General features: G+C 37.6%; 1 protein-coding gene and 1 long non-coding RNA gene across 2 annotated transcripts; one reads left to right on the top strand and one right to left on the bottom strand.

Annotated features, from left to right (window-relative positions):
- Window positions 1–43,379: 43,379 nt before the first annotated feature.
- LOC149220902 (uncharacterized) lies at window positions 43,380–51,046 on the top strand. The gene is made up of 3 exons (XR_016248777.1): window positions 43,380–43,591; window positions 50,689–50,809; window positions 50,922–51,046. It is a non-coding gene; the product is annotated as an uncharacterized LOC149220902 (long non-coding RNA).
- LOC149220901 (NAC domain-containing protein 105-like) lies at window positions 48,339–58,782 on the bottom strand. The gene is made up of 4 exons (XM_089382876.1): window positions 58,240–58,782; window positions 50,225–50,403; window positions 49,846–50,117; window positions 48,339–49,502 (listed from the first exon to the last, which is right to left on the bottom strand). Exons 2-4 carry the CDS (start codon window positions 50,385–50,387, stop codon window positions 48,831–48,833), a joined length of 1,107 nt encoding a protein of 368 aa, XP_089239002.1. The 5' UTR covers window positions 50,388–50,403; window positions 58,240–58,782; the 3' UTR covers window positions 48,339–48,830.
- Between the last annotated feature and the right edge of the window lie 13,307 nt (window positions 58,783–72,089).

Raw genomic sequence — 72,089 nt, 5'->3', positions numbered from 1 at the left:
GTAGAGGAGGAATCAGAAGATGAAGATCCAAAAACTCTGGGTGTGTGAAGATCAGTTTAAGAAAGAAGGCAACTGGAAAGGTATAGTCCATCTGCTTTCTGTTCAAATTTTTATTTATCTGTTATTGATGATGATCCCAGAACTGTGAAGGAAATAGTAGATTTGGAGGATGGCAAACTCTGGAAAGAGGCCATGGTTGATGAAATGACATCTTTGCACAAAAATGAGGCTTGGGATCTAGTGGAGTTGCCGGTTAGAAGGAAACCCATTGGCAGCAAATGGGTGTTCAAGAAGAAGACAAACGTAGAAGGAAAGGTGGAGAAATACAAAGCTTGGTTGGTAGCAAAAGGTTATTCCTAGGTGCTAGGAATTGATTTTGGTGATATTTTTTCTCTTGTTGCCAAGGTAGCTTCTATTAGATTACTTTTATCTATTGCTGCTGCTTTTTATTTTGAGGTAGAACAGATGGATGTGAAGACAACATTTCTTTACGGGGATCTGGAAGAGGATATCTACATAAAGCAACCTAAAGGTTTTGCGGTGAAGGGTAAGAAAGAAATGGTATGAAAGTTAAAGAAGTCTCTGTATGGGTTACAACAATCACCAAGGATGTGGTATCAAAAATTTGATAAATTTATACGGGGACTTGGATTCACCAGAAGAAAAGAAGATAACTATGTGTATTTTTAATTAATTGGTGACCGTGTTATTTATCTGGTCTTGTATGTGGATGATATGTTGTTGGTTGGCAATGACCAAGAAATTATCCAGGATTTGAAGACCCAATTGTCCTCCAAATTCGACATGAAAGATGTTAGTGTTGCAAACTATATTTTGGGCATGGAAATTAAAAGAGACCGGGAAAAGAGGAAGCTCTGGTTAAACCAGAGGAAGTATGTCGAGACAATATTTCAGAGGTTTAATATGCAGGATAGTAAACCGGTGAAGGTTCCTATTCCTGTAGGTGTGAGGTTATTTGCTAAACAGTGTCCCAAGACACGAGAAGAGGAAGAGGACATGTCCCATGTTCCATATGCAAGTGAAATAGGTACCCTGATGTATGCAATGGTCTGTACTAGACCAAACATTTCACATGTAGTGGGAGTATTGAGCAAGTTTATGTCAAAATTAGGGAAGGAGCACTGGACAACAGTGAAGCGGGTTTTCAGGTATTTGCATGGCACTAGTGATTATGGTTTGTGCTACCAAGGAAGACCAGGATTGGATAGAGCGTTGGATATTCATGGCTTTGTTGATGCAGACTAGGCTGGAGATCTGGATCAGAGAAGATCTAAAAGTGGGTATGTGTTTAACCTATTTGGAGGTGCAGTCAGTTGGATGAGTAAGAAACAATCTATAGTGGCACTATCAACTATAGAGGCATAATACATGGCAGCCATTCATGCAAGCAAGGAAGTAGTTTGGTTGTAAATATTATGTTCAAGTATGGGGTTAGTACAGGGAGCTGTAAGGATAGACTATGATAGCCAAAGTGAAATTTTCTTGGCAAAGAACCTTGCATATCATTCAAAGACAAATCACATTAATGTTTAGTATCACTTTGTGAGGGATATGATAGGAGACGAAAAGGTGTTGCTGGTAAAGGTGGACACTTTGAAGAATACTGTAGATGCATTGACAAAATCAGTGAGCTCTGAGAAGTTCTCTTGGTGTAGAGAAACAATGGGCTTTGCAGGGCTTGATAAATCACTAAGCTCTCTTGTGGCCCCCTGTGGAAAGAAAACAAGTGGGAGAATGTTGGGTTGTGTTATATTCTTTCCATGACTAGCCCATGTAGTTAACTGGGGGGTTAGAGAGGGGCGGAGCGCCCCCTTCGTTGCACCGATTACGTAGCAAGGGGGTCACAGGGGGTTTTAGGGGTGTAGGTAACCCCCCTCTATGGTTTCCGGGGCAGCGCCCCGAAGAATTTTGTTTTTTGGACCCTATATTAGGTTGGGCGGACCTACCTATGGTTTTGTGTATGTTTTTCGCACATGATTTTGGACGTGATGGTTTTTGGTCCATGGTTTTGGACGCGATGGTTTTTGGTCCATAGTATTGGATGCTTCAGCATGTATAAATATGTATTGTAACACTGAAAGGAACATAATGAAAAATCAAGCTAGTAGCCCCGGTTTTGGGATCCAGGGGAAAATCTCTGTGTATATGTGTTTTATGTGTTATGCTCTCGCATTGTTTATTTTCTGTGTTCTAGAATCATATGTAGGTAATTTTTGTATGGGGTTAAAACCTACAATGGGGAGATGGATCAGGATGATGGTAACATGCTTAAAAAATTTCAGTAAATTCTAGTGCATTATTTTTGAGAAATTGGCCACCATCAACTTCAACCATTTTCCATTTTTCTCGAGATTCATTGATGAATTGGCCAACTTTTTTTATGGTGAGATGCATAAAGATGATGGAAACATGCTCAAAAAATTTCAGGTGAATCCAATCGATCAGTTGAGAGATATGGATTAAACAAGTCTTTTATAAGATTGTCCTACAATGCTACAATATTGTCCCGAATTTTCTATAGGATTGTGATCGGCATATAGAATGAGTTTGGATCCTATGTTTTCCATGGGGGAACGAAAGGAGAGGTCCAGCACACCACCATCACCCCATCCTCCACACCATTTAGCCACTTCTCCACCCAAATAATAATATCTATCCATAAAAAACACCATTTTTACCACTCCTTTCATTATTTTCACCATAACCAATGCTTCTAATCCTTGTCCATGAGTTTAACATGAGTTATCATAGTTTTTCGATGCATTGTATGAAGGTTAATGTGATCATAGTGGGGTGTGTTTGATTGCTATAGGAAATAACTCAATCCTGTAGCAGTGTGCACAAACTCTCTAGGACCACAGTCAAAAGCACTTGGAAGCACCAAAATGAATAATTGACCATCATGAAGTATTGATGGATCATCCCCTTGATCTTGGGAAACCAAATTTTTTTTACAGGATTGCTATAGGGTCACTACTAATCCCGAGCAAAAAAAAATTGATCCACCATCAACAAAACCTACAGTGACAATGCTCAGCCAAACACATCTAAAAAATCATGTACAAAAAAAATAAGTAATTTTTTTTCCAAAGAAAAGCTAAAGCATGGAGCAACTAGTATGGGAAATGGCAACTCAAATAGTCAGCATATCAACCACCATTTCTGAAGAAACATGTAGACATCAAGGAAACCAAAGACCGTCAGGTAGGCACATGTATGCATTGTTCTTCACCTCTCCTCTTGAGTGTATTATGGAAAAAATTTTGTTGTCAATGCCCAAGAGAGAAGGTTTTTTAGGTTGAAGGTGGTAAAAAATATTGGCCACCCTCGAAAAATTAAGTGAATTTAACTACCTCTCTCATGAAATGTTGGGAAAATGACAAAAAGGGAAGGGTGATAATTTTGAGGAGTGGGCCAACGGGTTTGAGAAGTTACGAAGGTGGTAAGTGGGGGCCAACTCGTATAATGCGCTGAGCCCACCAATAAACCACAAAAGGAATAAAGGATGAGCCCAAACTTCATTTGTACCAAGAGTTCATTACCAAAAATGGTAAGAGAGGCCCACTACATCGTTGAGAGTTGAGCTAGCTACCACTAGTGGTCCCATAGGCCGCTATGGATGTGCTACAATTCTAAACAGTAGATGCTACAAGATCAGAGTTTAGTGCTACAGGATTTCACACAACTGCTACAAGATTGTAACCAGTTGCTATAGGATTGGCTCAAGGGGTGAAAAGGGCTTGATTTGGTGCGAATTCTTGTCCAAAACCCCAAAATCCATGTAGGAGTATCCAAGGGAGGGGTAAGTCATGCATTTCCCTCACCTTCCATGCAATAAAATTGAAATATTAGGTAAATTTATGCATCTTATATCAAACCCTTGAAATTGAGATTTTTCAAACCTTGTGTTTTTATGTGTGGAAATCATGATAGCAGAAGAATGAATTTGTTTTGAGTGTGGCATATAATATTCATACATTTGGTCAAAAGAATAACACCATTCCTCTCATCCTTATTTTGAAACCCTAGGCTACCCAAAAATTGATAATTGATTGAAAATCCTTTGAAAGAAACTTAGATGAGCCACAATAGATAACATGGGAAGAGGCTTCAATAGAAGGAGCCTCAGCCTCCTTTAGCAGTCCCAATCACAATTGAAGAATTTGTCAGCCACTGAGAAGGGGAGTAGCGACAAGGCAAGGAGAAAATTGAAGAATTCACCTCACTCAAGGCCAAAGGAAATCAACCTCAGAGCTCCCAAAGAAGGACAAACACAAGGGCATCTAGGGCCAAGCAACTACGAGTAGAAATTTCCCAGCTACAGGATTGGAACAAAATGCTACATGATTAGAATAGAGTGCTATACGATTAGAAAAAACTGCTACAAGATTGGGACAGTCTACTACAAGATTGGGATAATTTGCTACAAGATAAAACAATATGCTACAGGAAAGTCCAGAAGGCTATAAAAAATCCTGATTTTGAGAAATTCCATCCACCAAAACCTATATTTGAAGAGGGACATTCAAGACAAGGGTAAGTACATATTTTTCTATTCCATATGTGGCCACGAAACCTGTGGAACCTCTCATTCCTTCAACAGTGCATCTTGTAACAAAATTTTGATAACAGTTAGCGAATACTTTTTTTTTTGAGTTAAGCATGATAAGAAGGGAAATGGGATTGTTTTCGAGTTGAGTCTAAAGTTTTCCTTCCTCTAACTAATGTGAATAAACTTCTCTTTTACTCATGTTTTGAAACCTTAATTGCTCAGAAAATATCTAAAACTGGTTGCAGATAGGGAGTATTGTTTTGCCAAACCTTGGAAAATCACAGTGATAATCATGGGGGGCTGGTTTCAATTATAGAGAGTCCACATACTCATTAAGGATGCTAATAATCATATGTGTTGTGGATAATGTTCAAGAACTTGTATCATGGGAAAACTTTGTGGCCCTAAACAAGGATAATGTTCTTAAGACACAAGCACAAGCTTAATTAGAACTTGGAGAAAAGGATGGATCTGCAGAAGAAGAAGGTAGAGAAGAAAAATAAGAGGCTAGTGAAGAATAAAAAGAGGCTGGAGCAGGAGAAGATGTGCCAATATTCCTTGTGAGGTAGCTTGGGATGTTAAGGACGCCACTAGGACCATGAATGAGGTAGAATTGGGAGACTAGGTTTCTTAGAGGATGAACAACACTTTATATACGGGGGTATGACGGGCCTCCAAATTAGATACAATTTAAGGCCCATATGACCATCCATCAACACATTTAACCTCTCTCTTTTCATTTGATGACATGTTTTTGAGATATAATGTGTTCATTAGGAAGGTTTAGAGATAATTGCATATTATGTGGCTAAAATTATTTATTTTTATAGAATATTAAGAGAATATTGAGTAAATTCTGAATGAGACAATATAGGGACTTTCTCCCTGCTACACGATGGACCAATATTGGATAATAAATGAACAAGATATTATTAAATTATTCAACATATTTTGGAGCTACAGTGATTGAGAAAATCTAGGATTGTGCTGCCTGTCATTTAACGAAGATTCTTACTGTTGGGAACCATATCCACTTTTTGAGGTATTTTGGAGGGAAAAGCTACCTCCTATCAAGGAGGATGTTTTCCCATAAATTTTTATAATTACCAATTCGAATTTTCCTCTAGGGGCATGTGTTTCATAGTCTTCTTGTGAATAAAAAATGTTATTCAACATCCCTACTTCCATTTCTAGCAGTGATGTACTTGGATTGATTCAAATAATGAAGTTTGGTGTCATTTTCAGCTTCTAAGGCTTAGTTTCTTTCATAGGAATCTGAGTATCCTTGGGCTTGGCCATCCCAAGAGCCTTAGATCCTTGCTGCATATTTTCTTTATCTTCTTTGAATGTTTTGTTCCCTTGCATTTCCTATTTCCGCACTTAATATTCATGCTTCATTTGATGTAGGATAGATTGGTTAAATGATTGAAATAAGTGGTTTTGCAGGTAATTTATACATTTAAAGGTATTATCCATCCTTAGAATAACTTTTAAAAGACATATTCATCATTGAGCTACTTGGATTGGTTTACTAGTTCACAATTATGGAATTTTTGGAAGTATCCTATAACAAAATAATAGTAATTTTTTGTTAAATTTTAGCACATGTTAATGAGATAATTTCAAGTTCATTAAAATTGTAATGAATCTTAAAATCATCCAAATTAATATCAAAATTTATCCTACAACATTCCACTTGATGAGATTAGGCATTTGGGTGCTTAGATCAGCTTACTAGTTCGTTGCTATGAAATTTCCAGTTTTTAGTAGTAATTTTATGAAGACTTTTAACATGTGTTAACGAAGCTATTTAGAGTTTATTCCAATTTTATTGAGTCCTAATAACATTATAATTGATAAAAAATTTACCCCATATAATTTTCACTTGATCTGGTTAGGCATTTTGTAGGTTAACTGGCTCACTGATTCTGGAATTTCTAGTAAGTTAGAGTAGTAATTTTCTTCTAATTTTTAGCACATGTTAACAAGGGTATTTTTGAGTGATTCCACTTGGATTTGAGTCATAGGACATCCTAATTAATAAAAAAATTTACTACATCTCATTTTCCCTTGATTTTATTTGGCATTTGACAAGTTAACTTGAGAAACAGACATCTTGTAGCAATCCTGTAACAGTGTATTTTCAAGATCTTCCTTGCCCAGATTAACTCCAAATTCATGGTAAACATAGATTTATTGCCTTGAATGTTATGAGACCACTTTGTTTGAGATGAGGCTTGGTTAGGTATCCATTTATCTCTTACATTTCTTGTTTATTAAATGCTGATTTATGCAATTAGTCTAGATTTCGTTTCCGCAATTTACTTTAAGCAAAGTGTGTTTTGCTTCTTGCAAGAGTAATATAGGAATTTCCTTTCCTCCAAAATAGAATAGATTTCCTCTAATTCCATTTCCTTTATGACAAGATAAATTATATTTGCATGGTTGTCATTGTGCTTTACATTTTTGCAAATAGAATAGATTTCCTTTCTATCATTTAATTTCCAACAAAAGTAGAACATGTTTGCTTATTGTTATTTACCTTTTGCAACTTAGGATTGGCGGCTTACCTAGATCTTTTCTCATTTGAAGTTGTTTCATTTACTTCTTTCACTTGCACCAAAGGGAGTCAGACTAGGAAGAGGAAGGTGTCTGCTGCAAATACAATATCAACCCCTCTTAAGTTTGTACAAACACCAGGCTGATAATTTAAGTTGGTAGCCTTGGGGGTTGCAACATTCTTGCTGCAATACTTGGGCTCATCAATAAGGCTTCCATACAAATTTTATTTTATCTACAAAATCCTCCAACTTTGACCATTTTGGATTTAATTTAAAAGGGATGGAAAGATTCTCTTATGGTAGTGAATATTCCAACTTACAAGATTATGGTTAGACTTCTCCCCAGGGTGACCCATTTTTTTTGAATGAATTCATCAAGGAATGCTCAAAAATCAAGAAATTATCAATCCTATTAGTAATTATAGCTTCACCCACTCTCTTATTCCTCTAAAGAGGGGACAATTTAGCTAGTTTGATATCCAATAAGCCAACTACTTCTGATTTCCTGAAAACATCCTAAAATATAGTCCACTTACACTACTAGATTCCATACTTCTAAGACCCCTAGAGTGAAGTTTAAATCTCTCCCCTCCATAACTAAACCAATTTTCAATATAGTCCATTTTGAAGAACTTAACGTAGTATACCACCCTATCCATGCAAGAAAAAAATACATATAAATGAATAATATATGTCCCTATATCTAGAGAAAAAATGGGGGTCCCAAATCCTATTGGAATGGTCCATGAATTAGTAAAATCAAAAGGAATATTTTTTCCACCCTATTATGTTGACTCAAAATCTCTCAATGGCATCTAAGAAATTAAAGTCCAAATGGCTAAACAATTTATAAGGTTCTTGAGTTATTTTATTAACATCTATCATAATACCTTATGGTAGGATAATAGATGGGTTGATATTTTCTAGTAATCTCTTTAAAACCAACTTCTTTGAGGGGTTGACCAACCCTCTACAATTTAGAGTTAAACAAATCATTTTGAACCCTCCAAAGGGAAAATTTATCTAAGACCTTGTATAAAGGCCAATCATTTCCGACATCTGAGTTATGAACACTATCATTTTTAGGGCATGGACATGTATGATTTCCTTTCCATTTCATTGGATTTTGGACCTCTCTCTCTCTAACCCCTTAACCACCTTTCCTAGGAAATCAAGAGTACCCTTGCTCCTAGGTTTAATACTTGGATGGTTCTAAAGAATTTGACTCTTGATATGAATCTTGACCATCCAAAGTTATATCTAGTATAGAGTTTGTATATGACCCTACATGAACATTTTCATATTCCAAGGCCACCTGTTCCTAGGAATATCTATGAGGGGACATGGGTTATGGTTTTCTATTTCAGATGTATTGAGCATAAAATCACTCAAGGATTCTAGACCTTTGGATCCAACTTCAATTCCTCAAGTCCCAAAATATTTTTTTTTAGAGGATTCAATTTCTTCATAGATGAGACTGAATTGTCTTACTCAATTGAGGCATGCACTCCTTATTCACATTATTCACATCCAAGCTAGGTTCCTTGTGTTGTCTTGATTCTAAGGATTGATATTTATTTTCTAGAGGTACATCATAAGGAAAACATTATCACCTAAACCACTAAATCCTCCTTATTTCTCAGGATTTGGATTATATCTTGTCTTCATGCCTCCATACCTCTCAAGTGCTTCCTTGGTGCGCATATTTTCCTAAAACTTGGATAATTGTTTTTTTCTACTGGATGTTATAATTGTGACATTTATCACACATTGAAATACCCCTGCTTGACCCCAGTGATGTATATATATATATGTAAATATGATATTTAGGTTGTTGAGACAGAAGCATGTCACTAATTATCTGGCGAGCCGGGGTTTATTTTGGGGGCCTCCGTGCCCATGAAAATATGTTATATATTTTTGGGGTCCACATGCCCAGGAATATAAGTATTTAAAGGTTGTGAGGTCAGGGAGTTAAAATTTTTATGATAAAAACAAACAAACAAACAAATAAATAAATGTTATCGGCCTATTTTTCTCCCTACGGTTACTGCCTTTGAAACATTATGCCAATTGACTTTTTACTTGGGACTTAGACCTGGTTTTTCCAGTCATGACACCCAGTCACATGGATGATGACTCTATGAGAGCGAATGGAACCTTTCAGTCACTTGTAGGACCACCTTATGGGAGCGACTGTAGTCTTTTCCCTTCTATTCCGTGTGTGTGACTATTGGGTTGTGTTATATTCTTTCCACGACTAGCCCACATAGTTAACCGGGGGGTTAGAAGGGGGGCGAAGCCCCCCCTTCGTTGCGCCAATTGCATAGTGGGGGGAGTCACAGGGGGTTTGTGGGGTGCAGGTAACCCCACTCTATGGGGTCTGGGGTAGCACCTCGGAAAATTTTGGTTTTGGACCCTATATTAGGTTGGGCAGACCTACCTATGGTTTTGTGCATGTTTTTGGCACATGGTTTTGGACGTGATGGTTTTCGGTCCATGGTATTAGATGCTTCGGCATGTATAAATATGTATTGTAACATTGAAAGGAACATAATGAAAAATGAAGCTGGTAGTCCTGGTTTTGGGTTCCAGGGGAAATCTCTGTGTATATGTGTTATGCTCTCACATTGTTTATTTTTTGTGTTTTAGAATTCGTATGTAGGTAATTTCTATATGGGGTTAAAACCTACATTTGGTATCAGAGCTATTTTGGCTTCAAGGGGATGCCTTTGCTGCTGAGGGGTTTTGCTTGGGCCTATGGTAGACCCTATTCAGTGGGAGATCTGCGGGATCGATTCTGGTGGTGAAAGAAGATGGCGAGCAGTGGAAACATAGAGATCGAGAAATTTAATGGTCAGAGTTTTGAGTTATGGAAACTCAAGATGGAGGATCCGTTGGTGGATAAAGATCAGTGGATCGTGGTAGATCCAGGTACTAAACCAATGGGAGTGTCCGATGAAGAATGGAAGAAGTTGGATCGGAAGGCAAAGAGCACAATACGATTGTGTGTCTCAGATTCAGTATTGCTGAATGTATCAGGGGAAGCTACAGTGAAGGATTTGTGGGATAAGTTAGGGACTTTATACCAATCTAAGTCTCTGGTGAATAAACTATTCCTACGGAAAAATCTATATAACCTAAGGATGAAAGATGGAGACTCGGTGATAAGTCATCTGAACACATTTAATACTGTGGTAAGTTAGTTATCATCTGTTGATATTAAAATTTCATATGAAGATAAGTGCATCAATTTGTTGCGTTCTTTACAAGATTTGTGGGATAGTCTGATTATTGCAATAGGTATTAATGCAACTGCCTTGTAGTTTGATGAAATAGTCTCATCCTTGCTGACGGAGGAAATGAGACGGAAAAATATGGAGAACCAGAATGGTGATGCCTTGTTTGTACGAAGACGGTCCCAAAAGAGAAACAAAAATAAGTCATCGAGTGGGAGGTCTAAATATAGAGGGAGATCTAAATCTCCAGGAAAAACTGTAAAGGTGGTGTGCTGGAAATGCAGAAAGGAAGGGCACTACAAAAGGGACTGTAAATCTAAAGCTCCTGATAAAGGAAAGGGATCTGATGATGCTTCTTATACAGAGGCGAAAACCATCTCAGATGAAGGTGGGGATGTGTACTTGGCTTCTTCAAGTACACATGTAGATCACGATGCATGGTTGATTGACTCAGGTGCATCCTTTCACTTCACTCCCCATAGAGAGTGGTTCTGCGAGTATGAGAAATATGATGGTGGTGATGTCTTCTTGGGGGATGACACGAAGGCTAGTATCGTTGGTCGCAAAAAAGTAAAGTTGAAGTTGCAAGGTGGAAGGGTTAGAACACTTCCGGGTGTTTTGCATATTCCTGCATTAGCCAGAAATCTGATTTCTGTAAGCAAGTTGGATGATACTGGTGTAAAAATAGTGTTCGAGAAGGATACCTGCAAGATGGTTCGGGGGGCACTGGTATTGATGTGGGGAGTTCGAATTGGAACTCTGTACAAGCTGCAAGGTAGCACTGTCGTTGATGAGTGCAACAAATCTATGGTTCCTGAAAGTGGAGCAGAAAATCTAGTGGTCTCTGGAGAGAAGACCATGCTGTGGCATCAAAGGCTTGGAAATATTGGAGAGAAGGGCCTTTGAATACTTCATGGTAAAGTTATGGTACAAGGTATGAGTATAGCTCTCTGGATTTTGATTTCTATGAAAATTGTGTATATGGGAAACAGAATCGGGTGAGTTTCCCCTTTCGTGGTAAGAGGGTGAAACATATATTAGAGCTTGTGAACAATGATGTGTTTGGACTTGTGAAGGTTCCATCACTGGTAAGTTTGTGTAATATGTACCCTTTATAGATGACTTCTCAAGGAATACATGGATATATTTCCTTAAGAAGAAATCTGAAGTCTTTGACAGGTTTAAAGAATTTAAGGCTCTAGTGGAAAACCAGACAGAGAAGAAGATAAAGGTGTCGAGGATAGATAACGGTGGAGAGTTTTGCAGTAAGGAATTTGAAGAATTTTATAAGAAGTGTGGTATAGCACAACAAAAGACTACTCCATATACACCTCAACAAAATGGAGTTGCACAAAGAATGAACAAGACGTTGATGGAAAGGGCAAGAAACATGCTCAATGGTGCTAGGTTAGGACAGGAATTCTGGGTAGAGGCGGTGGAGACAACATGTTACCTGGTCAACAAATCACCTCCATCAATGTTGGAGGATAAGACTCCACAAGAGGTATGGACTGGTAAGAAACCCTCTCTTTCACATCTGATGGTATTTGGATGTGATGCATATGTACATGTTGCAAAGGATAAATGAACCAAGTTAGATAGTAAATTTGAAAAGTGCATCTTTATTGAGTATAAGGATGGTTTAAAGGGTTATAAGCTTTGGAACCTAGTAACAAGGAAGGTTGTGTACAATCAAGATGTGGTGTTCAGAGAGGTAAAAGATGTTATTAAACATGATGTCCAACCAAAGGAACCTTAGAAGATAGAGTTTGAGCTAAAGGAGGAAGAATCAGACTCTACAGCAGAGGAAGAATTAGAAGATGAAGAGCCACAAACTCCGGGTGTGAGAAGATCAGTTCGAGAAAGAAGGCAACCAGAAATGTACAATCCATTTGCTTTCTGTTCAAATTTTGCTTTATCTATTACTGATGATGATCCCAGAACTGTGAAGGAAGCAGTAGATTTAGAGGATGGAAAACTCTAGAAAGAGGCCATGGTTGATGAAATGTCATCTTTGCAAAAAAATGAGGCTTGGGATCTGGTGGAGTTGCCGGCTGGAAGGAAACCCATTTGCAGCAAATGGGTGTTCAAGAAGAAGACAAATGCAGAAGGAAAGGTGGAAAAATACAAATCTCTATTGGTAGTAAAAGGTTATTCCCAAGTGCCAGGAATTGATTTTGGTGATATTTTTTCTCCTATTGCCAAGGTAACTTCTATTAGATTACTTTTATCTGTTGTTGCTGCTTTTGATTTTGAGGTAGAATAGATGGATGTGAAGACAACATTTCTTCACGTGGATCTGGAAGAGGAGATCTACATGAAGCAACCTGAAGGCTTTGCAGTGAAGGGTAAGAAAGAATTGGTATGCAAGTTAAAGAAGTCTCTGTATGGTTTAAAACAGTCACCAAGGATGTGGTATAAAAAATTTGATACATTTATATGGGGAATTGGTTTCACTAGAAGCAAAGCAGATCACTGTGTGTATTTTAAATTAATTGGTGACCGTGTTATTTATCTGGTCTTGTATGTGGATGATATGTTACTAGTTGGAAATGACAAAGAAATTATCCAAGATTTGAAGACCCATTTTTCCTCGAAATTTGACATGAAAGATATTGGTGCTGCAAACTATATTTTGGTCATGGAAATTAAAAGAGATCTTACAAAGAGGAAGCTCTGGTTAAACCAGAGGAAGTATGTCGAGACAATATTGCAGAGGTTTAATATGCAGGATAGTAAACCGGTGAAGGTTCCTATTCCTGTAGGTGTAAATTTATCTGCTGAACAGTGTCCCAAGACACAAGAAGAGGAAGAGGACATGTCCCGTGTTCCATATGCAAGTGCATTCGGTAGCCTGATGTATGAAATGGTTTGTACTTTACCAGACATTGCACATGTAGTGGGAGTATTGAGCAGGTTTATGTCAAAACCAAGGAAGGAGCACTAGACAATAGTGAAGCGGGTTTTCAGGTATTTGCGTGGCATTAGTGATTATGGTTTGTGCTACCAAGGAAGACCAGGATTGGACAGAGTGTTGGATATTCATGGCTTTGTTGATGCAGACTGGGCTGGAGATCTGGATCAGAGAAGATCTAAAAGTGGGTATGTGTTTAACCTATTTGGAGGTGCAGTCAGTTGGATGAGTAAGAAACAATCTGTAGTGGCACTATCAACTACAGAGGAAGAATACATGGCAGCCACTCATGCAAGCAAGGAAGCAGTTTGGTTGCAAAGATTGTGTTCAAGTATGGGGTTAGTACAGGGAGCTATAAGGATAGACGGTGACAAACAAAGTGCAATTTTCTTGGCAAAGAAGCCTGCATATCATTCAAAGACAAAGCACATTGATGTGCAGTATCACTTTGAGAGGGATATGATAGAAGACAAAAAGGTGTTGCTGGTAAAGGTGGACACTTTGAAGAATATTGCAGATGCATTGACAAAATCAGTGAGCTCTGAGAAGTTCTCTTGGTGTAGAGAAACAATGGGCGTGACAGGGCTGGATAAATGACTAAGCTCTCTTGTGGCCCCTTGTGGAAAGAAAACAACAAGTCGGAGAATTTTGGGTTGTGTTATATTCTTTCCACAACTAGCCCACGTAGTTAACCGGGGGGTTAAAAGGGGGGTAGAGCCCCCCCTTTGTTGCGCCGATTGCATAGCGGGGGGAGTCACCGGGGGTTTGAGGGGTGCAGGTAACCCCACTCTATGGGGTCCAGGGCAGCGCCCTAGAAAATTTTGGTTTTGGATGCCATATTAGGTTGGGCAACCTACCTATGGTTTTGTGCATGTTTTTCACACATGGTTTTGGACGCGATGGTTTTTGGTCCATGGTTTTGGATGCGATGGTTTTCGGTCCATGGTTTTGGATGCGATGGTTTTCAGTCCATGGTATTGGATGCTTCGGCATGTATAAATATGTATTGTAACATTGAAAGGAACATAATGAAAAATCAATCTGGTAGTCCCGGTTTTGGGATCCAGGGGAAAATCTCTGTGTATATGTGTTTTATGTGTTATGATCTCGCATTGTTTATTTTCCGTGTTTTAGAATTTGTATGCAGGTAATTTATGTATGGGGTTAAAACCTACAGTGACCGATGAATCCTTCTAGAGTTTCATGGTTCCTAGGAGATCAATTCGACTCATCACTTATTTGAGCTAGCCAGGGCTTATCATGAAGAAGTTTCCATAACTTCTCGTCATCCTGAGCATCCACATTCATCCTCTTAGGAGTTCTCTTCATCCTATTTATATTAGACCACTTGAGAGGGTCAAGCTAGACACAGAGAGCTAGAGTCTTGGGTATACTGAGTTTATGCTTCAGATTTAGATTCTTGCTGAGAGAGACAAAGCTTATGAGGGTTATGTTGTTGGAGTCCATATTTTTCCTATTGTAGTGGGGAGACTCTGTCGGTTTTTGGAGAGGAGGCCTTGAGCGAAGGTATACTTGTACTTTTCTTTTGGATTAATAGAAATTCATGTTCCTTCTCTGTATCTACATATTTGCAGTAATATTTCTTATTATATCTATGATGTTTTGAGCTAATGATATTTCGAGGAAGATCACTTGTCATATTTGCATGTTTGTGATTGTGTGCAGGTATTGAGATCAGGTGTGGACAAAGTAGATCATTCGAGTAGAGCGTTGGGATTCTGCATCGAGCTCAAAACCCTTCACCGATCTGCGAGGAGGCCAGGTGCACCCTTTTTCCTCATAACATCTAGATCTGTTTGTATGCTGCATGTGTGAGCATTGGGTTGGGACTTTTCTATCGATCCAATAACCATATTACTTTTACTGTCTGGTAATACTTTCAGACAAAGGATTGCTAAGGAATAGCTTTTTTATGCAACCAACTCACAAAATAGAAGAAAAGATAGATCAATGACTTCAAAATCATCCTCTTTAAGGGCCAAACTCCTTTACATTACACAAATGAACAATTCTTGGATGATACAAATGACAAGATCTCCTTTCTATATATAGGAGTCTACGGGGTCACAATATAATCAAAGCCGACATAACAATAATAATATAAGGGCACAACAATAACAATAGTGGGCTTCTATGGGGCACAATAATAACAATATGGGGAAATAGGGGCACACAAATAACAATAAGGGCTACAATGGCAATAGTAATGGGGGAATCACTAGTACTATAGGGACCTAACATACCCCTTTCCTTAAAAAAAGTGTTGTCCTCAACGCTTGAGTAGTTATGGATGCTTCTGTATAAAATTCTCATCCTCCCATGTGGAATCTTCAGCGGGTAATTTCTTCCACTTGACGAGATGCTTTGAAATTGATCAATTTCCTAGCTGTCGAGTTCTTGTTTCTATGACTGCTTCAGGTTCAAATATTATTTTTCCTTACTCATCAAGTTATTTTAATATTGTTTGAACTGGGATCTTGTCACCTATAACCTTCTTTAAGCATGAAACATGGAAAACTCGATGCACTCGGGTAGCTGCTGGTAGCTCCAATTTGTATGCCATAGTACCAATCTTTTGCAACACCTTGTACGAACCATAATACTTTGGTGATAATTTATTATCCTTCTTAGCTTTCTTGAGGGACATTTTCTTATATGGTTGTAGCCATAGAAATACCCAGTCACCTACATCAAAACTTCTTTGGCTGCGATGTTGATCTTGCTGTTGTTTCATTATATTCTGTGCCAAAGTGAGGTTATCCTTTAAGAGTTGGAGAACTTGTCGTTGATGCTCAATGTGATATTCCACTACTTGAACCTTAGAATTTTCTCTTAAATATGATGTGATGGACGACGGATGATATCCATAAAGTGCCATAAATGGGGTCATTTTTGCTGCAGTATGGAAGGAATTGTTATACCGTCATTCAGCCAGAGGAAACAATTTGATCCATTGTGTCTGTTGATTAGATACAAAGAAATGAAGATATCCTTCCAAACATTTGTTTACTATCTCAGTTTTCCCATTGTTGGGAACAGGATCCCCCAAGGACAGTTTTGGGCTAAAAGCCCATGTTTTGGGTCAAATTTTGTAATAAAGTTGTAAAGATGCCACATTTTGTGGTCGCGGAGCGTGAAGGTGTCATGAGTCGTAAAGGGTTGTCCACCCTTATTTTGTAAAGTAAAGTTAGTTGTAAAAGGTCTACCCATGGTCCGCTGACCATGGGATTATATAAAAAGAGCTAAGTAAGTAAGCTCTAGAGAGTCATCAATAAGTTCTAAGAAGTATGAAGTCTTGAGGATAAGGAGAGAAGTCTAAGTTTCGGGTTGTAGCATAGGTAGAGGCTCTACAACTGAGTGCACAGAGGCCTAGGATAGAAGTCCACAACTGAGTGTGCGGACCCTTGCAGCTGTGTGCGCAGAGTGGATAGAGTCTGTAATCATATGAAGATAAGTAAGATACTTAAGCTAGTTTGGGAATTCGCAACCTGAACCGCAGGTTAGGGCTACGTGAAGGTCAGTCGTACCCCTTCACGGAGGTACCGAAGGGCGGAGTAGAGGGCTAGATAGCTAGAGCCCTATAACTCAAAGACCTGTGCGAAAGCAAGAACAAAAGGAATAAATCGACATCATGACCATCTCAGGGTACAGAAACTTGGTTCCAGCATCCCCCCACACTACTTCGGGTGAGAATTCGGTCCGAGCTCTGCGGGCTGATGCCGAAAGGGCCAGTAGTGTAGGGATTTGTTTGGATAACTAACGCTGAACCTGGGTCAGGCACCTCCAAGCCAACAAATGGTTCCGTTGCCAGACCAGAATCTGAATAAGAGATGTGTGATGTCGTATCACTGGAACCCAACTAAGAAAGAGATCGGAGATTAGTTGGATAGGAAGATCCATGAATTCGCGGTGCAGGAGAATAGAGATCCATGACTGACAAAGGAATAGTGGCTGGACAGGTACCTATACACAGAGATCCGCGAGATCTTTTTCTGTTCCTTTCCGATTGAGCTATACAAGTTGATCGCGAAACTAGCAGATAGCCAAGGAAGGTGGAGACTTGATGGCCCTATTATCTGGATTCTGGAATTAGTACAAAGATTGGAAGCCTCTGAGGATAATATTGCCCGCACTGTCGATCATTGGCTCGATTGCATTGTTAGCTCTGCTACAAACTTCAGCGTTTAAAGGTCAAATTCAGGTCTGGTGGTTGGTTTGTGCTGAGAAAGGTGCTCGTAGCAGTTATTCACCTTCTTTTCCTTCGGTTTCCTCACACCCTCTTAATCTCCGCTGTCTCTGTTTCTTCTATGAAAATATTCATTCCCCGCTTTCCTCCATTCTCCTATGAAACTCTTCGAAAACCCGTGTTCCCTCTAACCTCGAGCGTTAAGTTTTAGCCACCTCTAACTCCGCGCCCATGTAACCCCGTGCCTTCATTCGATCCTTGAATTAACCGTTTCCCTGCCATAACAGTGTGAAACTTGTGTAATTAACCCTCCGCCTTGATCTCCATTGTCAATCGCCCACAATCCGACGGTCTCCACTATGGTTACCGCACGATTAAACCCTGCACACTTTCCTCGTCATTTGACTGTCCGTCGCACGATCAGACGGTAGTCGCAAGCCCTGCTCGCACGACCTGTCTGCCTGTTAACGCGCGATCACGGCGGTTTCACGCCCGTCACATCTGCCACGCGTCACAAATGTATTGGATCGCGCCACCTCGGTACATTTACCACTATTTCCCGCGAGTGGTGCGGGGAAACCACTTACCGCCCTTCCCGCCCGTACTCCCGCTCGTTAAATTCCCAGCGTCTTTAGTGCTCGTCGACCGTTGGATCTCCCCACCCGAGATCCAACGGCCCTCGATCTCCCTGCTCCCCATCTTCTGATATCCTCCGTCAAATGATCTTCTCCGTTCGTTTAGCTGATCCGAGGGCTCATAGCTCTCTTCTGCCTCGCCTCCCGGCACTCCTCGCCGAAGTGTTTTCCGCCTTTGATTTGCGTAATCCTACGGCCTATTTTCTCCCATAGCCCGTCCACATGGTCCTTTCCCACAGTCTTTCCAAACTCCTGAAGGAAAAAGGTGGCTAGTGTTTCAGCTCCCAGCATAATAAATCCTCAGCAACCGCATTTAAAAGACAGAATGGCCGAAGGACAAAAAGTAAACCCTCGAGCAGTTCAACCATTTATCAGTGATGGAGCAGGTTCCATATTATATGCCACCTACTCACAGGAGGATTGCAGAGCACCAGAAAAGGCCATTTTTTCCATTAAAATGCACAGTTTACAGCAGAGACCCATATCTAATTGTTAATGTGGTTGGTGGTTAGTTATGACCCCTCCATGCATAGCATAGCAGAGTATTTTTGTAACCAACCTCTATATATATCCAGAAGATAGAATGTAATAGGGGTTGATGGTTGATGAATGTTATCTTGATGTAAAACTTCAACTTCTGGAGACTGTAACTACTGTGATACCTGCAGCTTCTGGTCTTCATTTTCAGCTAATGCAAGCTTCTTTTGCTGTTAATTGCTCACTTTCCACTTCTTCTTTGTTCCAGGCTGTGCCTGTTATGCAATTTTCATTTTCTCTTGATGTTTAGCATTAGAGGGGCTGTCATCCCACCTCTGTGTTAGAATCTAGCTTGTACCATTGAATATGTATGCAAGTTTATGTTATTTTAATGCCAGAGAGTTGTCATCCTGTCTGTGCATTAGGAAATAGAATTGCAGACCTTTTAACTGGTTGCAACTGGCCATCACAGGGTCTTGTGCATCTGCTGGTGTGATCATTATTCTCCATCATCACATTTTCCTTAAACCATGAGTAATTGGTGGTCTTAAGCCTTGTAGTCTAGCGGTGTTCACCCATGTCTGGGGCTAAACATAGTAGAAGTGGTTATCTGGCTTGAATATGAAACATTTCTTTCATTCATCCACCATTTTCCAACATTTTTGTTGAGTTTGTAATGTTCCTGAGCATCTCTGAGATACAACCTAGGAGAGTTTCTTGGGGTGATAACATTAATTGGCGCCATTGTCGGGGAGAGGAGGTTGAAGCTCAGCTTCCCTGGGAGAACGACACAGTTCCAGATTTTGATGATAGACAAGGTCTGGGCACATAATTTGGTTGTAATCATCTATCTGGCAACTCCACTGGAGGAAGACCAACCTTTGGCGACTCCACATGGCAGTTCTGGTGCAGTTTGTGAGGCATGTTTGGTGAAATACTTAGAAATCATCGGCTGAATCAGTGCCTGATCCTGAGAAGATCGTTAAGCAGAAGAAAATCTCGTAGAAAGGAGCTTCAGGACCAGGTAATCCTTAGAAATTTCATGTATCTCCTTAGTCATTCATTTCCCTTTCGGACCTTAGTTCAAAGAAGCTTCCATGCTGTCCATCATATTCTCTGTTTCTGTCATTCTTTTCATTGATTCATACCACTCAGCCCACTAGTATCCTTTCATATACCCTAGTCATGGCAGGTCAGCAAGCTCTTACAAAGATAGAAAGAATAGTTGTTGCTAGGTATGGACCTTTGGTCTTACCTGTCCCTTTGAATGCCATGCCTGCAGGAGATTATCAAGAATATATGCCTAAGTTTACTGGTGCAGGAGGAGTAATAGCTGAAGAGAATTTAGAAGCCTTTTATAGCTATGTTGATAACCTGGATATCAATGAAGAAGATGTCTCGATGAGGTTTTTTGTCCAAAGCCTAGATGGGGAAGCTAGAAAATGGTTTAGAGAATTACCCCCTAGGTCTATTGTAGACATTGAGGCCCTAGATGATGTGTTCCTAAAGCACTGGGGCGATAATAAAGATCTGCTCTATTATCATACTGAATTTGGGAACTTGCAGAGAGGAGATGGTGAGCTGCTGTCTGATTTCAACATCAGATTCAATCATATGTACAACAGAATGCCAGCTGAAGTAAGACCTACCCCTGCTTCTGCCATGCTCACTTATGCTAATGCTTTCGATTCCTAGTTTTGCCTGCTATTAAGAGAAAGGAGATGTGCTTCTTTGGCTGATATGCAAAATGCAGCCTTTGAAGTAGAAGCAAACATTCTGGCTGCAAAAACACTCGTAGGTGATGCTGAAAGGAGAAGACAGGGAGGAGAGTCCTCATCATCCTCAGAGCCTGAGATCGATGAACTAGCTAGGATGATAGAATTTTTGGCCTCTGAAGTTTCCAAATTAAAGGCTGAGCAGTATTCTGAGGAAGCAAGAGCTCCTTGTTCCTTTACTCTTTCAAAGCCAAATCCTTATAGAGGAACACAACAACAGTTGCAGATTTTGCAAAGAAACAGAGATGCAAACGAAGATCAAAGGGTGAAGACCCTTTGTCAAAATATAGTCATGGAAGAAGAGCATCATGATGAAGTGGAGGAGGTCCATGGTTTGGGAGGTGCTCCTTTCCTAACTAGAGCTACTTATGAAAAAGCATTATTCATAGGCACTGCTCATGAGTTTGTTGTAACTGCAGAACAACAAGCTTATCAGCAGCTGACCCCTTCATCCTACAAGAGTCTGGGCTTGAAGCCAACCCATCTTCCCTTGATTATGCAGATCTGCAAATGAGCCAGCCTGCTATCATCCCCAGTCCAGTGATCAATAAGGGAGAGAAGAGATCCCCATCATCTTTCGTCCCTCTGCCTGCTCAAGTAAAATTCCCTCACAGTTGCCCCCTAAACCCTGAGGCAGGCCATAATTCAAAGCCCAAGGTTGATACTGATCATCTCAGTCTTGATATTCTAATGCCTTGCCCAGATGGCCTCCACACACACTGAAAAGGCAGCTTATCAGATGACAGAGGAAGAGGGTGTACAGTCTTGGAACTCCTCCTTGGATGTGGACTGTTCTAAGAAAAATAAAGGAGCAGATGATGTCTTTGTGTCCCTTGCACAAGAAAATGATGGTTCATCATTCATATTAGTTATACAGACGACAGGTGATACAGAAAAGTACACAACAGCCATGATTATTCAGCAGGTGTACAAAGGCTCCCATGAAGAACATCCTAGGAGGAGAGCACACAGAGGGGAGATTAAATTTGATCCATATCTTCCTATTAAGCTCAAATGTCCTAAAATATTTGAGGTAGATGATCAGATAAATCCTGTTTTACAGCTCTATGATGAAGGGGCCGAGAACAGAAGAACAATTTTTATGGCTCATCAGTTGGCCAGTTTTTGAATACTTGTGTTGTTTAAGGCTCTTAGGCCTTAATGATTGTAAGCAGTTTCTTTTTCAGGTTCTAGTGTAGGCTTAATTTGACTCCATGCCCAATGGATACTAGGCATATTTTTTAAAGCTGGTTTTGCATGAAGGAATTGGTCTGCAGTTCTTGAGACCTCACTGGGAGGATCTCATCCCGAGAAGGAGCCAGTGTTAGCTCTGCTATAAACTTCAGCGTTTAAAGGTCAAATTCAGGTCTGGTGGTTGGTTTGTGTCGAGAAAGGTGCTCACAGCAGTCATTCACCTTCTTTTCCTTCGGTTTCCTCACACCCTCTTAACCTCCGCTGTCTCTGTTTCTTCTATGAAAATCTTCATTCCCCACTTTCCTCCATTCTCCTACGAAACTCTTCGAAAACCCGTGTTCCCTCTAACCCCGAGCGTTAAGTTTTAGCCACCTCTAACTCCGCGCCCATGTAGCCCCGTGCCTTCATTCGATCCTCGAATTAACCATTTCCCTCCCATAACAGTGTGAAACATGTGTAATTAACCCTCCGCCTTGATCTCCACCGTCGATTGCCCACGATCCGATGGTCTCTGCTATGGTTACCGCACGATTAAACCCCGCGCACTTTCCTCGTCATCCGACTGTCCGTTGCACGATCGGACGGTAGTCGCAAGCCCTGCTCGCACGACCTGCCCGCTTTTTAACGCACGATCACGGCGGTTTCATGCCCGTCACATCTACCACGCATCACAAATGTATTGGATCGCGCCACCTCGGTACGTTTACCATTATTTCCCGCGAGCGGTGTGGGGAAACCGCTTACTGCCCTTCCCGCCTGTACTCCCGCTTGTTAAATTCCTAGCATCTTCAGTGCCCGTCGACCGTTGGATCTCCCCGCCCGAGATCCAATGGCCCTCGATCTCCCTGCTCCCCATCTTCTGATATCCTCCGTCAAATGATCTTCTCTGTTCATTTAGCTGATTCGATGGCTCATAGCTCTCTTTCACCTCACCTCCCGGTACTCCTCGCTGAAGTGTTTTCCGCCTTTGATCTGCATGATCCTACGGCCTATTTTCTCCCGCAGCCTGCCCACATGGTCCTTTCCCACAGTCTTTCCAAACTCCTAAAGGAAGAAGGCGGCCAGTGTTTCAGCTCCCAGCGTAATAAATCCTCAGCAACCACATTTAAAAGACAGAATGGCCGAAGGACAAAAAGGACACCCTCGAGCAGTTCAACCATTTATCAGTGATGGAGCAGGTTCCATATTATATGCCACCTGCTCACAGGAGGACTGCAGAGCACCAGAAAAGGTCATTTTGTCCATTAAAACACACAGTTTGCAGCAGAGACCCATATCTAATTGTTAGTGTGGTTGGTGGTCAGTTATGACCCCTCCACGCATAGCATAGCAGAGTATTTTTGTAACCAACCTCTATATATATCCAGAAGATAGAATGTAATAGGGGTTGATGGTTGATGAATGTTATCTTGATGTAAAACTTCAACTTCTGGAGACTGTAACTACTATGATACCTGTAGCTTCTGGTCTTCATTTTCAGCTAATGCAAGCTTCTTTTGCTGTTAATTGCTCACTTTCCACTTCTTCTTTGTTCCAGGCTGTGCCTGTTATGCATTTTTCATTTGCTCTTGATGTTTAGCATTAGAGGGGCTATCATCCCACCTCTGTGTTAGAATCTAGCTTGTATCATTGAATATGTATGCAGGTTTCTGTTATTTTAATGCCAGAGAGCTATCATCCTGTCTGTGCATTAGGAAATAGATTTGCAGACCTTTTAACTGGTTGCAGCTGGCCATCACAAGGTCCTGTGCATCTGCTGGTGTGATCAGTATTCTCCATCATCACATTTTCCTTAAACCGTGAGTAATTGGTGGTCTTAAGCCTTGTAGTCTGGGGGTGTTCACCCATGTCTAGGGTTAAACATAGTAGAAGTGGTTATCTGGCTTGAATATGCAGCATTTCTTTCATTCATCCACCATTTTCCAACATTTTTGTTGAGTTTGTAATGTTCCCGAGCATCTATGAGATACAACCTAGGAGAGTTTCTTGGGGTGATAACACGCATCATAGGAGGATTTGTGACTGAATTCACGGTTGATACCTCAGTCAGCTACAACGAGGCCGAGCGACGCTTTTTGAAAGGTCCGTGAGGTAAGTACTTAAAGTCTTTGAATACCTGGATTAAGATGTTCTTGTGCAAAAAATGGGTTATGCAGCTACCTTGATGTTCAGAGCTACGTGAAGTGAAAATATTTAGAGGAATGAAGGAAGAAAGGGTCCTGAATATAGTCCATTGATTTCACCTCCATTAGGTGACGAAGAGGGAGTAGCGCAGGCTTCTCTGCGAAGTGCTATCTAGTTAATAAGACAAGGATTCAAGCGACTTCCACCTCCACCCACACCACCTCCAACTTCACCAACATCACCTGTGACTTCACCCGTACCACCTCCACCGCAGTTCAACATGGCAAATTCCGTAAAGATTCTTTGTTTAAAGGCTTGGGAAATGAGGATCCGGACTAGTTCTAGTTCGTCATGAAAGCTGTATGGGAAGCTCAGGGTGTTACAGATGATCACATGAAGAAGGCAATGCTGGTTAGTGCTCTGCAGGATCGCGCGCTAACCTAGTACATCAAGTACTTTAATGATAACCCAAACGCTGGGGTGGCAGACATACAGACCACACTGAATAAAGAGTTTAGTAGGCCTAAATCTGAGGCACATTTGATTGTGGGGTTCAAAGAAATCGCGATGAGACCGGGCGAAACACCTTGGGAATTAGATCAGAGGTTGAAGTGTAAAATCTGCGAAGCTAATATAAACTTAGTAGATGGACAACACTAAGAATGGTTTGTGGCTTCGCTCCTGCCACACCTGAGGGTTGCGCTGTCACAACAGAAGATAACGACTCAGGCAGAGGCCTTGGAGATTGCAATGAGACTGCATGAAACACCAATGCAGGATCTGAATCTAGGGGTTCAGTAGATCCACGTGCAGTTGCAAAATCTTTGCCTTGAGATGCAAAGTTTGAAGCATGATAGAAAAGTTCGGCTAGAGGTGTGCGAAGAGGTATGGTGCTTGAAATGTAAAGGTCAGGGGCATGGGAAAGACCATTGCCCAGTCTTTGCGAACTATATTGTAGGAGGAGGACTGATGCCTTTGAGGCCGGAAGCTCAAGAAGGACCAAATGCAGGGCCTACATTGTGGTGCGCTATATGTTAGGTAGCAGGAAAACATATGATGGATAATTGTCATTTGCTGCAAAAGTTTGTACAAACACCGCAACAACTGTTGTGTAACTTCTATAGGTTGGTAGGGCATGATGAGCACAACTGCAGAAGTTTTGAATTGATGATGGACAAAACACCCACCTACATGGTTAAGACAGAAACGTGGCCCCCTGACTAGAGTGTAGGGATGGCGCGAACAGGCTTTCAAGGGCATGGACGGGGCCGAGGCGGAGGAGGACCTGGTGGAGGAGGACTTGGCGCGGACAACTATTCTGCTACAATTGTGGAGGACCAGGACACTATGCCTACGATTTCACTAACCCAACGCGTCCGTCGTCCAAATATTTCATTATGTTTGATCATGAAACAGAGGACTGTCCTCCACTGATAGCGAGGATACGTGACAAAGGGGCGCTACCTCCTCAGCTGACTCAGAACCTGTAGATGATGGGGTCTGAGCCTCGCTAGGAGGATCCAAATGTGAATATAGTGCTTCAAAGTGGAAATGAAATAAGGGATGATAAGGGAAAACAACCCGAAGACAACGCATGGGTTCACAAAGCTCTGGTGAAAGAGGCTGAAATTGATTTGGAGCGCGCACGCGAGATGTTCATGGAAGCAAAAAAGAGATTCGCTGAGGCCTCAACGTCAAGAAGAAAGGATAAACCGGATCAGGAGATGGACCCTTCTATACTTACAACCTTTCTTGAAACCTACATGAAGTTGTTGCGCAATCTCAAGGCTGTGAAGGGACTACATGAGCTTATAAATAGATGCGACAGAAACACTCCAGGTGAACCGCACGTGGTACGAAAGATTGGTAAGCATAAAATAAGGATAGGATGGGAGATGAGACTGACCACGCAGATTGGAGAGTATGAAATGGATCAGGTTATTTTGGATCTGGGGTCAGATGTGAATTTCTTACCGAAACAAACTTGGGAACGGATGGGAAGACCCGCACTGCAGTGGTCTCCGATTCAGTTAAGGATGGAAAATCAACAGAAGATCATCCCCATGGGGCGGCTGCAAGGGGTGACTGTAGATATTGAAGGCACGAGCACGCTGGCTGACTTTGAAGTAATATAAATTGTGGATGATAGCAACCCCTACCCTGTGCTCCTTGGCATTGATTGGGCTACTGATATGAACGGGGTAATCAACCTAAAGAAGTGAAATATGATATTTGAGAAGAAATCGCTTTGCGTAATAGTACCCCTAGATCTTGCTGAAGGATCACGCTATACTAAACCAGTCCGCGATTATGAGAGCGATGACGATCTGGACTGTATCTATAAGATAACAATGCGAGACCAAGATTGGGTGAATCCAACAGTAGATGGACGAATTACATGGGATCGCGAGAGTTCCTGCACCTCAGACTCTGATGAAGAATTAGAGCACTGGAAGAATCGGTTACATGAAGTAACCACACTGAGCTGTAACATGATGACCCGGTCGTTGCGCTGTGTGTCGTCAGAGGTAAGAAATCTGCCCACTTATGATGGCTTGAATGATGTAGATATATTTTTGGATGCATTCGAGAGGGAGGTACCAGAGAAGCAGCGCTTCCAGGCTTTGGACTGGGCACTGCGCGCTATGCCCGTAAGGTGGTGGGGTATGCACAAGGGTAAATTTTATGATTGGCGCGAATGCAGGAGTATGATGAGAACATGCTTTGGGAAGCCAAAGGTACGAATGATAGACAAATATGATGGGCAGGATGATCCGTGCACACACTTAGCCAAATGGGCTTAGGCTTATGGAGAGAAGCCCCAACCTGAATGGGTGCACTTGTTTTGTCACACCCTAGATGTCATCTCGATGAACTAGTACTTAGAAATAGAGCTTCACCATGGTACAGGTGAATGGGATATTCTGCGCAAGGGATTCATAATGACATTCATCTTTGAAGACGGGTTTGACTGTATTGATGAGGCACTACAAGAAGTAAAAGCAGCAATCTTTAGGATACTGCAGGATCCCTTGGACCTTATTCAACCTGATTGGACTACTCAGCTGAGTCACACGCTGGAATGCTATAATGTAACTGCTAAAGAAGAAGATGAGGATCCATGAAAAGTTAACATCCCTGAAACAAAAGGTCACCACGAGGTTGAAGGACCGTAGATTGAGAATCCTGATATAACTGCGCCACTGAAAACAAAACAGGTAAATATTGGTACGGAGGCAGAGCCCAAATTTGCGAAGATTGGAGATTACTGGGATGACGCGACGGTGGATAAGGTCGTTGAATTGCTCCGTGAATACCAGGATTTATTCCCTACCAAGTTTATGGATTTAAAGGGGATAATCGGGGACCTGGGTGTTATGAAGATCACGTTAAAACCCGACGCGAAACTGGTTAAGCAAAGACCTTACCATCTCAATCCGAAGTATAAGGAGAAGGTCCGCTTAGAGCTAGACAAGATGCTCGTGGCAGGCATCATTGAGCCCGTAGAAGAATCTGATTGGGTAATCCCAATGGTGGTACAGGAAAAGAAGCAGAAGGATGAAATAAGGATATGCGTACATCTCAGGAAATTGAATGACGCTTGTGTACATGATCCTTTCCCGACTCCTTTCACTGATGAAGTGTTGGACAATGTAGGTGGCCATGAAGCATATTCCTTCACTAATGGTTCTCTGGGTACCATGAGATCAGAACCGCACCGAAGGATATGAGCAAGATGACCTTTGCAACTAAGTAGGGATGTTTTTCATACACTGTAATGCCTTTCATATTGAAGAATGCTCTTGCGATTTTTTTGCGCGTAGTCGTTGCGATGTTCAAGGAATCTATTCACAAAGTTCCTGGAAGTATACTTTGACGACTGGACTGTGTTTGGGCTGGTGAAACACCATGTAGCAAGCTTGTGCCTGATGCTAGATACCTGCCGAAGATACCAGATCACCTTCAATCTGAAGAAGTGCCTGTTTTTTGTTCCTTTTGGGACCCTGCTAGGTCATATGGTTTGTAGACAGGGACTAATGGTAGATGCTGAGAAGATTGCGGTGATACTTAACTTAGAAGCGCCGAGGAGTGTGAAACAGCTGCGCGCTACCCTAGGGCATACTGGATATTACAAGAAGTTTATCAAGGGCTATGCCTAGATCACTGCGCCTATGGAGAAGTTGTTGAAAAAGGATGTCACATTTTGCTAGAACGAGGACTGTAAGAAAAGCTTGGATGTATTGAAGGAAAAGATGGTCACAACACTGATTTTAGTCTTCTCAGACTGGAAGAAGGAGTTTCATGTACATGTTGATGCGTCATGCATAGCGCTGGGAGCAATATTGATGCAGGTTGGCATAGGAGACTTGGACCATCCTATAGCGTTCGCAAGCAGAAGATTGTCCAAGGCGGAGAAGAACTATTCCACCACCGAGTGCGAAGGGTTTTCCATGGTATACGCGCTCCAGAAGTTTAGACACTACTTGCTGGGTGGCCATTTTAAGATGTATACAGATCATTCCACGCTAAAATACCTGGTCAATAAGCCTGTGTTGGGGGGGAGAATCTGCAAGTGGTTGTTATTGTTCCAGGATTATGATTTTGAAGTTATTGTGAAACCTGGACGACTAAACGTGGGACCAAACCATCTATCACACATTGAAACACGGGAAGAGCCCACTAATTTGGAGAAGGGATTGCCTGACACATAAATTTTTGCAGTGCGCATCATGGATCATCATTTTGAAGATATCATACACTTCCTAATGACAGGAACTGCCTTGGAAGGTTATACCGTCCAGCAAAAGAAGGAGTTAGTGGTGCGCGTGACAAATTTTTCTGTCATTGCTGGGCATTTGTACAAAATGGTGTCTGATGAAATATTACGATGATATGTACCGGAGTTTGAAAGAAGTAGTATCCTCACGGACGTTCATGGGGGTGCCATGGGAGGAAATTATGTAGGAAGAGCGACTGCGCAGAAGATTCTATGTGCAGGGTTGTGGTGGCCAACCCTCCATCAGGATTCAAAAGCTTACTGCAAAGCGTGTGATGTGTGTCAAAGGACTGGTAGACCATCACGGAGGGATGAGCTACCTCTGAATCCACAGATGATGTTACAACCCTTTGAGAAATGGGTGATAGATTTTGTGGGACCCATTCATCCCTAAGGGAAGAAGACAGGAGTGAGGTACATTATCACCGCAACAGAGTATTTGACTCGATGGGCAAAGGCACAGCCTATGAAGGATTGCACAGGTGTGCCTGCTGCAAAGTTCCTCTTTGAGTATGTCCTGACGCGATTTGGGTTTCCAAATATTTTGATGAGTGATCGCAGTACGCACTTTCTGAATGAGACGATTAGCGCACTGGCGAAGGAATTTCAGGTATATCACCAGAAGAGCACGCCTTATCACCCACAGGCTAACGAGACGGTGGAAGCATTCAATAAAGCACTAGAGAACGCACTGACCAACGTTTGCAACGCTTAGCGAAGTGATTGGGACCTATGCATACCCGCAGTACTATGGGCCTATCAGACGACATGCAAGAAGTTGATTGGAAAAACATCCTTTAGGCTTGTCTATGGTGTTGAAGCAATGATGCCCATGGAATATATTGTGCCTAGTCTACGCATAACGACACTCACAGGTATGAAGGATCATAGAGCCCTAGAAGAAAGGCTTGTGCAATTGGCTGAGCTTGAGGAAGAGAGATTTCTAGCTGGATTTCACCAATAGGTCCAAAAGCAGCTCGAAAAAACATGTCATGATTGGCACATTAAGTTGTGCACCTTTAAGGTAAATGACCTGGTTTTGTTATATGACAACAAGTTTGATAAATTTCCAGGAAAATTCAGAATGCACTGGTTAGGGCTCTATGTCATTAAAGAGATTACCGACGGAGGAGCGGTACAGCTGGTCAAATTGAATGGAGATCCCTTCCCAGGAAAGGTGAATGGCAGTCGATTGAAGCCATACACTGGCGGGCCGCCCATGTGAATATATGAAGGTATCACAGTCTTAGCACTCCAGACATCTGAAAGGAAGTGCGAGACTATAAACTACACTACCCAGGTTGGGGAGCTGCGCGATTGGAGGATTGTGCGAAGTCAGGAAGTGTCATAGGGTTCACGGCATCAGGAAGGGAGCTGCACTACCCAGGGAGAAATCACGCAAGTCGGCCGAAAATTGACTGTTAAAGTCACTGTCCATGATTTGATGGTAGAAATGCGACCAAATGGAGCCGACGGTCGACATTTAAGACAAAATTTATGGGTAAGATCCTTGAAAATCTGCCGCAAATCTAGCATTAATGAACCGAATTTGGGGGAACAGTCAGATTTGAATTCAAAATACCATATAAATTACAGGTGGATGCCTAGCGAAAAACACTTGGCATTTTGAGAATCGAGTTGTTAAGCTCTCAGGCGCACATGAACCAAGAATTCTTCGAGGCTTTGATAATGAGTCCAGTGTTTGAGAACTTACAAGAGATATCATGAGCATTGATGATGAGCACTATGTTGACACCTACCACAACCTTGGACACCGAAGCAATGATGACTGAGGTGGATATGCCAGAAGTGGTTAGTGAGGCAGAAGTAGTTGCTCTAGAGGTTTCCAAAGTATTAGCGGAAGTCCCCAAATCACCAAGGACGCCGAGAATATATCCGTCCACATCAAGCGTCCAAGGGAGTGGGAGAGAGGAGGGTCCAGGAAGAAATCCAAGGCTACTAAGACATCATTGACCAAATCACCCTCAAAGAGGGCGATTTGCATTCCATCTGTGACACGGTGCAGGATGTCACCGCAGAGGCCCTACAACAGTTTGAGTAGCAACAAAAAATAATCTTGGGGGCTATCTAGATAGGTTTGCAGGAGTTGTAGACCTGCACGTCATAGGCTGGCACGGTGTCTACCAGCCTTGCTATAGGCACTTCAGAAGTTGTCGAGATGTTGCGCGCGAAGGCCTCCAATCAGATAGTGCTGCCTGATGGAGCACTGACCATGGAAAACGAAGCTGACAAGCCCACTGTCACCGCCCTAAAGGGAGTAGGGTTGAATCTGGAAGCGCTCCCCAGTGAAGCACTCCACCTTTTGCAGGATGGAGTGATTGTGGAGCTAAGGACCCATGAGCACCGCGCCCTCTAGGTGATTAGTGAGCAATGGATTAACAACAAGCAGATGGCACTACAGCAAGACTTTGCCATCGCCGCTGTGACCGAGGTGACCAACCAAAATAAGTGTATAATGCAGGTTGTCTAGGAGGCATGCTGAATGGTCCCAGAGTTGGCCATTCCTGAGGAAGAACCAGTCGAGGTGCGTGTCCGCACACTAGCTACAAGGGTGCACGACGCTTGTAAAGAAATGGAAAGGGTTCAGTTTGATTTAAACCTGCAGATCACCAAATTGCAGTTGAAGGCCCAACCTTCAACCTCGCCAGAAGTAAAGGAGCAGCATGTGCCCACTGTCACAGGGGAAATAACAACGGTTGGCAGTGAAGTAGCAGACTGCACACAACTTTTTGAGCAGTCGTTCAAGGTCCTAACGAGCTTTCAGGAGGACCCTACGATACAACAAATAGAGACAGAAGCGCACGAGCTGCAACAATGCTATGATGAGGCGAAAGGCACAACGTGAACCGTCGCACTCACATAATGATTGGCGAAGCTGCATGAGGCCAAGCAGCTGAAAGAACAGGTGGATGCAGCATTGCATAAGGAAGCAGTGCTGAAGGCACGGCTGAAGCCCTGGCTGGATGATGCTTACACGTGACAAACTCTATTGAAGGAAAGCTTGCGACTCTGCAAGCAATTCAACAAAAGATTGAGGCTGACAGTTTAGGAGCAATGACCGAGTAGATGGTTGAATACGTGAAGCAGGCAACCACACAATGCACTACCGAGGTTGCGGTCATAAGGGTAAAGCTGGGAGGTCTTTGCGCTAAGATCTCCGCACCTGCCGAGTGACTCGAGGGCGAGTCACGATGTTTGTGTTGGGGGCCTGTTGGAACGGGATCCCTCAAGGATAGTTTTGGGGCTAAAAGCCCATGTTTTGGGGCTAAAAGCCCATGTTTTGGGTCAAAGTTTGTAATAAAGTTGTAAAGTCTCCAATTTTGTGGTCGCAGAGCGCAAAGGTGTCATGAGTCATAAAGGGTTGTCTGCCCTAATTTTGTAAAGTAAAGTTGGTTGTAAAACATCTACCCATGGTCCGCAGACCATGGGATTGTATAAAAAGAGCTAAGTAAGCAAGCTCTAGAGAGTCATCAATAAGTTCTAAGAAGTATGAAATCTTGAGGATAAGGAGAGAAGTCTAAGTTTCGGGTCGTAGCGTAGGTAGAGGCTCTGTAGCTGAGTGCGGAGAGGCCTAGGGTAGAAGTCTGTAGCTGAGTGCGCAGACCCCTATAGCGGTGTGCGCAGGGCAGATAGAGTTTGTAATCATATGAAGATAAGTAAGGTACTTAAGCTAGTTTGGGAATCCACACATCATGGTGTCCTAGCAGCGCGAAAGTACCTGAACTGCAGGTTAGGGCTGCGCGAAGGTCAGTTGTACCCCTTCGCGGAGGTACCGAAGGGGGGAGTAGAGGGCTAGATAGCCAGAGCCCTAGAACTCAAAGACCTATGCGAAATCAGGAACAAAAGAAATAAACCGACATCATGACCATCTCAGGGTGCGGAAACTTGGTTCCAACATCCCCCCATACTGCTTCGGGTGAGACTTCGGTCTGCACTCTACGGGCTGATGCCGAAAGGGCTAGTAGTGTAGGGATTTGTTTGGTTAACTAATGTTGAACCTCGGTCAGGCCCCTCTAAGACAACACCCATCAAATTGAGGACGATAAGATGAGTTATGAGCTAACTGAGTACCAAGACAAGAAAACAATTATGTCCAAAAATTTCCAGTGAAAATGGGATCTCTTTCGCTTACAATAATCATTGGGTTTCCATGTAGCTTTTGAATTGTTTCCATAAATGTAGTAGAAACTGTACTGGCTTTAAATGGATGAGATAATGCATAAAAGTGTGCGTACTTGGTAAGTCTGTTAACTACCACCATGATGACACTCTTTCCTTGGACTTGGGTAAACCTGTGATAAAATCCATGGAAACCTCCCCCCAACATTGACTTGGAATGGATAAAGGTTGTAATAGACGTGGGGTCTTAATTGTTTCAACTTTATTTTGTTGGAAAACCAAACATTCCACCACAAAGTTTTGAATATCAGATTTAAGGCCATCCCCAAAAAAATTCCTTCTTAACCCTGTGCTAAGTTTTTAAAAATCCCGAGTGCCCTCCTAAGGGAGAGGTGTGCAATTCCATAAGAATATTCTGTTTGAGTTGGGAATTCCTACGTAGGCATAAGTGATCTTTGCACCATAATGAATCATTTTTCCAACTAAATGTATCAGATGTAATGGGATCTTGTTCTAACTTTTGAATGAGTGCCCACACTTCTTCGACATTCTTCCATTCATCCCTTTCTTCGTTTATCCAATTTGGTTGGATAATAGAAATGGCTCAAAGCAATGCTTCCACATCCTAATCCTTTCTTGAGAGTGCATCTGCCACAACATTTTGCTTCCATTTTTTTGTAGATGATTTCAAAGTCATAACCCAACATCTTTGTGACCCATTTTTGCTGCTCTTCTGAAGTAATATTTGTTCTAAAAAGTATTTAAGACTATCATGATCTGCTTTTACCTTGAAGTGTCTTCCCATTAGGTAGGGTTGTCATTTCTTAAGTGCATGTAGTATTGCCAATATTTCCTTCTCTTAAATAGCTTTGTGTAAATACTTTCCTTTGATTGGACAACTTTCAAAAGAAATGGGTCTTTCTTCTCCTGTTGCCAAGGTAATTTCTATTAGATTACTTTTATCTGTTGGGATGAAGGAGAGTCAGAAATTGCTACAAAATTCTTGTCATCACTCAGCGATATTGTTGAGTTAGATGATGAGTACAAGGAAAATCAAGATGCTACGAAAATTGATGATGATTACCAAGAAGTGTGCAAATATGATAACACACAGGTAGTCAACAAAGTGAACCTAGATCAATAAATCGACTTCTTTTATGAATTAGATGTTGATCATAATCCTACTTGTGCCCACAACTTGGAAAATCAATTGAAGGTGAACATAGAAAATATTATGGTAGCCACAAGGCATTCTGATGATACACAAGCATTAGTGTCATATTATTGTTGGAGAGGTGTAGTGACACATGACAGTTTGGGGGGAAATCCTTCACTTGCAGATTTTTAGACTCTTAAAGAGGAATTGGTAGAGATGAAATCTAACTACATACACCTCTCTTCAAACATAACTCACCTACTCATGATTGTTGAGATCATGATGCACTAGGGAAAGAGGAGGAAGTTGGTAGACTTACTCATAAGCTTGACATTTCACAAGAGTCCTTGAATAGCACTCAGATGGCTCTTCAATAATTAGAGTTGTAGGTCAAGTAACTTTATATGGAGTTGAGTTGTGTACATTCTTCTATGGAAACCATAAAACAATAGGATGTTAGGGGCATTCATGATTTGATATAAGAGCCTTCGGTGATAGTTGAGCATGCAGAGAACCTAGCTGAACTGGAACTTGTAGAGAGGTATGTCCTAGAGGTTTTTGATTTTTCTCCCATGGGATGTGGAGACAGGTATATTTGATATAAGGATACATCCATCTAGGACCCATGTTCAATTGACACTAGTGGAGTGGATATTGGGAGCCCAAGTTGGCATTGGGATCTAGGTGGGGCTTTCCATCATATACCAGAGGTACAGGATGACTATGGCATAGGTGGGATGGTTGACCTAATGACCAATCACACACATTCTTTAGGGGAGTTCCAATCAATAGCAGTGGCTAGTCGGTTTATGAGAAAACTCCATGAGATGTGCTGGCACATCGTCCGTGTGTGAGGTTATAGGCAAGAGTTATTCAGATGGGAGCACATTGGCATGCCACAAGGCAGGGCACTGTATGGAGATGATGCTCTTCCATTGATGTATTGGGAACAAGATCTACCAAGGTTCGACATAGGAATGACATCCCCCTTAACATGTGAGGAGTTATGCTGCTAAGGTCTAGCAGGACAGAGGAGGAGATGACTCACAACATAGTGGTTTCACTAGAAAAGTGGTAGAAACATTGACACATGTAGGATACCAAAAGATATAGGGTGGTACAACAGTAGGTAATGGAATCCAGTGGTGCACAGAGGTATGTTGCAGAGTATAGTGTTATGCAGAGGAGTGCAGGGATACATTGTTGTATGCAGTAATGTATGACGTTACATAATAGGATTTTGGAGCGTTGCCTCCAAAGAGATCTCTTGACAGGGACATCAGGCATACCATTGGGTTTAGCTTAAACAGGATCAATGAAGGCATAGATGAGCATCTCTTGATCATGACCCTAAGGACTCACACACCTTTCTCTCCTTCATATTACTTATAGTCACAAGGGATTTGGTTGTTGTCCCTTGATGTTGTCATCATGAGCAGAAGGATGTAGGAGGCTCATCTAAGACAGTTGGATGGTACATAGTGCATCAAGAGAGAGACTTCCTAGCTGTAGTATATGGTTAGGGTGCAAGTTGGTAGATGCAAGCTTAGGGATGGCCCAATTTAGTGAAGAGATAACATATATTCCGCCCACGACCTCATACTTAGGGAGATGCATGACACACTTTTGGCAGGACATTCTGAGGTATTACATGAGCATGTACAATGGGTGGTAGACCTCTCTTACAAGAGGGTGTTTAGACTCCAGATAGTAGTAGGGTGTATCATCAAGAGACATGATAACAAATTTTCTACATGATTTGGAAGGAACAGGGAGGTTTAGTATGCACCCAACTAATTATCGATACATGGCGTTCATATATTGGTTGCATACAGGGATCAGAGATGAGGCACAAATGGGTTCCAACAACTCTCTGTACTACACAATAACAACTAGTAGGGGTTGGGAATTGTGAAATCTCAGTTTGGCTAGGGGAGATATGGATCCAGTTGGTTGCTAGATCACTCCACTTCTTGATGATAAGGGGTATGAAAATGAGTGATTTAGTTGATTCTGGGGTTGACACGTGGAGGATAATCGAGGCCTTCACCATGTGGTGATACATATTTTCCTTGTTGTTGCTCAAGATCAGGTCTAGCTTTAAACCGAAAGACTTTGACCTCACTGAGATGCATTAAAATATTTTCTTCATGGTTGTGGGTTTGGACCTTATTGATATTTCGACATGTGGTTCTAGGCGAGGAAGATTCAATATGAGAATAATGGGCAATTATTTATTACTAGAGTGGCACAATGACAACATGGCAGTCCCTTTTCAAGATTAGCATGGGATCCTGGCATTACATGGCTTGGAAGTTTAACCATCATTATGGATGATATAGTTTTACAAGGGTAGATCACTCAGATCTTCCATTTTGAACTTAGTTTCATAGAGAGAATTTCGCTCCTCAGTGATTCATTGATATTTTAGAGTACCTTAGTAGTATGACAGGGTGATCAATAAGAGGAGGCCATGGTTAGTTCATGTGTAGGAGAAACCTTCTCTCAGTATGAGTTGGAATGTACCTTCAGTAGATCACTCTTGAGGTACATGAGATTGGTTTTTCGCTAAGCAATTTCTCGAGGAGATGGCTGATATTTTCCATTTTCGAGATCATCTGCTTATTGGTAGTATGTAGACGACCTCTGGTGTCTATTCTCTGTTAGGGAGTGAGAGGAACAAGGAATGATTCATGATGATAAGGATGGATTGGGACCCTGGTATTAGTTTGTATCAGATTATGAAGCAGCAACATGTGATGACATTGCTTGAGGACAAGCAATTTTGGGGAGGGGAGACTGTAATGTCCCCAAATTTCAGATTGCCTTGTGGTGAGAATAGGAAGGATTTCCAGAGCTTATGTCAACTAGATCATAGTAGAAAGGTTATATTATTGGTGGGCCCAAAGGGTTTTGAGGATTTTTATGGGGAGAAACTAGGATCTCTTGCCATTTTTCTTCATCAGGATTAGTGCTGCGCAATTCGATCTTGGTTTTTCTGCATTTTGACGATTTTCGTAAAACATGGTTATTAGTGGGCATATTTTAATTAATTACACTTAAGTTTTTGTTTTGGGATTATTACTTGGAGAAACACCTTATTTTAATATCACATTGGAATTAGGGTGAAAAGATCTATAGGGTAGGATGATGAAAAAAGGATTTGGGTGGCTGGTGTGACCATGTAGGAGAATTAAGTATTTTCTGGGTTAAAAGTGGCTTTAATTAGTTAGTAAGAGTCAATTTATTAAATAAGAAAGTAAAATTTATTATATTATTTAATTGGAGGGAAAAGATAAAAAGGGTGGCAAAGAGTCAAGTGAGTTAAGAAAAAGAAATGAGGGGGTATTTCCTCATTCTTACATTTGTTCACTTGAGAAAAATAAATTTGGAGAGCTCTTGTGAAAGAGACTATGTTTTTTGGAAACCCTCATTCTATTTTTCTAGTTTCAGTGTTGAAACTATACACCCTAGCTAGTTTGGGAGTGGGATCGCTCAGTTTTTTCCATTGTGCTTCAAGGAGAGACAATGACAGATTTGAAGTAAGTCTACAAAGTGATATCAGTTGATTTCAAGCTCTGATTTAGTGTATTCTTTAAATCTTCTTTCAGGCTAAGATTAAGGGGATGAGTACCATCTATTTCCAAAGGGCAGAGCACTATTCCTTGGGTTGGGTTTCCTAGAGAAGTAGGGTTGATCTTCTTCTAAATATTGTTGGCCAAGTTCTACTGGAAAAAGGGGTCGAGCTACTTGTCAGTTTTTTGAACAAGTTTATTGGCTAAGTGGCTGAGTTTCACACTCCCAAAAGAAGCCAAGTTTATCCTTTGGTTGTTGGTCGAATTAATATGCTTGAGGGGGCTGATTTTATATTCACTAAAGAGCTGAGTTCTTCGTAGAAAGTGGGACGAGTTTGTTGCTTATGGGGGTTGAATTTTACTAGTCAAGAAGGGGTTGAGTTATTTTTCATTCTTGGTGCTAAGTGAGTGTTCCTTGAGGTCAAGTTATAGTTGTGAAAAGGGGGGTCAAAACCCTCTCTTTTGGTACCAATTCTAGTTGTTGTGCGTAGGGATCATTTCTAGGCTGAGTTTATCATGTTTAGTCGAAGAGTTATTTTAAGTGGACGAGTTGTTGGTTTATAAAGATTGTGTGTATGGCCTGTCTGTGGACTAATTTCTGTGGGAAAGGGGCTCAACTCATAGCCATTTTTGGGTTGATATTCCTAGGGAATAAACTACTGGAACTTCACTCCAAAGCACCTGTTATGCTGAAGTTATATCACTGAGTTTACAATAGGTTCATCTGTCCTATTTGCTCATTGTGTAGTCCTATGCCATGTAAATGAAATGACTGTTTATGCTCGTGATTATTATTATGTAGATGTGTATGGACAACATATATATTTCTGGGCTTAAAACATTGTTTTGAAGCTTCTTCTTGGCTTGTGTTAATCACTATGTGTGTATATTTGAAATTAAACTCAAGAAAGTGCACCTACAACCAAGCACATACAAAATGTTTAACAAAATGACACACTGAAATTCCAGACCAAACTCATAAATTTGTGAGGGAATTCTAAGGTATCCCAAGGGGGTATCTTATAGAGGGAATGACATATTGGTTTCCATTTTGCTAATTGACTAGGCAAGGGACCAAAACCTTTTTATATACTTTGTCCATGGCTAACATGTTGTAGGTGTTTTTCATGGGACCAATGATTCCACGAAAGAGGTTAGCTAAGTGTTATTCAAATATGATCAATGTCCCAAGAGGAATTTGTTGAGGGGTCATGCGAAATGTACTAATGGGTCCACAGAAAAGTTAGGTACTATAAAGTAACACAACTATGATAAGCATTACAACAGGATTATGTTGATCTAAGTCTCTAACATTTTTTTTCTTTAAATCCAGGGGGGAGTATTACTCTTGATTGAGTGTAACTACACTGATGAATTGATATTACGAAATGTGTAGAAATTTTGTTACTTGTGGTGTAGAATCTAGGGTTTATAAGAAGAGGCTAGGATTTGTATGGTCCTAAGAATAGAGAAGTGTTAAGTGCTATAGCTATTTGATATAATGGATGGTTTTAAAAAATAGTACTTAGTCAAATATTTCATGTCATCAAGAAGGATAGATTAGACCCTAAGCTACATTACCTAATTCCCTGGCACATGAGAGTGATCTCCTATTGTGTTTTTCTTTGTGTACTATAGCAACAAGATGCCCAATAATATTATGTAAGAATAGTTTTAGGTGTTCCTTGGGGCATTTTAATATACTTGGAGGCACGTGGAAGACAATTTCATATACATGTTTTGGCTAACACGGTACTACTCAAAGGGGTATCAATAGAGGTTATAAGGGTGTCCAAGTAGGTGGCACCTCTTTTATTTTCTATTTGTATTCTTCCCCAACCATAAATTTTCACATCGAATAATACATCATTATGTTATTTAAGGACACCATAACACATATCGAACCTTAAAGATTTTTTTTTAAAATATTGGAGTGAATGCTAGCATAGGAAAATGCTTTGATACCGCTTGTGATATTCCTTGTTAATCGAAACATAATTGAGAGTAAAATAAACAAAATATTGTTATAGACAATAATTAAGTAGAGAAAGATAGATGGAAATATAGTTGTAGAAAGAAATTAATTAGATCAAGATAGATGGAAATATAGTGGTCGAAAGTAAATAATAGAACCAAGATTGGAAATAACATAGTAAACAAACCTTTATTGATATTAAGAACTAGATGTAATGTTCACTTGCCTCTTTGAAATGGAAACCTCGAACATGATCTTAGTTCCATATACAATTATATTCACTTAAAAACCCATTACATAGCTTCTTCTACTATTTATGGTGTCTAGTTGACAAAAACTTTAACCACCTAATGGACCTCCATTGATTAAGCCTCAACCTCTAAATGGTGTACTTTCTTTATTGAGGCCACTTACATTTATTGATTTCACACTCTACTACCCAGTTGGGCCTTATTTAATAACAATAGTTCTCAATACATGAAGTAACAATATAATATACTAACTATAGAAGTTAAGGTGAGACCCTAACATACAAACTCACTTCAAACCTACACCCAAACAAATTTGGTATGAATCTTATTGTTTTCTATTACATAGAATTGATATCAAAATAGATGTTTGTTGACATTGCTTCCATAAATTAGATGAAACAAGTTACCTCATTTGTAGCATAAGATAACATTTAGTGTTTTAATTATGCCCATCAACACTCTCTTTAAGTAAGAATATATTTATCCTCAAAGTGCAATAACTTCAACTATCCACAACATCTATTCTCTTCTTGTCTTTTGCCATAACCAAAAGTGGTAAAACAACGCTAGTAAACTTTTGGATTAAGAAAATTCTTTTTATGTATTTCTATGCATATACTTCATTTGAGTTTGTTTGAGTGTTTTTCTTCGCAAATATTTCCCTTTAAGGCTATCCAAATGTTTTTCTTTAATTTGTTTTGGATGGGGAGGTTGATTTTTACTATTTGCCTCTTTCTAAACATAAAATCGGTAATTATATATATATAAGTTTCCATTGCGATATGTGTCTTGACTAAAATTGGTATATTTTTGTTTAATTTGTTTTGGATGGGGAGGTTGATTTTTACTATTTGCCTCTTTCTAAGCATAAAATTGGTAATCTTATATATATATATATATATATATATATATATATATATATATATATATAGCCATATGTGTCTTGGCTAAATAGATTATGATTGTGAAAATCTCTAAAATAAGGTTCATTCTTTCAAAAGTCTATCCTAAATGAGTTTTTTTCAAAAACTAATTGAAATGAAGTATAATGAGTTGCACTAAATTTATTTGGTATAATTCTCATTCAATATTAATGTTATTAAGATTTGAGGTGATAAAATTTGGTCCATGAAAATAAAAAAATAGACAACAATAATACTTCAATTAATTTATTTAAATAATTGAGACACACTAAACTCAACATGCCACAAGATAACACCCTAACCCTTCTTTTATTGGAAGACCTTTAAACGATTCTCCACTATTTACAATGAATCTAATAAAACATAAGTTGCATTTGATTTTAATTGGAACTATTAAATGATTATTTTCAATCACATCTTTATTTCATTAAAAGACTATCACCCTAAATAATTCATAATTTTCATAATATGGAAGGAAAATTTAATCTATCATAATATCTTATCCAGGATATTGCACCAAAAATTCATCATTAAAAACAACATCAAATTCAAAATGTGTTCTACCCCTTCAAAATTTAAGAGAATAATTTTAAATTAATAACATATAAAATCATAATTAACCTACAAAATATAAAAATAAGGTATAAAATCATAATTAACCTACAAAATATAAATATAGTTACTCTCTATGAAATATCAAGAATAAAAGAAGTTCAACCTGGTGAAGTCTACTAAGTTTGAAACCACAATATAACAACCTTCAACTTTAGTTGATGATTGACTCTTTAGGATTTTTGGGAATACCAAATACTCTTCACATAGAGAGGATTTCCTTACGCTTTGATCTCATCATGCTTTTGCAATCAAGAGGTCATCAACAACATAGAACCTGCTTTGAGTTTCCACGTTTCCATTTGGAGTTACAACCATCTATTAGTTTATATGTTTTAATGTCCATATCTACTTGCCACCAATGATAAATAGTGGCCTAGAGATACTATAGAATAACCAGTCTTTTTGATCCATAGACTTTTGGGATCTGCCTACTCCACTATATGGATGACTACTACTCCTAACTTTATGGGGAAGCAATATAATTATAGGTGGCTTTCTTTGGCCCTAGCTCCCAACCTAGGTTTAAGGAACAATAAGAGGAGCATGTGAAAGTAATTCTAGGTGGCTTATTTGGCCCTAGCCCCCAAACTGGGTTTAAGGAACAAGAAGAGGAGCATGTGAAAGTAATTTGAGTAATCATGATGGCTTGACATTTAAACAGCTTAAAAATACTAGTTATTATCTCAATTTCAGTAATCATGATGGTTTGACATTTAAACAACTTAAAAATACTAGTTAAAATCTCAAAGTCTGTGTGAGCTGCCATTTTTCCTGCTCCAAAATGTTTTTTAAGGGTTAACCATAATGCTAGGGTAGTTTAAAATCTCTTTCAAACAAAGAGCTGAAACCAATGCAAAATGTGGAGCGGGAGATGAATAAAGAAATGTATCGCCTCGAAAATAGTGAAGTAGCTATTTGACTTGTGAGCCTGAGAGAACTCATTGTTTTTAGAACGTAAGCAGGCGGCGTCATTTCCATCAGGCGTTTGAGGGGCCGCGGGCAGGTCGGTCAACTACTACCATCATTCATCTGTCACGTCAGGCGCTGGTGGAAGTAGGAATCTGGTCAGGCAGCTACACGATCCATCATCACAGTTTTGAAGCTCCCGATTCCACTCCCTCAACAGTGCCCACGATGTATTTTCAAATGAGGCGGACGCCAGATGCCGTCTCTGTATTTGGAGTGGCGCAGATATAGGGGTAACTTAGCAAAACAGCAAAGGGTGGGGCTCTCTTTATGACATTATCTCATGACGTGGAATTTCGAATTCTTTGTTAGGTTTAGGTCCAATTCAGGATTGATTAAATTTAAGTAGTGATGAAATTGTATTTCAAAGGGGTAATTAGTTGGAGTAATTTGAGCGAGATATAAAGATCAAATTATTTGGAGAGAGTGTATCTAGACAAGTTTTATGAAATACTATGTCGCAATGTTTCAATTAAATATTTGGCAATCTGCCTTTAGTATATGCTATAATGTTTAAGTGAAATATTTGACAATCTATATCAACTTCAGTGTGACACTGGAAGGTGGAAGAGACCTAAGGAAGCTTGAGAAGAACAGACTTAAGGAAGCTTGGGAAGAACTGGTGTGTACTTTTTGCACTTCCGGGCAGTGGAATAGGAAAAACATTTCCTTTTGGAATGTGATGCTTTTAGGGACATGAGAGACAATTATGACAGTGTGTTAGCATCAATTCCTTTGCAATATCTTTTTAGTAAAGGGACCCTTAGAAAGTTGGGTCATCTCATTATCAATTTGAGTAAGAAAAAAATTGAATTCCAAAAAACTAAAAACATGGAAATTGATAATCCCATAGACTATTTTAGTCTAGTACAAATTAAAATACATTTATACATACCATTATAACACCAAAAATATATCCAAACACTCCGAAAACAAAATATTTCACGATCTTAATTATCATACTCCAATTTAGATTAAGGCCCAGCAAGATTCAGTTACTCTGTCAGATAAGACAGATAGAGAGTTTCTTGATCTGATGATGGAATGTGGGCAGACTATAAGAGGGCCTTTGAGTGGAGTTAGGTGAACAGTAACAGGGCGGAACCTATCGTTCCTAACCTAAATGTCAACCCACGTGCAATCGACTTTGTGGGCTCTTGATCCGAGTCAAAGCTGCCCGATTATGTGCGTGAATTAGCCAGTAATCACATTACATCACGCCGCAAACGACAGCCCAACAGCATTATTGTGGTAAGCCATTATAAGAGTCTGCGTCTATAGGATTATTATGCTGCGTGGCATTCCCTTGGGAGTGATTCAATGAAAATAAGTGCAAGGTTTCCCACCATACCAGGGTGGATTTAAAGCCAATTTTCAATTGTCGCCCGGGCATTGAATGTGAATGTTCAGGCAGTTACATGCAGAAGCACGGTTCGTTGCAGGAAGGTATGCCCAGATATACATTGAATTTGATTCCTTGAAGCACAGCCGGCAAGGACTGCAACAGTTGCCCTGTAAGTATTTTTGCTTTCTCTCAAATTCATGGCATATCTTATTTACTAGAATGGGTATATAGGATTTAAAAATTGTCGATGTATTGGTTAGTTGAGAAAAATATTACCTGCTGATATTGGCCTGCAAAAAGGACTCAGGTTTGTTTTTTATTTTTTCCTCTGAATTTGAATACACGAACGGTTATTCATAATTTTCTGATTTTTTTCCTGGTTTTCTCAGTATTTCACACAATGTTGCGTTTGCCTTATTAGTAGCCCTGCTATGTTTCCTGGCTTATTTTTGAAATGGTTGGTGTTGATGGGCGGACTTTGCCTACTGCCAAGGGTTTTATTGACATGCTTTTAGAAATGCAAATTTGTGAAAAGAGAATTTTAGAGAAAATAGATATTTTAGTTTGTATTTTTTTGGTATTAGTTTGATTTTTCAGTTTTTTTTTAATTTGATTCATGGAAATTTAAACTTTGAACTTCATGATTTACCTAATATTTCATAACACTAATAAATGGGTTGAATTAATCAATAAATAAATAAATGGTAGCCGAGGTGAAGTGCCTCCTAAATCTCTGTTGGTAAATTAAATGGATTAATTGTGGCCAGATTAAAACCATGAATCCATGTTGACAGCATTTCATTTTTTTTGCGTTCTTTCTGTTTCCTATCACTCGTAAAAATTTCAATTCTCGATCGTTCTGGTTTCATTATTGTTTCCATTTTTGTTCGTAAAATAAATTCCTGCTTGATATACCCTTCTTTACATATTTTAAACACACATTTTGTGATTGTGCTGATGAGAATTTGGGTCAACTCTCCAAAGTTGGCCTGATCTGCCCAAAGTTATAACATGGTAATGTAAATATTCTATGAATTAACAGGATGTTAACATTCAGCTAACTTCAAACATTGAAAATAGATAGACAGCAGTCTGGTTTTAAAGGTTAAAAATATGAGTGGCCACTTGAGTTTTTGTTTATTAGACACCTATATCTTCAAACAAACATCTTAATCCTTCTTCTGCCTGAGGTGTTGTTGATTCATGAGGAAAAGGTTGAAAAATGTGAATTTTGGCTTTATGGTGATCTTTCCTTTTCTGCTGAAGGTTTTCAAGTTGGGGCTTACAAGTTTGTTGTTTAAAAAAATGGGTGATCTGTGAAATTTTGGCTTTAAGGTGCTCTTTTCTTTTCCGCTGAAGTTTTTCAGGTTGGCTTAATTGCTGTTTCAACTCCATCTCCAGATGTGAAAAATCCAAAACTAAATATATATCTCTGACCTGTCACTGTGGTTTGAGTATATCTTAATCAAGATAATTCTATTGTCATGGCCATAAAAATAGGAATGCGATCGATTTTAGACTAATCAATTCAGAAAGCTCAAATAGGAATATGATCAATTTTAGATTGAACAACTCACAGAAAGTTCAAATGTGAGAACTAAAGAACCAGTAAAATTCCTAGGTTTGTCTATTATATTGCCTGGAATATTATTAATCTTCTAGAAAATTATTTAATATATATCCAAAGAATTAGGATGGGGTTTTAAATTTTATTTAATATATTTCCAAAGAATCACTTTACAGTTTTAAGCTATTAATTTAAATCATTGATTTATGTATTTTTAATATTAAAATTAAAGTGTCTGTCTTTTCCCGAATCTTAATGACACTTCTCTCCCTTTGATTAAAGTTGTATTTATATTATTATCCTAAAACCATAAACCATAAATAATAATATCTTTACTTAATACAACAATTAAAAACCATATATCATTCTAAAACCTTAAAAGAATAATATGTGGTTTATGTCCGCAATAAAATGCATTCACATAGGGTTTTAAAACCATCTAAAGTACTTTAATATAATACTAATGGATATATTATGATATAACATTTATTATAATATAATATTAATGGAGATATATTTGATATAAAATTTATTACTATTGATATTAATGATATAAAAATATTAATATTAATGCAACAGTATGATATAATATTTATTATAATATAATATTAATGGAGATATTTGATATAAAATTTATTACAATGTGATATTAATGATACAAAAATATAGGAATTAATTATTTTAAAATTAAATTTGTTTTTATAGTAAATAAAAATTTAGAATAAAAAATGTATATAGTTAGTTTTATTATTAATTTTTTAGATATTAATTGTTAGTATGTTTCATTGCTAGTTTTTTTAAGTCTTATTAAGTTGATATGTGTTTTTGAATTTCCTATATCTTATAGCACTTGATTATTTGTTAATATTTGTTGTGATATTGTAGATTGACAAATTCATTCCAACCTTATCACCATATGACTTAACATATTGTATTGCTCTTCAAGCTCTGAAAATTTCTTCTTATATTTAACTAGAATTTCCAAAGCTTCTAAGATGGGTACTTTACTATCTAAAAACATATAGTATTTCTCCTCAAACTTTGAAATTTAACTCTTATATTTAACTAGAATTTCCAACGTCTCTAAGAAGAGAGATTTACCATCTAAAATGCCAAATACAAATGATTTGGACATAAAAAGGCATACATACTCTACTCGAATCAAAATGCATACATACCCACTCAATATCATAATATTTAGCTTTTCCATCAATAAATACATGTGCAAGTGTATTATGAGAATATAATATTTAGCACTTCTCTTACCCATGGGATTGAATCACCAAGTGGACTTGCATGGATCCTTTGCCATTAAAATGCATCTTATCATTTTATTTTGATATATTCATAGAATAATAATTTTTGGGATTGGTGTTGTAAAAATATTCTCCTTTTCTTGAGTATTACAATCTTAGAATGAACACCAATGTTGGCTAGATTGTTTGCTTGGTGATTTAAAGCTCTTAACACATGATAATATTCAAACAATGCAAATCTTCTTGCTTCTTAATGAATTATGGATATTATCCTTGCCAAGTTACACTCATTTAGGGCAATCGTTTTTTTCATTTGTCATATAATCATATATGACTCACCAATGACTATAAATATCTAATGAGGTTTGAATCTAGGATCTTTAACTCTTGGCAAAGGGCCAAGCCCTTAGCTTAATTATTTGTTTCTCTTCTAAAACCCATTCAAAATCTATTTCCATTTATCCTTTAAGATCATAGATGGTGCTCCCTTGTTTAATGGAGCTTCACTACAAAGATATTTATATAGATTTGTTAAAAAAAATAATAAATCTAGCCCATCACTATGGTTACAAGACTAAGGTTAGAAGTATATTGTGTATAGAGTAACAAATTTAGAAAAATGTCTTTAAAACTCAAGATAGTGAGCATGTCCAATGAGTAGTGGAGGAGCTTAATTTCATTTCTAATAAATTTGAATGCATTACAATCATATGTTATTTCCATCCCACTATATGATGAATACATTTTAATAATCTTAATATGAGATTTAAAACATTATTCATTAATTTAGGAATAAATTGTAGTGAATGCAACAAATACATTACTCAGTAAAAGAAATCAATTTTCTTTCACAAGATTTTGAAATATTTACTAATGAATTTCAAGAAATTAATGACTTTTTTAAATTGTTAATATTTTTAATTTACTTTTTTACTATAATGAATATTTTTATTTTAAAATTAATATCTTCAATTTTATATTTAAATTATAAAATTTATAAAATTATTTTGGGTATTCTTCTATCTATGAAAAAGGTATTTTGGTCTCTATGAAAAGAGAGACTTGCATTACATAAGAACTTGAATTCTGATAAAATGAACTCTTCTTTATATTTGTAAATTTCAATAATATATTATAAGGGGTGTGCATTCAATTTTATTCTATCACAACATTTTATAAATGATTTTGCAAGTAAAATAAAAATAAAAATTTATAAACATAATGGATAATGGATAATACATTAGGTTACTTACATTTTAACACTACATAGAATCCTTACAAACCATTTGGAAAGTCAAATTGTAAAAATCCAAGTACATAAAATTCTATCACAACATTTTATAAATGATTTTACAAGTAATAAAAACATTGGATAATACATTAGATTACTTACATTTTTAACACTACATAGGATCCTTACAAACCATTTTGCAAGTCAAATTGTAAAAATCCAGGTACATAGAATCCTTACAAACCATTTGGCAAGTCAAATGGTAAGAATCCAGGTAGGTAAGCCAAATTGTAAGAATCCAGGTATGCAAAAGAAAACTTAAAATTATAGATAAAATGGATAATGCATTATGGTAATTACATTTTATACCATGAAATAGAATATATCGGAATCTTTTGTTTATCTAAAGCCCATATTACCACAAGTATGTAATGGTAATTTACAATCTGTTAAATGGAAAATATAAATGTCAATGTGATAAAAAAAAAATTGATAGAAAATAAAATAACATTACAACAGTTGGAGATCACATAATGCAATTTTCCTTTCATATCCCTGACATATATTTCTAGCAATACTATTCTCTGTCATTAAAAACCGTTCTCTCCCTGTTAATGAAAAACTGTTGATAGATTCAACTGAATGGTTTCTTTCAACGTTGGATCAAAATTTTATTTCGATTAAATTTAACTAGCAAGTCTCAGGAGGCACTGCTCAATTTTATAGGCAATGCCATCGATTTGGAAGTCAGATGAGTAATGCTGTTACGAAGATTCTACATCATGATTTTTTATCAAGTCTGTTTAGTTAATTTGGAGTTATACAATTTTTTTCCCAACTTGGTTGGTTGGGATGCATAAATTTAAGCCAAGATACACATAAAATTGCACATCTACTGAACCATTTTGTCAATTTATTTGGACTTGAAAAGGTACACCTGCACATTAAATCTTATTAACAATGTCAGTAAACTAAATTACTATCAGCTATGCATTCCATGAGCAGTGGTCATTAGATATACTTGGACCAGATGATCCTGCTGCACTGATCTGGTAGAGTTACATAAAGCACAAGGTCGATTAAACCTATATATTCAGTAAGAAATTTAAAGTAAGAACTGCATCTGTTGGAGGCTCTGGACGTATGAATTTTTTCCCACTTCTTGGCATGATGTAAGCGTCGTGGCAATAATCCCAACAAGATACTTTATTGATGATATAAATTAATTGCCCAAGCCTCATCTATTGCCTTGTGCATAGTTAAATTTTCAACTATTGTACTAAATTCTATGAGGACCTGAGGACAATGAGAGTATTGCACCACCGGCCCTTGTTGTCTGGATTAAAGGAGTCTCTCAATTCCCAAAACCCCACATCACGTCGCCATAGGAGTTGGAGTTTGAAGCTGCATAGTCTGCTTCTGGTGGCAATTTATTCTGGCGCAGAAGCGAGCTCGTGTCTGGCATTGGATTGTAGGGCACCCCATTGGAAAATCTTGCAACTTCATGATCTGGAAAATCTTCCTGGCTGAGCTGTGATGCCACGAATTTATCTAACATTCTCCAGTCTGTGTAAACCTGCTCATCACCATAAAATGCACCTAGTTGTTGTTGATCATGAGGCCCTGTACATGTTGAGTGTGGTAAAAGCATCTCCATGTTTGCAGATTCCAATAAACTTGTCATGGAGTATTCGCGCCTATTCCCAGCAGAACTGGAGGAGGAGTTAGCATTGCAAGGAAGTTTTGGGCTCTCCAGTTGAGGAAGTTGCAGAAATGGGTTGTGCTCGAGTTGGTAGTCGAGTGGCTCCATCTCCTGTTTGCAGCTTGAGAATTGCTGCAATTGGTATCCAAACTGGTGGTGATCTAGTTGATGAGGAAGTTTGATATCCAGAGAATCTAATTCAGGTAACGAACTATTCTGATCAGCTTCATAGCAAGCTGAAGTTGCAGAGAAGTCCCTATCATTTGCTTTCTTCTGGGCAGTTGATCGTTTCTTGAAGGCACGGCAAACCACCCATCCTTCTTCCTGTTTAGATCAAAATAATAAATTTGTCAGCAAGTTTTATACCATGCTCAACCATTTTCACAAGAACTACTGATAGAAATAAAATAATTTCTATAAATGTTGTAAGCAGTGTGTCAATTGGGTATCTAAATCCTTGGAAGAAGGAATGGAATCTTCTCAGGTTTAATTCCCCAAATAACATGAAGGATGTTGATGGTATACTTATATTCTTCCCATAAAATATATCAAGGTGGTTGGGAGGAAAAAATGAAATCCTTCCCATAGATTCAATTTCCATAAATGATAATATATTTATATTCCTCATAGCATTGTGACTGTGAAAAAAAATGTGAGTAATGCGTACCTGAGGAGGAGCGTTCTCGTTCGTCTCAAGCCTGTATTCGTGCATGATCCAGTCAGTTTTCTGCCCGTTGGGTGCACGCCCTTTGTAGAACACCAACGTCTTCCTCATGCCGATGAGCTTCAGCTTAGCATAGATTGCTTTGTCCCGTCCTGTGGCTTTCCAGAAGCCCGCCACTGTGGCTCTGTTTGTTCGTGTGCCCGTTGGATACTTCTTATCCTTGTGACTGAAGAAATACCATTCTGTTTGTTCCTCGTAACCTATTTTACATCGTTCTGTTCACATTCAAAATATTTTTGATTTACTCTATTGTTTTATTTTTGGCTAAAATGGTATATATTCATTGTATATATTCCTCCTACAAATTGCAAAAGAAACCCACCTTCAAGATCCCAAGGCTCAAGCCTGTAAAGATCCACATCTTTGATGACGTCTAGATCAATCCTTTTGGAAGCAACTTTCTTTTTCAGATAATAATCCACAAGCTCCTCGTCCGTGGGATGGAATCTGAAACCTGGAGGAACACGGGATTGTAGGTTGTCCATGGCAACTATTGAGATCCTGCACAGCACAACTTATATAATGTAAATGAATGAATAAATTAATTTTATATAGGTTTACACATGTTTTTTAAAAATGCAGATTTTGGAAATCAGGTTAGAGAAAAAAATTCTGTAAAACTATGTGCAAAGAAACTGCAATGATATTTTGATTGAACTCTTCAACCATCTTCAAAAACCGTAACTATAAAAAACAATGGTCTAATTCTTCATAATATGCAAACTAGTACTATATATCTATTTATCATTACAATACTTAATGATATATGAACTGATTTCTGCCCAGATTAGCCAGGCCTGCAACTACTAAACATTGAACATGCACATGCAAATGCAAAGTCCCAAGGGTAGAGAAACACACAACAGCTTTGAATCTCAGAAAATCCAATTGGAACAAATTTTCAAAGGTTTGTAGATTCCAACCTGTATAAATTTCAATTTATTTTTCTTTATGAACTCTCATCTTTATGGTCAATATAAAAGAGCTAATTCTAAATGCATCAAGCTCACATCCTGCAGGAAGGTCATAAATAACAACAGGTTGGAGCTGGACCGGGAAATATATACTGAAATGCATATACAATTCAAGCAACATTTGTATCCAACAAAGTGTATAAATTTTAGTTGTGGGTTTCCTCAGCAAAGCTTATCTTTATGGTGAATATAAAATAACCAATTCTAAATGCATTACTCAACATTCTGCAGAAAGCTTAAGTACCTGCACAGAGGGTATATTTACAGAAAGAAACTACACCATGAAGGTATTTCGTGATGTACAACTAACCTATACAGTTTCTAACTTGGTTTCTGCAAAACTATATGGGGACCAACTAGGGATAGAAATCCATTGGCAGCTATGAGGGGAATAAAAGTACTTCAAACTTGATTCTATTGTCAACCTTTTATTTCAATGCATTATTACTATGAATCTGAACCAAATGGTGTTATTGAAACTTATGATTACTATTGTGAGATGTGCAAAGCAAGTGTGATTAGTTGTAAACAATGCTGTTAGTATCTAAGCAATGTTCTCATCAATCTCATCACATACATTGAAAGACAGTAGGGTTAGTTTTTTTCTTAAATAGGAGTTAGTGAAATTGCTGCCTTGAAGTTGAGTTGGAGGGACTGTACCTATACTCTTAAGTCTAACGCAACCACCCATGCCTTTGAGGTATAGTTGTAACTAGTAATAGTACTTATAATGTTAAGTCTAATGTACCCACCTTTTGAGGTCGAGTTAGAGGGACTGTTCCTATCCTCTTAAGTGTAATGCAACCATCCATGCCTTTGAGGTCGGGTAAGAGCTATAATACCTATACCTTAAGTCTAATGCACCCGTCCATGCTTTTGAGATCAAGTTGGAGCTACAGTAACTATACTTTTACCCATCCAACCCATCCATGTTTTTGAGGTCGAGTTGAAGAGACTGTACCTATACTCTTAAGTCTAATGCAACCATCCACGAGCCATGCTGAGGAGATTAATCTCAACAATTCACCGTTGTCCAATTTCGAAGCCTCGTCTTTATCTGCAACTTGCTTCATGTTGAAATTCATCAGAGAGGTTTGGCTACTTTTCCATAATAGGAACCCAAGCAGCATGTGGGCCGTGTGCTTCCAACTCGTGCCAAATTACATCGGGACCACAATCCAACTGACATGATGAAACCCTAGTGAGATCCCTTGTAAATGCAAACGAGCATTTCATATTTGAATCCAAGATGGAGATGATAAAGCTTTTTCAGTTCCTAACTTTACCACGAAAGGCTCCCTTTTGACTGAACTCTGAAACACTGTGTGCTTCCAAACTGAGATGAAAAAGCTGGATGGTCTCTGAAAGCAAGCATGTTAGTGAAAATGTGTGTGAGGTTGAATCTGGGTGCATAATTGACTCATGAAGGACGGTCCCCGACAGCGACTCGACAAAAGTGTCGCCGTCATCGATTGCGACGGGAAGAATTATGCCACACAAAGGTGACGTTGCTCATGTTCACATGCACGCGAGCAGCAGCATGCGCACCAGGCCACTTTTTTCTCTGTTTAAAAGTCAGAAAAAGCCGGCGAGGATTGTAAAGAAGGAGGGGGACGAGACCACCCGCGCTACGAACAGAAAAATACAAAACAAAAAGCGCAACGCGCCATTGAGTAAACGTAGGCGACCAGACTAGCAAAGTCGCGTTGGTCGGGCCATTCATTCATTCACGTTTGTCTGCCCTACTTTAAAAGTCTTGTCATTAGCAATTGTAAAGAAATAATATTCTATGAAGTTTTCTGCTCTTAATTTCTGCCTGCATTATTGTTTTGGTTTATTATGTACCCCTATTTTGTCTTGCACTCGGGAACATGATGCACGCCTACTTCTCCGCACCAGTTGATCGCTACTTTCGACTCTTCTAGATTCATTGAAAGTGCACGTCGCCAGGCCCAGGCTTTATACCCAGGCGACCATTAGTACTATTTCTCAACTATGGCTAATGAGTTTAATATAGTACACACAAATTTATCGCAGAAAACAGTTGCCTGATAATGAAAGCATGCATTGTGAGAAACAGGTGGAAGGCTGTGACGGGAATAAGAGGATAAAAATGCGTCGGATTATTAGCACCATGTCGCAGCAACAACTATGGGCAATGAGTTAAATGTAGTACACAGATTTATCGAAGAAAACAGGCCATGATAATGAAGCCTGCAATGCTGTGACGGGAATATGAGGATAAAAATGCCTCGGAGGAATAAATGATTGAATTCTTTGAAACTTTTTCTGGCTGTTAGCCAAACCTAAAATATTTATTATTGTTGAGAAAATCAGGATATATTTTGTCTAATCCCATCTATTCTCTCTTATTGAATGGGTCCATTTTTCACATGTGTCTGTCCACTCAGATGGAAGAATGTAATGATAACGAATAGGAATAGGATATATCTGTTTGATATGCAACTATGGCGCAGTAGCCGAGACTTTAAAATTCAACCGTTGGAATAGAAGAAACGATCTTTTGGAAATTTTAAGCATTATCTTGATTGCAATTTCAAATTTTCAAAATATTTAAGACACTTATCTATCTTCGTTATAACTGCATACTGATAAGAGACCTGTTTTAGATAAGATTTCTCTTTTTTTTTTTACATCGCAGCATACTTCATTTAGCTGTCGTTTCAGTGCTGCAGAATTATATTAGTGTGGGAAAAATCTAATAAATAAAATTTATATATATTATAATATATTGAAATCATTTTTACAATGTTTTAATAAATATTGTTGTATTGGTTTCAAGTCTTGCAAGTATTGTAGGCTAGTTTCATATCAGCAACTTCACTCTAACTTTAGGATTGAGAGAAAGAATGTCTTCTTTTTTAAGGAAAACATTTTGAATTTATATATATAGATAGAGGATGAAATGATAAATAAATAAAGTATTTCTATTCTCAATAATAATAATAATACCATTTTCAAATTAAACATCAAATTGATATATAACTTTACATTTCTTTTGTGTGAAGGGACCCACTTCTTTCCTTAAATATTGAGTAAAGAGTTTGGAATTTGGTTGGCTAGAAACCATAAAATTTTCAAAGGTAAAGAGACCTTCCCAATAAAAAGTGTTGTATAAAATTTAAACACACCAAAAACATTCCATTAACAAAATGCAATCATGACTTAGTCATCTAGAAAGAATAACAAATATGAATATTCCATGGACATGGAGGAACCCAGAAACAATCATGACTTAGTCATCTACAAAGAATAATAAATATGAATATTCCATGGACATGAACATGGAATATTGTTTTTATCACAAAATCATAATTTAAAATTCAAAACTAAAATGGAGATATAAATAAATCATTTCTGAAACTTAGAAACTTTAATCCTTGTTTGGTAAAGTACAAATAATCTTACAATATTCTTACAAATGTCTTTTTTATACATCTAGGACAAGCCATGTTACAATAGTTTCCCAAATATTTTTTTCACATATCTACAAGTACATGAACATGATTGTGGATGAAGTATCCAAAGCTAGTATAGATGGAGTTTGGATGAAAATTGATTAACAAGAAATAAGATGGAGTTTGGATGGAAATTGATTAACAAGAAATAAGATGGAGTTTGGATGGAAATTGATTAAAAAAAAATAAGACACCCTAGAATTTGAATATGAGGCAAGGACAGTATATATTTTTTTTAAAATCTATTTTTTTTGAAAAACTATAGACATAAAATGAATTAAGAACAAAAACATACTTGTTAAATGATCAATACCAGGGAAACACTATAAAATTAATTTGAACATAAGACTAAAATATAGTTCTATCTCCTATATATATATAGATATAGATATAGATATAACTGTAAATTAAAAAAACTATACGAAATAAAATGAAAAAGATAATAAGTTCTTTTCCTTATATTGTAACTTTATTTTTAAAATAAAATTATAATATTTTCTCTTCTCCCTAAAAAAAAAGTAAGACAAAAAAAGGTTGTCCTCAGACTTTCTAAATGAGTAATAGGAAGAAGACACTATAGAATTTAAATATGAGGTGAAGTGATATAGTTCTATCTATTGTGTATCTACTTTCTAATATATTTTGTTCTTTTAAAAAAATAGTGTTGGGATGTGAGACTACAAAATATTTGTGATGATGATATTATTGTTTTGTAGAATCTACTTTTTAAGGAATTATATACAGAGTAAGATAAAATAGATCGTGAACAAATGTATATCTAAGATTTTGTAAATAAAACCATATTTTTTTTTATTCAAAAAAGAAAAAAGAAGAAGAAAAAAACCAAATAATATGGAACATGAAGAGAGATTCAATAGATAATTTACGACACTCAAATTAATCAACTCAACTAAACTAAAATAATTATCACAAAATCAATATTTCTATAATATTCAATTTCTTCATATTTTTAACTCACTTTTCATTAATACTTAACTTTCTTAGAATACTAAAATACTTTTTAAAATCAAACATGATCTACTTAACTTTCTTAGAATACTAAAATACTTTTTAAATCAAACATGATCTACTTTCTAGATAATACCTAGCATGCTTCATATTTAAAAAAAAAACTCAAACTAATTAATATTTAAACTACATTCATATTTTAAATTCATAATAATCCCCACATAAAAATAATCTACACTTTAACAAATATTTAATATTCTTCATATTTTAAACTAATTCTAAATATCAAATATGAAAATCATAATACTTTTCAAATAAAATAAAATGTACATTCTAATTAATACTTAGCATTCCTCAAACTATAAAATCAACTCCAACTAATATTTAAATCACATTCATATTTTAAACTCATAACATCTCTATATCGAAAAAAATAATCTACACTTCAATAAATATTTAACCTTCTTTATATTTTAAATTTAAAATATACCTTCACTATACTCAAACAAATACTTAGGCTTATTCATATAGCATGCTTTCTATAATCAACCAGACCTGACTTTTATTAATACTTTGTTTTCTTTCTTCTCTTTATCAACATAAACTAGAGACTCTAATTAATATTTTGTTTTCTTTCTCCTCTTTGATTTAAATATAAGTTTTCCAAAACTTAAAAAGTGACCTTCAAATTATATCATTCCTTATCTACTAAGTAGTCACGACCAAATCAATCTGGTTACTAATAACTAAGCTTAAAAACTGCAATCATAAAAAGAGTCCAGCTTCCTGATCAAATATCACTAGAAATTGAGAAGTATAAGAAAGAAATAATCCAACAAAGAAAATTTATATATAAATATATACTTATAACTCAGATTAAAAACTGCATACATAGAAAAGAGACATAGAAAAGAGACTAGCTTGTTGATCAAAATGAAAATATCATAACTCAGATTAAAAACTGCACACATAGAAAAGAGACTAGTTTGCTGATCAAAATGAAAATATCACCAGAAATTGATAGACATATAAAACATGTGAGTCCATCCATCACTAAATAAACAATTAACAAAATCTCATTGCAACTAAAAGAAAGTCAGTCCCTATCACTTACCAGAAGTCAATGTCCATGTCAAGAAGATCAATCATGAAAATCTAATAGCGAGTCCATCTATAACTTACCAGAAGTTAATGTACATGTCAATAAGACCAACCATCAAATTCTGACAGCGCTTAATATAACTCTCACACGTTAAGTCTGCAGTGCTAGGATGAGTTAGCGGAACTGAGACGATGAGTGAATGAAGCCAACTTCAGTACGTTTGCTCATTAAACGCACTGAATCGAAAAGAACAAATATCAAGGGTTGTTTTACGTTGCTTTTTCAGTGCGGTTTGTTTTAGAATGCAACGAAGCTGTTGTTAAATTGGAATACATCGAAAACAATCAAGAAAAAAGATAATCTCCTTAAACTTGTACACAAAGGTTTTAACTTTTGGGTAGGGGGTGCGTAGTCATCTTACTATGTCATTCTATTGGGATCATAGTATCTGCAACCAGGGCTACCTTACACTAGGACCAATTAGAAAGACCTATATATTATTTGCTCCAATTTCTTAGCCAATAACAAGTCAATATAACTACGATCCACATAAATGCAGAGGAAGATCCTTTGTATAAATGGTAAACACAATTGTATGTTCCTGATTGTCATAGTGCATAAAATTACTAGACAATCACCTCATAGTTCTCGCCAATTTTGTTCTAGGAAAAACCTTGGTGGACTGCAAAATGAAAATAAGGAATTGTAGAACACAATAAATTATCAGTATCTACTCCTATGTTATGTTGGCTACGTCTAAAAAGATGTCTTAGAAACCTGAATTTTTCAAACAAAGTACACAAAAGATTATATTATAACTTAACATGATACAACCATAAAAGATTCTAACTTAGACCGTGTAAAGGTGAGAGGCCCTAGGGTTACAGTAGAGATCCAAAGCCTTAGAGAAGGAATAAACTTTTGAAGGAATTGCAATGGAATCAGGTATCGAAGATTATACTACAAAAGTAAAAATTTGTAGAATTGAAAATGACATGCTGAATCCATTCACATTTCATAAATATTTAAAAGAATCCTAAGAATCAAAATTGGGATTTGGTTCGCATCCGAAAAACAAACCAGTTTTGGTTGAGATCAAACATGCTTAAGAAATTTATATCAATAACTTGTTATTTTCGTTTTTCCTAATCCAGGAATTATGACAGGTCTGTGGTGGCAGTAATTTAAAATCAAGGAACACTCTCAATTGTGCAATGCCATCCTATCATAATTGGGAAAGAATTCGAAGATATTTAGACCGATCGCTGCTCTCAGTTTCTGTTAAAGCATATTGGTTTGAGAGAAATTATTGTCAGAATGGCGTTCAAAAAACCACATTTACAATACCAAAGAGAACAAGGTTATCACAGGACGTTCAGTCTCCGATAAAAATTTGAGTCCGAATATAGAAATCGATCCTCTATCAAGCTATAGATTTGGTCAGGTACATTAAACTTGGAATAATTCTGTTTAGTTTTCTTGTGACCTAATACCAAAATTCGCACTATTTCACCTCATCAACCAACCCTAATTACGTGCAAATTGGAGAAGTATTTATCGATTCAGCGAATTTTCTGATATGTAAGATCTGTCTGCACCTCCCCAGCATTAAATTTGCAATGCCATGAGCCCATGAAACTAGATCACACACAACAATATTACATTCATACAATCATAGATAGCAATTCAATTATTGCACGAACACAAAATCTGTACAATTTTGAGAACAAGGCTGCAGCTAAAAATTTTGCAGTATCATTCAATGAAGCACGAACTTTTTATAAAAAATCAAGCCAGACAATAAGAGACAAACCTAGTCACAGCAAATGGCTCGTTATAAAAGTCCTCCGCGCCTGGTGCTGAGAATTCTGTAAAGCTTCTGTGATTCGAATATAATCAATTCCGCAGGGAACTTGTGATCAAATTGTGACTAGATCCTCGACGAGAGTGAGAAAAATTCGGTTCTACGTAGAAAGCATTACAATCTGGTTTGCCTTTATAAATTTCACCGCCTCTTTCCAAAAAAAGAGTACACTAGGGATCTGTGTGAAAAGGCAACTGGAGAATTAATCCTCGAACACAACAAAAAAGCATCAAGGGGCACGATGAGATGAAAGTGGGTATAATTTATTTGACTGCATAAGCACGGGCAAGAGCGCTAATGGCGAGTCGGCAGAGAGTCTGCAAGAACACAGCTGTAACGGGGGAGAAGTGGGGGGCAAATGACTGCGCCCTGCGATGGAAATAACAATAAGGGAAATGGGTGTGGGAGCCTCTGGAAATCGAGAGAAAAGAGAGAGCAATCATGCAAGTATTAAGGCCTCGGGGCAATAATCGTTTTGCAGGCGAACGCGTTCTCAATAAAAACAAGCGGGCACGATTAAAAAAAAGGGGGGGGGGAGGTAAAGGGTAGGGAATGGGGGAGGATCGCGCGTGAAAGATGAAGGCCTGAAAAAAGCGAAGAGAAATGAGTGAAGGAATGAGTGAAATTGCGAAATGAGGCAGAAAACGAGTGCAGGGTGGCTAGCGCTTGGATTTTGCTGGGGACCCCGGTGACGTAGGAGATCAGAGCGTGGGCAGGCGACGACCAGATTTGAAACTTGGCGTGGGACTCGAAATGCGAACTTATTATTTATATAAGCGCAGATTCTTGTATAGTTATAGCTTTGGTTGGGTGTCTTAATCCCCGTTGCGCATGCACGTGAGGCCCAGATGAGGTTCGACCGCCCGACCGACGGACTAGCAAATCTTACCTTCCACCCCTTCCCACAACACTTGAAGGACGATCGCTTTTAACCCACGGTCGCTCGCCCGCCCGCCCCCCTCAAGATACGGAACATTCCCGGCCGGCTGGGTGCGCCGCCCGATGAGTACGTGGACCCGTCCCTTGGCCGCCTCCTCCACGTGGCCCGTTCCGGTAGGTCAAGACCCTGCTATCATGGTCACCTCATTATGAGTTATCTGAAATCCCGCTGACCCAGCGGGCCCACCACCACCACACCCGTTCCGTTGCGGAGTCCCACGCTTGGTGCCAAAGCGCTGCTTTTCCCCCTCCATGATCCTACGCCCCCCACTAGCAAGGCACGCCAAACTTCAAAAGCCTGCACACCAATCCGTACCCGCCACGTAATGCCTACGCGATGCCGTGGCAGACCTGACTCGTCAACTGGTGGTGGTCGGGAATGAGGTGGCGGCTGTAACAGGAAGCAACGGACGTGGGGTCCACTGCGTTTGGCGGTGCCGCCCCGCTGACCCCTCCCATCGGGCCCCTCGCCCTCCCATCCCCTCCCCCTTCACAATATCTAAACCGCCGGGTGGCGGCGCCCCACTTGCAATTACTCATCCTTCCATTTTATGGCGAAGCACAAAGTGAATGGAAAGTTTGAAACGTAAGCAGACTCGATTCCTCGCCTCTTCGTTTCCCAAAGTCTGAATTAAAAAAAGGTAGTTTAGGGGTTACATTGGTGTGGGGAGCACATGGGACCACGCTATAATAACTTTTCATCATTTCCACCCTTTTATTTTACAAGTATTTCACGTGCATTAAGCTTGACATGTGTTGTTAACAAAGGGATTTAGGCTTATTAAATGCAACCTTCAGTTTCACTGGTTCTCAATTTGCGGATTCCATTCCTCGTACGATTTAGATTCAACCAAGCATGACATAAGATTTTGGCAAGTTGTAACTGATCATTTTGATTTATCTAGTTATAAACATTAATGGTCATATCGTCACAACGAAGATGACATAGTAGCCCTATTTTAATTGAATTTTCATATAATATTAATATTATATGTAGGTTTAAGGGTTAGTTTAATTGGTCAGTGTCATCATTAAAAACATCTTTGTCATTGTAAGGTTATGAGTTTAATTCTCTAGACACTCTTGGGGTCAAGCTTTGTGGTTTAGTTAATAGGAAGTCATCCTTTTGGTTGGATTTGCCTAGTACAAATATTTTGTGGAGGTAGCAATCACCAATCTCTTGTGAACCACATAGAAAAAAGCTCCGATGGTTAGCTCAATTGATCAGGTCCCGTCATTAAAGCACCTTTGCTATTGAGAGGTTAAAAGTTCAATTCTCTCAACACCCTCGAAGTCAGGGTCTGTGGTTGCGCTGACAAGAAGTGATCCCTTCAGATTGATCTCCCTGGTACAAATATTCCATGGATGTAGTGGTCACCAATCTCCGAGGTCCGTGAACCACATAGGAAAAAAACCATTAATATTACATTTATATTTTTATAAATATATTTGGTAAAAAGTATAAAAGTATGAATTTCCTCAACTTTAATTATCATATACTCCTTTACAATGATTTTGTTAACAAAACAAGTACTTTAACTAATAGACTAAATGACCTTTTCTCCAAGCACCTTTTTCTAGTCAATTTTGTCGAAAATCCTATAGAGATTTTTACGAATCATAAGTTTAGGTTGTTTAATTTGTAGAGTTTGAGTGCCTCATGTTTTTTTAAGGGGCTAAATCCATTTATGCAGTCAAAAGGACATTTTAAACAAGGAGAAATCATAATCTTGCTAGAAATTGTATTGCTAGATTTTGACCAAAAAGGGTTACATTGCTCCATAATAAAAATGAGACATTGATTCTTTTTTTAAGTAAATATATATATATTTTTTTCCTTCAAATCAAAGATATACATATATAACTTTGAAAGTTGTTTTTGGTCCATCACTGGGAAACCATACTAGATATAGAACTTCAATTGTTTCATTACCCCAAAAGAAAGTGTTTTGATCAAAACCATGAAAACAAAAAAAATGAGTTTAACGATTAGGCCTCTAGGGCCATTTCTTGGCAAAAAACTATTGAACTTAAACATAGAAATTAAAAAACAAATAGTTTGCAAGACAATCAACCAGATCTCTCATAATCTATAGCTTCCATTGGAATGGGCTCCTTGTTTCTTCCTGGGGAGAAACCCAGATGAAGAGGGATGCCTAATTTCTTTTCTATAAGCCCGAGCCTTCGATCCATCACTATCATGTGCATCTGCATTTGATTCAGGGTCAGGAGGATGTCCTTCTTGATCTCCCTATCAACAAGAACTCTACCAAGAAGAAATTCCAAATACCAATAAATATCCATGGCATACATGTATTGGTTGTAGCAGCCTCTAGTGTGCCATGCATCTGGAACTCAATCTTCCACCTTTGCTGGAAACTTTGTGTCTGTGAGTGTGTATCTTTTGTTAGATAATTCCCATCCGCCCGAGTGATTTCCTCTTGAACAAGATGAGGGGTAGTTCCCGATAACTAGATGTCGAGTTCTTGGTTTGCACTTACACTTTGGAACAAACCATTTCTTGGTAGTATGTTGCACTTCAACATATCCTTGCTCTATGATGGGGTATGATGCCTAACAATTGAAAGAGTGTGTCAGACGAATTGACTAAGTGCCACCTAGAGCTACGAATAAATGGTGGCGTTTTCTCTGAGAAGATGACTAGATTAGAGCTAGTTGGGACTTTGGATGTTGATGAGCTTACGAAGGCCCCACTCAGTTTGTTGAGTCTCGACACCCTAAGGTATCAGAACACTTATACCAAAATATTCTGCCAATAGTCTACGATTCTTTCGGGGAGAGTGTGGGAGAAAATTAAATGTATCAGACCAGATTTCACAATCCCCTAGTGGAGACTGAGTCCTCAACTAATGATCCTTCAGAGCTACTAACAAATAGAAAAGGTTTGGTTGCATGTCAAGGCCTCTCGAAGTTGTTATATTTTGGTGGTGGCTTTCTAAGGAGGGCAGAGATATGATTTTCCTAAAGCACTTTGAGCATGTACACAAGTTTCCACTTTAGCACAATGCCACACTCACAAAATCATCCCAAAATACTCCCTTCCAAACAACTACAAGTTTGCAAAATCATCGAGGAAGGTGAGGGAAACTACTGGGTTGAAGTGATGTGCCCTCAAATACCCCAAAAATATGCTTCTAAATTTTCAAGTTCCCCCATAGAGTGTATGACATAAAGAAGTAGGTAAGCTCTCAGCCTCTGGTACCTTTATACGAAGAAATACCAAACTCTAAGATGTCAGGATGCTTATAACCCAAGGAGATGTCACTGAATTGAGTCGAGTGCCATATGAAATGATGATTTTTCATTCCCATTATTGTAATTCTAATCCAAATGCCCACCCCTTGCTGCCGATTAAGGTTTTCCTTGGTTCAAAATCTTGAGATGACTTGTTCACTGCGAGGTCTGGTACACCTCCCATTCAAACCTTCAAATCTTCTCGTACCCTTTGTCGACCTAATTAGCCTCCAATGGTTGTAGGAATTAACTACCAAATGCGTTGGGTGGTGGAACAATGTGTTGATCCCCAAGTTATGCATGGTGAATAATGTCAATTTAATGGGGTGTGTTGCCATGTCCCTTTAGCGCTTAAGCTAGGGAGATGGTGGTAGCATCGCCTCCCCGTCCCCCTCCCCCCCACAACACACACACACCTTTCTCATCCTTATCTCCCCAGTCGAGGAAAAATAAGCGATTGTATAATTGTTCTAAGTTTTGGCTATTTTGGTCAGAATTTAGTGATACAATTATGAGTGAGATTGTGATCCTTGATTATTTAAAATGTGTTTTTTACTACATAACTAGATTCAATACCATGAAAAACCTCTAAAACATCTACAATGTACATATTAGACAATTCAAACTTATGATTCTAACCAATCTCTATCAAATTTTAGATAAAAATAACTAAAAAATATAATCATGAAAACTCTAAAAAAATAAAAAAAAAAAAGTTAACTACACTAAAAAAAACATAATAATTAATAATTTATTATTATTATTATTAAAATTCATTTTTTCATACTATATTAAGATTACAGTTACATCTTTATCAAAATATTTATTATTACATCGATTATGTTTACATTTTCGTCAAAATATCGTCAAAATATTTATTGCCACTTTAAATATTAAAGTAGGTGATTGGTCTTGAAATGTCACGATCAAATAAAGCATATAATTTAGAGGCACAAAGACTAATCCTTTCATTTGTTTCTAGAAAGCACAGCTTGAACTTTTTGAATGTAGAACATTTATTGATCTCTTTAAATATTCAATATTTCCAAAGTAAGTGATGGCCTTGGAAAAATAAATTGCTTGTCACTATCAACTAGGACATAATTTCGAGACACACATGCCTAAATCTTCCATTTGTTTTTAGAAAACAAAATGTGTCTTCTTGAAAGTAGCTTATAAATATCCAATTTATAAAGATTGATGCCTAGGGTAATGCTATTTTCTTTTATAAATAGGGTAATAATATTAATAGGGGTATATTATTTAAAGGGTTGATTTGTTTTTGTTATGGGTATTTTGACTAGGTTATGCCTAATTAAAAATGGTTTATAATAAAAGTATTAGTTAAAATTTAAAAATATATTAAGAATGTTGTTTACAAATATGAAAAAGTATTTTTTTTAGTTTTTACTTAAATTTTTAATTAAAAAAAATATTTATATATCTAGAAAAAGAGTGAGAGTATTAGAGTGATATTATTATACTAGATTAGTTGGTTTGAAAAATGATTAAGTGGTTATGGGTTCAAATCTAAAAGAGTTTTTTTAGATTAGGCGCAAATGTTGTAATTTGACTATGTAAACTCCTAACACTATTACAGAATGGGAAGAATCCCACAAAAGGTTTCTCAATAAAAATTTTCATGGAATTATTTATATTTATGTGTGTAGTTCAAGGAGTTAGTTCAACCAATTATCATTAATGTTACTAGGGATTTGGTTAATTTTATAGTAATACATGCCCAAATTGAATCCCCTTATGTTAGGTGAACTAGTCTATGTCAATGAATTTAGTAACATTGTCATCTATGAATATACAGAAACATCCCTTAGATTTCTTCATAAAAAATTATTCAAATATATATAAAATAGCCTAGACACCCTAGATTCCAAATCTATACATAAGTTAGCTTCTAGAAAATTAAACATGCTTTGGCTTCATGGGTTCTTAATTTGGTAAAGATTCTATTGATTTATCTTTACATCATTTGTATGGGTTAAGTTAAATAAGGTAGGGGTCAAGAACAATTTGTAATTAGTTTTACATCATTTGTATGGATTAAATTATATAAAGTAGGGGTCAAGAGCAAGTTGTAATTAACACCAAAAAAATTATTGGCACTACATTGTGTTTGGTTAAAGAGTACCAAATTATAGCCATTTAAATATTTTTCAATTAGTAAAATTGAATAATATAGAAAGTTAGATTTCTCATACATTTTGGGTTTTAATCAAATTTTTAACAATCTAGATCGATTTTGAATTAGGAAAAACTCTTACAGTCATTGTTCCATGATGTACACATCTTAAAACATACTAAAACTTTGTTCATACTTGAAATTTCTACCACATTCATATCATATTTGTAGTGACAATTAGGGTCCACTAGTTACAAAATTAGCTTGCTTTATACTCACTTTATAATAAGCTCACTTCTTATTTGATGAAAATTATGTTCCAAAATTGGTAGACCTTTTCTCACTAGTTATAGTTACATTCTAATTTAATAGAACTTCATTCATGAAAATTCACCCTTAAGGGTTTTGGTCCATTTATAAAACAATATAAAAAAAAGCTTGAAATTTTGAATAAAAAAATCAATAAAGACAAAATGTTATATTATTTAAAAAATAAAATAAATATTAACTTTGCAATTCTTAATTAAATGATTGAAAAAAGACACAATTTAACTAATAGAAAAAATGGTTTTTTTGGCCTAAAATCCGACAATACAATTTCTAGTGAGATTGTGATTTTTTCTTGTTCAAAATGGACTTTTGAATGCATAAATGGATACAACACCTTGAAAAACCCTTGAGGCACTTAACCTTTACAAATTAAACAACTAAAACTTATGATTTTTAAAAATATGTACAAGATTTTAGGTAAACTTGACGAGAAAAAAAATGTCCGAAAAAGGGTCATTTCATCTATTAGTTAGATTGCACGATTGAAGAAGGCTAAAGATTTTATGTTTTCAACCTTTTATGGTTTATCATTACCATAACTCAAATAAGAAGTCTTTGTTAAACTTGCAATTTTGGATTGATGAAGTTGTTATTTTGAACATAGTCTCTCACCTCTTGTCATTCAATTTTTGAATCAGCAGGGTGTTATCACATTAGCCAATCTAAGTGTTCGTTGCCCATATTTTTTCTCTCCAGCTACTTGACCTCACTCTTGGGACATAAGCCTTCTAGAGGATTTTGAATTTAAATGGGAGATTTACCACAAATATTTGTGCGATGCTAGGATATCTTTGCCCCACAAGCATGACAAGTTAGTGTAGGGAGGGCGTATTTTGTAGGAAGCATATACACCAAAGAAGTCCACTCTTACATCTCAATGAATAACCAACCTGGTCTCTATGTAGAAATGGGATGTCCCACTTGATCTTAAGTGCTTCACTTGGATGACTCTTCATAACTGAATTCTTACTTGGGAAAATATGATGAAGAGGGGTTTTCTTGGCTCAGGAAGATGCCTTCTTTGCAGGTTGGATTTTGAAGATTATACTCACTTTTATTATTTTCCCTTTTGTGATTTCTATATGGGAGAAAGTCTTTAAATTGCTTAAGATCAATGTTGTGGTGGATAGATATTTTATCATTTCTTGCCTTGTGTTTTGGATCTCTAGGCTAAAAGCTTATAGGGCTATTCCATTGTATGTTTTTTGGGGCATTTGGTGTTCTAGGAATGCCAACATTTTTTAGAACAAGCCTTCGGATGTGTAGATCACTAGTCTCAAAATTGTTGCCTACTTCCTCAAGATTGGCCCATGGAGTCCAAAGACCTCATAGTGCTCAGTTTCCTATAAGGACTTGGAGGAATTGTTTCCCATAGGGTATTTTGACAGGGCTTTATGCAGAGGCCTATGTGGATGTGGTGTATATGTTAAAATTTGACCTTCTCGAGCCTTTCATTTCTTTTGTCATGCAACACTTGGTACAAATTGCAGGGCATATGTGGTGGCCTTGTGGGAGGTGCTCTAATGCGCTACTTGGTTTACCATAAAGAATATATTGGTTGTTGGCAATTCAAAATCGGTCATAGATTGGGTGTAGAGGAAAATTTCTCTGGAGGTGCTTGCCTTATATCATTGGGTGGATAACATCAAGTCCCTGTTGCCTTCCTTTCCTGACATTTCCTTCGAACATAATTATGGGAGCAGAATTTGAAGGAAAATGCCCTATCCAAGTGTGGGATTTCTCGACAGCCTCACATTACAAAGTCCCACAAAATGGTTCTATATGTGATTTAGGATCATTTGGCCCTAATCAACTTCCCTTTTGCTCTGTTTTATTTCCTTTTTGTCTAGCATCACGTGTGTGTCGTTTTTGCCTTCTATTGGTGTTTTCTATTTGACATCTTGTTGTGCTGACTTGCATTTCTCTTATTGGGCTTTTGTTTAGGATTTGCATGAAGGGGCTTCTCTGGTCTTGCTGGATCCTCTTGGTCTATTTTGGATTATTCTGACATATGTTGCAGAATTGAAGGGTGTCTTTATGTTGCTTCTTTTTTTTGGTTTAGGGATTTTTTATGTTTCATGGGGTGTAAGTAGTAAGATCAATTGATCTATGTGATATATGTAAACTCTTGTTTATGTATAACGAAGGATGTTTGTTTTTTTTTTTTTTTTTTTTTTTTTTTTTTTTTTTTTTTTTTTTTTTTTTTTTTTTTTCTGTTGAAAAAAAATAGATTTAACATCCTTGCATATGTCCACTGTAACTAGATTATGCAATGTTAATATTTTATAAAACATTTTCATCAAATCCAAAATAATTCTTGCCAGATTTCAGACAAAATATAACAATTTTTTGCCTTATTGTTTTGAATGGCCAAAAAATGACTAATCCATCACATATTTACACTACTTAGCTAAAGAAATACTTTTTAAGGAAGAAGGCCAAACATTTTACACTTTTGACCTTTATTAGTTTATGGATAATTGAAATCCAACCAAACAATTTTGATCAAATCTACATTTTCAAATCAATGAAATTATTGTTTTTGATGCAAAAAGATATTGAACACCCTCAAACTATTCGTAATAAAATTATTTAATGTTGATATATGATATTAATAATCCTATTAAATTAAAATGATTCTTATTAAATTTCTACTTAAGTGTGTTATTTTTCTTCACTTAATTTTGAATAATTGAAAAATACTAATTGTTGTGCTAAGAGACACTTTGGTAGAGATGTTGTAATGCAATGTCCTGTTTAACATTTGACTTGGTCAAATTACATTAAAAAAAGGAAGCATATAACTAATAATAATAATTATTATTATAATTATAAATAATAATTAAATCAACCTATATCTATTTAAGTCTAGATTTACTAAGCACCCAGAGAGATCAAATCTTTGAGATGCAATTTTTTTTTAAAGTGAAACAAGATTTGATCTCTCTTGACACTTGATAAATCTAAAATTAAAATAAATCTAGATTGGTCCATAACCTGTTTTAATTACACTTTAAAAAATATAAAATTAAATTATTTTTTATTAATTTCAAAATATTTATTACTATAATTATAATTATAAGTAAAAGTGAGTGTTTGACATAATTGAAAAATATATCAATCTATAACATGTTTGGATTACACTTTTGAAAAATGTAACATTAAATGATATCCCTACGAATAACAAAATATTTATTTCTACATTTATTAGTGAAGGTAGTGTTTGAAAAAACCTTTATCGATCACAATCAATTACGACATTGGAATTTTACTTTTGCAATCACAATCACCCGAGACATATCATGTAAAAACACAAAGGCCCAATTCTTTAATTCGAGAAAGCAACCTAACTTTTTGCGAACATTTTATACTAGCCGGGCACTTGTTCCATTTCACTCGGATGAGGGACATGGCATGGCTTTTTAAATACAAACAACATTGACCTACATGGGTATATTTTAATCCCTTGCCCCTCTATTCAACTTCTATATAATATGGTGAGAGTATTGAGTACAAAATCTTTGATAAATAAATTTGTCTCCCATCTTTGCCTATTTTCAATTGTTTTCATACCATATGTACTCTAAAAGCTAAGCTAGATGGTGCAAAGGGGCAATCTACTTCCTTTTAAGAAATCTCTGGATGATATTTTATGTTTTGCCAATTTCACAAGAAATGTAAAGTGAAGGGGATTATGTCATGGGGTATTGATAAAGTTATTGTGAAGGTTGGAGAAGGCTACGGTCTAGATGTACCCATTAAAAGTTTGTTGCTTTACCTAAATGAATTAAAAATATAATTATTATTTATATATAAATTTTAAATTTTAAATAAATAATTTTTTTATAAAATTTGAATATAGTTTAATATATTTAAATGAAGGAAAAGGGATGTTGGATGATTTAGTATAATGACATGTTGTAAATATTAAGTTAGACACAATTTAATTTATAGATAAAATGGTCTTTTTTCACCGAAATTTAGAAATACAATTTCAATCATAATTGTGATTTTTTGTTATTTAAAATATATTTTTGAATGCATAAATGGATTTAGCACCCTGAAAAATCTCTCGAGCACTAGAATTCTACACATTAAACAATTTAAACTCAAGTTTTTAAAAACTTCTTTCTGATTTTAGTTAAAATTAACCAGAAAAAATGTCCTAAAAAAACCATTTAATTTATTAGTTAGACTATGCATATTAAGTTTTATCTTTCTTTCTTTCTTTCTTTCTTTATTTATTTATTTATTTTTTTTTACAAAGGAATCGGCAACTGGAGTAACCTTGCAACTCGCGTAACACGGGGTCGATTCTGACCGCTACCACTATAACCCTTGGGAACTGCACCTGCCCCTCTCCGCAGCTCCGAGCTAGTCCGGGGGTTTTGAACTCGTGACCTTCAGTACAGAGCCCGCCTTTCTAACGAACTTCACCGCATTGTGATTACCAACTCGCCTACCCCCGTGGGGCTGCATATTAAGTTTTATCACTTAACACTGTTTATGAGAATTTATTGACATATTATAAATTATAATTGATAGTATTAATGTTAAGTTCATTTTCATTTTAGAATAACAATTATTTTGAAAAATAAAATTGACAATGTGAAATAAATACTCTTCATAGTTAACTTTAAATTATAATTTCTAACCAATATAATTTTCAAATAACAATTTATTATCTTAAGGAGAATTTAAAGAACCTTTGTAAGTGGACTGGATCAAAGGAAATTTTTCAAAATTTTATGATTTCAAATTTAAAAAAAAAAAATTATGAGAAAGTTTTTATTTTTAAATGTTCTTATAACTAATTTCAATAAACTATATTTGATAGGATAATCTTAAAAGCAGTGGTAGGTGGGATCATTCTTGATCCTCACGGAAAAATTGAAACAACTTATACCCAGGTTTCAGAGAATTCCACCAACAACCAAGTTTAGGCATATGATCTCTTTAAGGGTTTGTGTATTGCTATTAATTATAGAATAAAAAATTTGAGTGGCATAGGAGTTTCAAGCAGAATCATCAAATTAATGATTTCAAAACCTATTTCTAGTTGATAACAAATTAGCATCTATCCTTCATTTCTTTCGAAATGAGGCATATTACTTCCAAGATATTTCGTTCTATCACATATTGAGGGAACATAATTTCCAAGTAGACTCACTCTTGGATGAGGCCATCATTTTGATTATTGGGGTGATAATGATCAATTAAATCCAAGTTATCAAGCCATCATGTAATTGTACATCCATGCACTCAAAGGCACACACAACCACCTTAAAACAACATATGTCATGCCTTCCTTGTCCTTAGCACCATAACAAGGCAATTAATTTTGATAAGACTAATGCACCTCCCTTCACTTGCTTAGACTTATGGAAAGGTAGACACTTAAATCACTAGTAGGGAATTATCTCAGTAGAAGTGGAATAATGGAATTTCAAAATGGAATGTGAAGCAAGGTAGTTCAAAGCTTATTTCATTTGGCTATTAGTTTTTTGGTAAGAAACATAGTCATCCTGTACATGGTATTTTGAAATTATAGTCTGATGGAATTAGTTTTTAGGAATGTCCACTGTGTGTGCCATACCAACTTTGATTATTGGAATCCTTCTGCAAATTGATTTTTCTACTATTTATGCACTCTTAATCATGATTTAGTTGTTTCTACCTTGATTTTGTGGGCCTCAATCATAGTAAGCATTTGCATTTTAAAGTAGTGGGTTTCCTCTCTTGTGAGCTCTACATCCTAGCTCTTTCAGGCTAAGACTTAGTGGTTTATTAGCCCTTAGGAAATGTGGATCTCATGGAATCCTAGTGGTGTTTCTCAGTTCATGGATTTGTGGGATATTTCTCTATTTCATGTGTTCCATGGTTGGAAGGATTGACACCCCAACCTATGCATTACCTCTATGGATTATGGAAAACTACAAGAAATTTGAAAATTTCTTCAAATACATGAATAATATATTCAATGCAATATGTCTTCCCTCTTCTCAGTAACCTCAAAGGTCCATGAAAATGAGCACCAGTACACCTCCCAAATTGTCGCAATCATGAGTACACTTTGCTAGCAAAAAAAACAAATTACCACTTTGGAAGTCAAACGTAATACATTCATAAACAGGGTTGTAAACTTGAGCAAATGAAATCAATTAGGAGCTTTTAATTAAAGGATGATAATAAATTCTCCTCAAAGGGATATTAAGAAAGAAGACACAGTCCATTAGTTGATAGTGGATATGGAGCTTAGAAATCAAGATCTTGTTCATCTAATGTTGGGTTAGAAGAAACTTACAACCACAATGTTTTTGAATAAAGTTTTAGTGTTTTTTTCAAGTTGTTAGAATATTAGGTGTTATTTTAAATATATCGTTTTTTTAGAAGTTAGGATTTCTATTGCATTAAATTATCAAAAAGAGGAAAGGCCATGACATAGGTGTATCCTGTCCTAATATCTTGCCTATTTTCTGACACCTATTGCTATTAGAAACAAAGCTGTTGATAGAAACCCAAAAAGCTAGTTTCCATATGTCCATCCACAAGACTAAAAATATTGGATCCTACCCGTGAAGGGAAACTGAGACCTAAATAGTCAACATAACAAAATTAGACTTACCCATAAAGGGAAACTAGGTCAGAAGTTCTACTGTTACAAGCATGCATGAAGAAACTGAAGAAAACCCATACATAAGACTCAAAAAAGCTAGCAAGAAGGTCAATGCTTGTCACAACAATTTTTCTCATTAGAAAGATCAATGGGAGTGCCTTTGAAGGCACCTAGCACTTGCACCACGATTTTCTCTCCTTGTTTTTAAAAAAGCCAAGAAACAATTGTAATAAGAAACTTATTTTACCATTCAACCATATAAAATCTCTCATGGATGCTTTGATTTTCTTCCTCTTGGAATGATAGTGCATGAGCAATGATGCCCTTTGTGTGCCAGCAGATCTCTCGAGACCATTGGAACATGGTGTCTCTGGTGCATGAGCTTCCTGGGTCTATCACGAAGTCATTGATTTCAACTTCCTTCTTCCCCTTCTCTATTAATATTCTGGAGGCTTTAGTGCACCATTCTAATTTCTAAATACTAAAATTTTGCTTGGAGGAGGTGAAACATGAAATACAATA

This window comes from Pinus tabuliformis, chromosome Q, assembly GCF_031772625.1.
Source record: "Pinus tabuliformis cultivar Carrire ecotype Pingquan chromosome Q, CPIR1, whole genome shotgun sequence".
Taxonomy (NCBI): domain Eukaryota; kingdom Viridiplantae; phylum Streptophyta; class Pinopsida; order Pinales; family Pinaceae; genus Pinus; species Pinus tabuliformis.
Note: the sequence above shows the minus strand (reverse complement) of the source record. Positions and strands in the feature narration are given on the sequence as shown.

What these genes read in the sequence shown, in the direction of transcription:
- LOC149220901 (XM_089382876.1), bottom strand. Translation starts at nt 50,387, where the DNA reads ATGGACAACCTACAATCCCGTGTTCCTCCAGGTTTCAGATTCCATCCC. An exon ending in TGAGCCTTGGGATCTTGAAG is followed by an intron (nt 50,118 to 50,224) that starts GTGGGTTTCTTT and finishes GAATGTGAACAG; the next exon opens with AACGATGTAAAATAGGTTAC. An exon ending in ACGAGAACGCTCCTCCTCAG is followed by an intron (nt 49,503 to 49,845) that starts GTACGCATTACT and finishes TGATCTAAACAG; the next exon opens with GAAGAAGGATGGGTGGTTTG.